The 72,089-nt window shown below is 45.0% G+C and overlaps 1 protein-coding gene across 1 annotated transcript; it reads right to left on the reverse strand.

The window, feature by feature from the left end:
- Positions 1–3,524: 3,524 nt before the first annotated feature.
- On the reverse strand, positions 3,525–58,376 carry SNX31 (sorting nexin 31). Its single transcript, XM_029063671.1, has 14 exons — positions 58,311–58,376; positions 58,156–58,230; positions 50,141–50,255; positions 47,263–47,327; positions 42,815–42,925; positions 41,789–41,879; positions 37,271–37,358; positions 35,651–35,720; positions 33,714–33,806; positions 29,175–29,378; positions 25,595–25,708; positions 19,855–19,932; positions 7,674–7,730; positions 3,525–5,007 (listed from the first exon to the last, which is right to left on the reverse strand). The coding sequence occupies exons 1-14, from the start codon at positions 58,374–58,376 to the stop codon at positions 4,939–4,941; spliced, it is 1,296 nt and encodes a 431-aa protein (XP_028919504.1). The 3' UTR covers positions 3,525–4,938.
- Positions 58,377–72,089: the final 13,713 nt, after the last annotated feature.

Below are 72,089 nucleotides of genomic sequence, written 5' to 3' on the forward strand. Positions count from 1 at the left end.
TGGTTCATCATTTCACCCGGTATCTGTCTTCAACTATGACTTCAGCACTTCTGAGACAGCTGAGCACTTGGGTATTCACACACCCTTCGCTCCTACTGCGTACAGACCACTGTAGTAAGCTCCGGGAGAGAATACTGTGGAAACTCAATAGTCAAGGCCCGGCATTTGACCTCGTTTCTCTCTGACCTACCCCTCTGCCCTAGGTTTGCTTGACCGCTGTGGGTGTGCCTGATGATCTATTCGAGCCAAGTTTGGCTGTTGGACTGACTCAAATCGAGTAGTTAAGCTCGATTTGAGACAAGATGAAACTACTCCCTTGAGTTCATGGATACCCCTGGCCCCAATTATCAGCAGTATCAGATCAACTAGAACAAAACAGGTCCAGGGCTGAAAGGAAAATGCCTGAGGGGCTGACAGCTTTCTATCCTAAAGTATTTCTCGTATTGTATTCTTCTGATCGTTATGAATGCTGTACCAACGGTCTATAAAGAAACTCTGTATCGCTTGAAGCTGAGCTGGCCTTGACTAGCAGGGGAATCTCTGCCTCTCAACTGCCTCTCTCTCCCTACTAGTGCTAAAAGAAGCTACTAGTAATAAACTTGTCCCTACAAATCCTTCTTAAACACAATGCAGAGTCCGTAAAGTTTTTCTTCCACAATACACAGGTGGGAATTGGACGTGGTTCCCATCCCTTGGAGAGCTCACAGTATAAGAACTCATAATTTATTGCCTCCAACGTGTATCTTATATTTATGTCTGTCTCCCATGCTAGATTGTAAGCTCCTTGAAATGACGGCTAAAATTTTCTCAACCACACTGAGGAATAACATGGCCTAGTGGATAGAGCATGGGCCGGGGCGCCAGAGGACCCCGGCTCAAATCCCAGCTCCATCACTCATCTGTTGTGTGACCCTTTACTTCTGTGCCTCACTTGTAAGACTGTAAGCCCCGTGGACTGTGTCCAATCCAATTACCTTCTCTCTACCCTAGGCCTTAATATACAGTGCCTGTCGCATCGTAAGCACTTGAGAAATACCATTTAAAAAGTAAAATAGACAATGATCCTCGCTGACCAATAGAGAAGCAGTGTGGCTAAGTGGAAAGAGAGCGAGACTGGTAGTCAGAGGACCTGGGTTCTAATTCCGGCTCCGCCACTCGTCTGCTGTGTGACCTTGGGCAAGCCACTTAACTTCTCTGTACCTCAGTTACCTAATCTGTAACATGGGGATTAAGACTGGGAGCCCCATTGTGGGACAACCTGATTACCTTATATCATCCCCAGCACTTAGACTAGTGCTTGGCACATAGTAAGTGCTTAACAAATACCATTATTATTATTATTATTATTATTATAGAGGCAGGCTGAGGTCTGGGTGAGAATGAGAACATGGCCAAGGGGGCAGAGGACTGGGTATCAGCACATATACATCCAACAACAGAATACACACAAATACATGAATTAAACACGTCTCAAGATACTCAAAGTAATTCAGGTAACATTACCATCTGCCTGTTTCCACTAAAGGGAAACGTCAAGCTGGTGAGGGGCTGCCAAGAGAGTGGGGGGAATGGAAAGATGACCAACACTTCAGACTTCATTTTACTTTTTTGTATTTGTATCACACAGCATCTTAATGGCTTTTTAATTCCTGTTCTCATTAGTGTTGGCCCTTTATTAAGGCTTTAGCACAGTAATAATAATAATAGTACTAGTTAAGCGCTTAATATGTGTTCAGCACTGTCCTAACTGCTGAGATAGAGACAAGCAAATCAGGTTGGACACAATCCCTGTCCCATATAGGGCTCTCCCAGTCTTAATCCCCATTTTACAGATGAGGTAACTGAGGCCCAGAGAAGTGAAGTGACTTGCCCAAGGTCATACAGCAGGAGAGTGGCAGAGCCGGATTAGGACCCGGATCCTTCTGATTCCCAGGTCCGTGTTCTATTCACTAGGCCACGATGCTCCTCAAGTGATCAAACAGTACTTTATTAATCAGTCGGTAGCATAGGTTAAGCACTTACTGTGCACTAGAAGTGCATGGTAATGTACAGTGACACGATCCTTGCCCTCAGCGAGTTTGCATCCTAGTTTACAAAAGGAGCAGACACAAAAGTCAATTACGGGTCTTGTCTTGTCTCAGGCCGTCGAGTTGTCTCCGACCCACAGCGACACCACGGACTGATCTCTTCCACGACGCCCCACCCTCCATCTGCAAACCTTTTGGTAACATATCCACAAAGTTTTCTTGGTAAAATTACGGAAGCGGTTTACCATTGCCTTCTTCCGCGCAGTCAACTTGAGTTCCTGTTGAGTCTTGTCCGCCCTCGACTCTCTCCTGTGCCGCTGCTGCCAAGCAGGTGAGTTTTGACTTGTAGCAGATGGCCTTCTGCTCACTAACCACTGGTCAAGCTAGGAGTGGAATGGGTTAGGCCTCTGCTTGACTCTCCCTCCTGCAGTCCAGACTGGTACAGTATTGGAAACTCCCCAGCTGCGACCCTGAGAGGGGCAGTTGTGGGTAGGGGAAGGCCTATTGTTCGTGCTTTGCATGGAAGAGATCAGGTCTGAGAGAGGGTAGTTAGGCCAAGGGAAGAAAATATCTACCACCGTGAGGGAAAGAACTTGTGGGCAGTGAACGTGTCTACCAATTTTGTTCTATTGTACTCTCCCACGCACTTAGGACAGTGTTCTGCACATGGTAGATGCTCAATAACTGCCACTAATGATGGACTGAAGCAGTACCAATATTATAAAAGACAATAATGATAATAATAATGTTGGTATTTGTTAAGCGCTTACTATGTGCTAGAGCACTGTTCTAAGCGCTGGGGGAGATACAGGGTAATCAGGCTGTCCCACGTGAAGCTCACAGTCTTAATCCCCATTTTACAGATGAGGGAACTGAGGCACAGAGAAGTGAGGTGACTTGCCCACAGTCACACAGCTGACGAGTGGCAGAGTCGGGGTTCGAACCCTTGACCTCTGACTCCCAAGCCTGGGCTCTTTCCACTGAGCCATGCTGCTTTTCCTTTGAAATCAAAGATTTGCTAAATAGTTGGGATTTGCTGGTTCTAGCACTTTGAGAACTGGGGAGTTTTTTGGCAGATGGAAGGAAGGCTGGTGAGAAGAGGATGAGTGCGGGGAGCAGAAGAGGGAAAGAGCTGAAGCTAGAGAGCTCGGACTCTTTTTTAAAAAACAGAAATTAAGCAAGGGTAGTGTCAGGATGGCCAATAGAACTGTGTAGAGGTGGTTTTTTTTCTGGTGAGACACATTTCTACATGTCTGCGAGTTGTGAAAGGATATTGAATCAAGGCAGTTTTATTAGCTCCACAAAAAACTCCTCTCGAATAGCAAATTGGAAAATAGTAAATTCCATTTTATGTAAAAAATTAGGTCCCCTCCCATACCTCCATAAACTTTGGACCACTTAGTATGTTAACTACTTCCTAGCACAGATATATCAAACGACAGAATGCACACAAATACATGAATTAAACACTTCTCAAGATACTCAAAGTTGATGCTCTTGCCATTTATTTACCAAGTAGAAGAGTTGTATATTTCAGCACAAGATTGTTAGCATTACTTCCAGGACTGACTTCCACATTCAATAAAAGACCTTTATTTTATATTTCCATTATTAAACTAGTTTGCAACCCTGATTTAAAGGAATGTTTGGAAGATCTCACAGACTATTTATACCACCGCCTAAAAAGTCTGAAGCTACCGACTTCAATCCCAAACTATGTCTTTATATTAGTCATCATAAGTATTGGAAATTGGATTAAGGAACAAAATCAAAAATGACACAGAGCTGATTGGCAGTTTAGGAGGACTCCCAAATTCTAAACCGTGTGACACAACGATAGAATCTTGTCAGTTGAAAAAATGCTACTTAATACACATTCACTACTCCCACTGTAGAACTATATTACAGCGGTCTGTAAACAAGAAGCTGGAAGACTATTACTTTTCAAATATCCCAAATGTATATTGCTAGGCCTAGAATGTTTCAATTAGAATAAAGGGAATTTCAATTTAGTTTGTAAATTTAGCTCCTCTCCCTAGTCCCCATTACATTTTAGTGCAACTTTGCTTGTTTACCAAGTTCAGGCTTTTGGGCAGGGAACATGTCTACCAACTCTGTTAACCTCTACTCTCCCAAGTGGTTAGTACAGCGCTCTGCACACAGTGACCACTCAGAAAGTACGATTGATTCACTGATTTATCGATTCCCCCGAAGGACTCCATCTTCTGTACTGTAGAGGTGTGGATATTCTCTGCTGCTCTAATGAGCAAATTTAGAATTGGGAAAATTTTTGTCTGATGTGAACGTATGAGTTTCAGCCAACATACGAGTTTCAGTTTTCACTTTTGGTCACTTTGCTCTTCAAACATTAAACTTCAGCATTACACCTGGTAACCTCTGGTCTCCTCGGCTCTGATGTGCATCACGTGCACATCACGTGCACATCACGTGCATTTTTACCGGATTTATATTTTAACTACTGCCTTTATTTATTGTGACACTTACATTATTCCTCACAACACTGGAGATAGTCTGAGGAGCCTGTGACAGTCATGGGATTTAGAATGAACCAAACGCATTTCAGCCTAAACCAGTAGTGCAATTGTGTGTTGTGACTTTTTAAGAAATCCCCATAAACTCCTTTTCACTGTCATTTTTTCTCAATCTTATAGACACCATAGATCTACAGTGAATATTTTAACCTATCATGGATACATGGAATAGTGAAACTTCAAGATGAAAAAGTTGCCCCTTGTCCCAGAAATTGAAATATAAAACTCCCTTCACAAATTAATGAATTAATGGAAACCCTAGACTCCATTGATTTTCATTTCACCATTTCATGAATAAGGTAGGAAATGCAGTAGCTTGATTTTTCTCAAAGATCTTCCTCCTGCATTGTCTCAGATACTCAGTCATCTTCAGTAACTTTACCTGGATAAGTGTTGCTCATCCTGGATAAAATGCCGGAATAGTCTATCTGCAAAAAATTAAAGGCAGAGTTGTATCAGAAGAGAGCTTCACTATGGGGGCAATGAGCTCAAATCCCCATATTTTGAAGAGACAAGTAAATTTCATTGCACGGGTTCTACATATAGGAGTGGTATATAACTCACAAGTTATAGAATATAGTTGGTATAGTTGGGATAGTTCCCAACTTCTCTGTCCTCCCAGCCCTAGGGAATGGGGCTTACCTATTCCTTAAAGTTCCAGAGCATCAAACTCATGAACTGTACCAAAATTCCACCCCTTCTAAGGGGCAAAAAGTCCATGAAGAAAGCTTCTTGTGGGCAGGGATCACATCTACCAACTCTGTTGTATTGTATTCTCTCAAGTGCTTAGCACAATTTGAGGAGCAGTGTGGCCCCATGGAAAAAGCACGGACCAGGGAGTCAAGATGACCTGGTTTCTAATCCTGGCTCTTCCACTTGTCTGCTGTGGGACCTGGGGCCAGTCACTTCCCTTCTCTGGGCCTCAGTTTCCTCGTATGCAAAATAGAGATTCGATTCCTGTCCTCCCTCCTATTTAGACTCTGAGCCCGCAGTGAGACCTGATTATCTTGTATCTACCCCAGTGCCTGGCACAGAGTAAACACTTATTTTTATTATTATTACAGTGCCCTGCATACAATAAGTACTCAATAATTACTATTGATTGATTTTATTCAACGATTGATTTTTGAAAAACACCTGGCACATCAACCTGCATTCGTTATTATTATGCTCCCATTTTTTCGTAACTTTCATTGCTAGGGTTTTCCTTCCAAACCAAGTCGGATTATTGCAGGAACTTTCTTATTAAAAAAAAGTTGAAAGAGCTGGCTGAAAAGAAAGCTTGCTCTTTATTGCATCTCTTCTTCATTTTTTTCCCCAAATTTTCCTGAGCAAATCAAATCATGCTTTAGCTAATTATATGGGATTTGATACGTCTCTGTAGGCTGGATGGCAACGCATTTCGAAAGATGCACTTTGTTGGGTTTTCATCCCGATTAATAGTCTGCAATTAAACAATCAATCCATCGGTGATATTTATTGAGTGCATATGTGTGCAGAGCACTATACTAAGCAATTGGGAGAGTACAGTACACCCGAGTGCCTGCCCACAGTGGGCTTACAATCTAGAGGGGGAGGCAGACATTAATTTAAACAAACTCTGGATTCATTCAGTCATTCACTCATTCAAATTTATTTAGCACTTACCATGTGCAGAGCACTGTACTAAGTGCTTAGGAGAGAACAGTATAACAATGAACACATTCCCTGTCCACAGTGAGCTTACAGTCTAGAGGGGTTTAACGTCTAGAGGATTTTACCGTCTAGAGGCCAGGACGTTAAGTTCGTTGTGGGCGGGCATTGTGTCTGCTAATTCTGTTGTATCGTACCCTCCAGAGCACTTAGAACAGTGCTCTGAACATAGTAAGCACTCAGTAAATACCATTGGTTGATGAGTGCTGTGAGACTGAGGGCAGGGTGAATAGCGAATGGCCAAAGGGTACAGATTCAAGTGCATAGATGATGCGCTCAGGAAGCGCTCAATGAATATAATTGATTGATTGGGTCTGTCTGGTCTTTTCCCAGCATTTCCATATCACATATGCCCTCTCCCCAGCACTGTGGGACTATTTTTACTGCATAACAGTGGGCAAAAGGTAGGGCAAAAGGGGATGCTATTGGGATTGCTAGGGAGAGGCTTTATCAATCAATCAGTTGTATTTATTGAACATTTCCTATGTGCAGAGACCTGTACCATGTGTCTGGAAGATACAACAGAGTTAATAGACATATTCCCCACCCACCAGGAGCTGACAGTCTAGAGGGGTAGACCGACATAAAAATTAATTATGGATAAGTGCTTTGGGGCTGAGGATGGAGTGAACATCGAGTGCTTAAAACGTACAGATCCAAGTGCGCAGGGGACACGGAAGAGAGAATGAGTAGGGAAAATGAGGGCTTAGTCAAGGAAGGCCTGTTGGAGGAGATGAGATTTTAATACGGCTTTGAAGGAGGGAAGAGGGATGGTCTAATATCTACGAAGCGGGAGGGAGTTCCAGGCCAGAGGGAAGATGAGGGTAAGGGGTCGGAGGTGAGATAAACAAGATCGAGGTAGAGCGAGTGGGTCGGCATTGGAGGAGTGAAGCGGGCAAGCTGTGTTGCAACCAGTGAGGTAAGATGGGAAGGGGCGAGCAGACTGCATGCTTTAAAGCTGAGGGCAAGAAGTTTCTATTTGATTCAGAGGTGGGTGGGAAACCGTTGGAGGTTTTAGAGGAAGGGGGTGACCTGAACTGCATGTCTTTTTAAGAAAAATGATCTAAGTGACCATGGGCACCACTCTTTTGGCTCTGTGGTAAAAAGCAGCCCTGACTCCGCAAGGGAAAGATATAACCGTGAGCCCCTTCATAAGGGCATAAACCTCAAAGAGGCTACTAAACTGTAAGCTCCTTGTGGGCAGAGATCAAGTCTACCACGGTATTGATTTGTACTCTCCCAAACGCTTCGCACAGTGCTCTGCACGCAGCAGGCTCTCAATAAATGCTATTGATTAATTGATTGCAAGATGGGAGTTCATGACATATCCCTGGAAGTAGGTTGATGCTCGTAAGGCAGACAGATGAACAGCTCGTTGCGGTACCTATTTTTACTCACAGACCTGGCTTTGTCGGCTTTGGGCTTTCTTCCCTTTACTCTGTTCGGGGACTTCAATCTGCTAAAATAGATTAGAAGGGTTTTAGTCAACATAGCTCAGAGCAAACAAGCAAACTGGCAAACAAGCACACAGCCAGTTGATTTAGTCCACGTAAACTGCACATTTCCCCATCTGTGGTGTGGTTAAGGCTGCTGACAGAAATTCTCAGCCTGGAATCAATCAGTAGTATTTAATGAGCACTTAGAATGTGCAGAGCATTGTACCAGTGCTTGGGAGAGCACAGTATAGCAGAATTAGCAGACACATTCCCTGCCCATGACCTTGTACCGGGCACAGCTGGTGGGCAGAACCAAGGGGAAGACAGGAAGGGGAAGGGAGTGTGGCCATAGTGGAGAGATCACGGGCCTGGGAGTCAGAAGGTCCTAGGTTCTGCTACTTGTCTGTTGGGTGACCTTGAGCAAGTCATTTCACTTCTCTGGGCCTCAGTTATCTCACCTGTAAAAGGGGGATTGAGACTGTGAGCCCCACGTGGGCCAGGGCCTGGGCTCTGCCACTTTACTCTGTGTGACCTTGAGCAAGTCCATTCATTCATTCAGTCGTATTTATTGAGCACTTACTGTGTGAAGAACACCGGACTAAGTGCTTGGGAAAGGACGGTACAGCAGTAAAAGGGAGACAATCCCTGCCCAAAATGAGCTCTTAGTCTAAAGTGGGGGGAGGTAAAAGACATCAATACAAGTAAACAGACATCAATATAAATAAATAAAATTACAGATGCATTCATAAGGGCTGTGGTGAGGGGAGAGGGGGGAAGAACAAAGGGAGCCAGTCAGGGTCTTGTCTGCCTCACTTCCAACCCCTGGCCCACCTTCTACCTCTGGCCTGGAACCCCCTCCCTATATCCACCAGAAAATTAATCTTCCCCACTTCAAAGCCTTACTGAAGGCACATCTCGTCCAAGAGGCCTTCCCAGACTAAACCTCACTTTTCCTTCACTTCTCTGGCCCTCAGTTCCCTCATCTGTAAAATGGGGACTGAGAATGTGAGCTCCATGAGGGACAGGGACTGTATCCAACCCAATTTGCTTATATCCAGCCCAGTGCTTAGTACAGTGCATGGCATATAATAAGCACTTAACAAACACTACACATTATTATTATTATTAGTGCTGATATAATGGACCTCACATCCTTCCCCGTCTTTCTCTCCACATAAGCCCTTCTTCCACATATGCACCTTCCCCTTGTGATAGTTTTTGCTCCCAGTTGGAATCAGTCCATTAGCTTATTATGTGTAGATCACTATACTAAGCGCTTGGGAGAGTGCAATACAACAGAGTGGGCAGACACATTTCCTGCCCCATTCTGCTTTTTCTCTGACTTACGAAAAGTATATGAACACTAGTGTCTCCCAACTCCTCGGAAAGACTGTAAGATTTGGAAATCCTCACTTCTTTGTCAAAACTGAATTCCAATACTAAGGTACAGTCCGACGACTGAGAAATGCCAATGTGCCTTTCAAATGCTCCTTGCTTAGCCACACAATTAAATGCGGCAGTTAAATTAGAAGCAGCGTGGCCTAGTGGAAAGAACACCACCAAGTCACTTCATTCATTCATTCAATAGTATTTATTGAGCGCTTACTATGTGCAGAGCACTGTACTAAGCGCTTAGAATGTACAATTCGGCAGATAGAGACAGTCCCTGCCCAATAATGGACTCACAGTCTAAACGGGGGAGAAGACAGCAAAGCAAAACAGAACAGAAGAAAACAAAGACTACATCATCAAGTTGTTAAGTGCTTACTATGTGCCAAGCACTGTTCCAAGCACTAAGGTAGAAACAAGTTCATCTGGTTGAAATCAGTCCCTATCCCAGATAGGGCTCACTCTTTTAAGAGATGCAGAGAAGCAGCGTGGTTTAGTGGAAAGAGCACGGGCTTGGGAGTCAGAGGTTGTGGGTTCTACTCCTGGCTCTGTCACTTGTCAGCTGTGTGACTTTGGGCAACTCACTTCACTTCTCTGTGCCTCAGTTACCTCATCTTCAAAATGGGGATTGACTGTGAACTTCATGTAAGACAATCTGATTACCCTATATATACCCCAAAGCTTAGAACAGTGCGCAGCACATAGTAAGCGCTTAACAAATACCAACATTATTATTCTCTGTGCCTCAGTTCCCTCAAAAAAATAAAATGGCTCTGGAACAAGGGTGGATTCCAGGGATCCCCCGGAGAAACGGTCTAGGTTTGGGGGCTTGGGCAGACTTCCACCCGGCAACATTCCACTGTGCTGTGCCTGCTACAAAACCTGCAGCATCTTGTTCTGTCACTGAACAACCCCTCTAGAGAGGGTGCAAATCTGTTTTTTTTTTAATAGAACCTGTTGAATGCTTGCTCTGTGCCACTGGGGTAGATACAAGCTCATCAGGTTGGACATAGTCTATGTCCCACACAGGGCTCACAGTCTTAATCCCCATTTTACAGAGGGGGTAACTGAGGTTCAGAGAATAATAATACTTATGGTACTTATTAAGCGCTTACTATGTGCCAACTACTGTTCTAAGAGCTGGGGTAGATACAGGTTAATCAGGTTGGACACAGTCCCTGTCCCACACGAGACTCACAGTCTGAACCCCCATTTTACAGAGAAGTTAACTGAGGCACAGAGAATAATAAAAATAATAATAATTACGGTACTTGTTAAGCTCTTACTGTTTACTAAGCAGTGGGGTAGAGACAAGCTCATCAGGTTAGATACAGTCCTTGTCCCACTCAGAGCTCTCGGTCTTAATCCCCATTTTACAGAGGAGGTAACTGAGGCTCAGAAAATAATACTAATAATAATAATTATTATCATGGTAATTATTAAGTGCTTACTCTGTGCCAAGCACTGTTCTAAGAGCTGGGGTAGACACAAGTTAATCAGGTTGGACACAGTCCCTGTCCCATATGGGGCTCACGCTCTTAATCCCCATTTTACGCCTGAGAGAATTGAAGCAGAGGGAAGTGAAGTGACTTGCCCAGGTCACCCCATAGACAAGTGGTGGAGTTGGGATTAGAACCCAGGCCCTTCTGTGGCCAAATGTCTGAAGGCAGTCCTGATTCGAATCAACTTGTGAGGTCTGTTTCTATTTTCTGGTCAATGTGCTTTTGTTTCGGTGAACTGAACATGTGTTTTCCATCTTTGTTAAACACAACCTGAACCCCGCCCACCTTCCATAAAGGGAAGAAAGTGGAAAGGCCAAGTGACAGAGAAAAAAAGGAGGGAGAAACATCCCCAAATTAGAACAATCCATATCTGTCATTTTGTTTTGCGCCATTTTTTCAGTACCTAAAAATTAAACATCTGTTTCTCAGTGTTTCATCCAAGAGCTTATTTTCAAGTTGTTGGGGCTAACCAACCCTAATGCCTGAAACTAAAGTTTCTGGTTTAATTAAAAACAGCAAATAAGCGCTAGCGAGGTCCTAGGATACCCTTTAAGCATATTTAGTTTTCTGGGGAATACCACAAACGGCTTTTATTTCTTCTGATATTTGGTTAGTATTTCCTCTGAATAATTTCAACGATATTTTTTCTCCTTTTTTTCTAATTACCATGACGATACCCAGGGGATGCATCTATTGCAATAGTAATTATCAATGTGTTTAGTTTTCTCTCTAGCGCATTTATTTAACTTCTAATTTTAATTATCTCTTCATAAACTGTTTGAGCCTTTTAGTGCAGTTGCCTAAAGCTAACTGAGCTAATTAACTTTCAGTTTAGCGTGAAATTCCTTCTTTTCTCCTTGTCTTCCACCAGGGTCCCTTCATCCAGCTTGATCTGTCACCAGAGGCTATTTGGTTGATTGGCACTGATCATTCCGAGCATTTCCCCAAATCCTCCTCAGACAGACTGTAAGATCTGGAAATCCTAACCTGTATGCCAAAATCGAATTCCAATACTTAGGCACAGTCTGAAGAGGCAGAAACACCACTGTAGCTTTCAAATGCTCCATGCTGATACACAAAATTAAATACGGCAGAGCGTGATCCTGGGAGTCGGAAGGACCTGGGTTCTAACCCTGCCACTTGTCGGCTCTGTGACCTTGGGCAAGTCTCTAGGCCTCAGCTACCTCATCTGTAAAATGAGGATTAAGACTGTGAGCCCCATATGGGACAGGAACTCTGTCCAAACTGATTATCTTGTATCTACCTAAGCACTTAGAACAGAGCCTGGCACATAGTAAGCACTTAACAAATACCAGTCCAAAAAAAATGAAAAGCAGGGAATGAGATGAGATGAGAGAAAAATGAGACTGGCCAGGGAATCAGAGGGCTTGGGTTCTACTTGTGGTTCTGCCATTTGCCTGCTGTGAGATTTTTTTGTCAAGTCATTCATTCATTCAATAGTATTTGTTGAGCGCTTACTATGTGCAGAGCACTGTACTAAGCACTTGGAACATACAAATCGGTAACAGATAGAGACAGTCCCTGCCCTTTGACGGGCTTACGGTCTAATCGGGGGAGACGGACAGACAAAAACAACAGCAATAAATAGAATCGAGGGGATGAACATCTCATTAAAACAATAGCAAATAAACAGAATCAAGGTGATGTACATCTCATTAACAAAATAAATAAGGTAATGAAAATATATACAGTTGAGCGGACGAGTACAGTCACTTCTCTGGGCCTCAGTTCCCTCACCTGCAAAATCAGTCAATCAATCATATTTCTTGAGTGCTTACTGTGTGCAGAGCACTGTACTAAGCGTTTGGGAGAGTATAATATAACAGAGTTGTATCCTGGAGATTCAATACCTGTTTTCCTGCCTACTGAGACTGCTGAGCCCCTTGTGGGCCTTGATTACATTGTATCTACCCCAGGGCTCAGTACAGTGTTTTGCACATAGTAAGCACTTAACAAATACCACAATTAATATTATCATCATTATTATTATTGTTATTGTTAAATGGAGTTGTGGATATATTCAGAAATCTCAACCACTGGTAACTTCAAGGACCACCCAGTTACATTTGTCAAGGGCATTGGATGCCTCGAACAATGATATTCAAACTTTTCACTGGAAGCCCAGAGTTCCAGTATTCATTTATTCAATTGTATCCATTGAGCTCTTACTGTGTGCAGAGCATTGTACTAAGCACTTGGGAGCAGACAATAGAACAATAAATAGATGCATTCCCTGCCCACGATGAGCTTACAGACTAGAGGGAAGTGGCTTTTATTTCTTAAGAAAAACATGGACAATGGCATATTACCCTCTCCCCTTCTTCGGCCTCGATAGCCACCCCCAAGTTAGTATTCCCCAGGCCTGGAACAATGGAGAGGAGCTGATATTAACAATAATAATAATAAGCTCATTAAGTACTTACTACATGTCAAGCCCCCCTCAGGATCACATCTGGAGAGTTTCCAGTCCTCTACCAGTCTTGGCTATGGAAGGGTGAGTCAAGGAGAGGCCTGTCCATTCCATTTCTAGCTCGGGCAACGGCTAACGAGTGGAAGGCAATCTGCTACAAGTCAAAACTCACCTGTGCTGGGCAGCGGCCGCGTGGGAGAGAGTCGAAGGCAGAGACCCGACTTGGACTGCATGAAAGGAGGCATTGGTAAACCACTTCCACATTTTGACCAAAAAAACCCTATGGATCCACTACCAGAATGATTGCAGATGGAGAGTGGGGCGTTTTGGGAGAAATGTGTTCATGGAGTTGCTACGGGACAGAGATGACTCGACGCCATAAGACAAGACATGTCATGCACTGTGCTAAGTACTAGTGTTAAGATAATCGAATCAAACATAGTCTGCGAGCCCCATGTGAGGTTGGGAATAAGAGGGAGGGAGAACAGGTATTTTATCCCCATTTTACAGGTGGGGAACGGCAACACAGAGAAGTTATGTGACCTGTGTGTGACTAGAACCCGGTCTTACAGTTCCACACGCAAATTCCGAAATCCACTTGGGGAGGGGGTAACACTGTCTCATCTTTCCTGGAATTGATAAAAATATTTAAAAGGATAAAACATAGGCCAGGTGAAATATGAGAAGCAAAGACCACAAAGACTAAATGTCCAATCTGTATTTTTTTTATGGTATTTGTTAAGTGCTTAGTATGTGCCAGGCACTGTACTAAATGCTGGGGTACATACAAGCTGATCAGATTGGACGCAGTCCTTGTTCCACATGGGGCTCATAGTCTTAATCCTCATTTTACGGATGAGGTAACTAAGGCACAGAGAAGTGAATCGATCAATCAATGGTATTTATTGAGCATTTACTATGTGCAGAGCACTGTACTAAGCGCTTTGAGAGAGCACAACAGAATTGGCAGGCACATTCTCTGCCCACAATGAGCTTACAGTCTAGTGAAGTGAATGTTGACTGTAAAATGAAAATGTCCTAGAGACTCCCAGCCCCACAGCAATTATATCCATCTCTGTAATTTATTTTTTTATATTAATGTCTGTCTCCCCACTCTAAACTGTAAGCTCATTGTGGGCAGAGAATGTGTTTGCTTACTGTTATATTGTAGTGTCCCACCTGCTTAGTCCAGTGCTCTGCACACAGTAATTACTCAATAAATACAATTGAATGAATGAATGAATGTACTGTACAAATCCAGAGAGTGAATTCTGTTGTTCTTCTTCCATTCAACATCCTAACAAAAAAGATAACTAGGAACTCTATTTGGTTCACTCCACTCCTCAGCTATTAAGTGCATTTCCTGCTGTAACAAGAGATCTACATTTTATTCATCCAGATGTGAGAGCACACTTTTCCTTTTAATGGGAATACTTAGGCCCCAAACATTAAAAAAGTCATTAACTTAAGTGCTCCCATCCTGTTTCAGGGGTTGAATTTTATTACTCTTTTAAAATGAGCTTCCTCCATCCCTTTGTTGTTTTTGATTTGCTCCTTTCCAGAATGGAGGTTGTTATTTCTGACCTTACACTCATTAAACTCCCATCATTTATAACCTGAATGCTCTAAATTAAGTAGTTTTCCCATGAGGAAGAGAAATATTTGCTCTTCTAGGAGCAGGAAAATGAGTAAGAAGAAAGCATAGTCGTTCCCTAAGGCGTAACCTGGGACTTCCAAGAAGCGGCAATAATAACATAAAGGTACACATTCTTGAACTTAATTTACATTTTACTTTACGAAGTTATTCAATATCGGAATGAAAAATTTATAATGTGAAAAAATTGCAAAACACTTCAACCCCAAATTGAAAACACCAAATTCAATCGGATGTTAAAAAAACAACAGAAAACTGGAGGCTCTTTCAGGTCGGTTTCAATGAAGGCACATTCTCTCTGTCACTAAATTCTGCTGAGTTTTCCTTTTCAACTTTTCCAAGATCCGCCTCTTCCTCTCCATCCAAATGGCCACCATACTAGAGCTGGCACTTGTCATGATGACTACTGCATCAATCTTTTTCCTGGTCTTCACGCTCTCCGTCTCTTCTCTGATTCACACTTTGCTCTGTCGTCCCGGTCATTTTTCTAAAATGTTGTCCTGCACCCGTCTTTCCATTCCTCAAGAAGCTTCAGTGGTTGCCCGTTTCTCTCTGTGTCAAGCACAGACTCTTGGCCATTGACTTTAAGGCATTTTGCTCTCTTTTCCCAACGCGTATCTATTAGTTCTCTTCATTCCTCTCAAGTTAATCTATTCACTGGGCTTTATTTTCATCTCACGTCCTTCCCCCAGTTGGGAAGGACGCCAACTGCCCTTCTAATTCGCCAGACCCCAGCTCTCCTCAACTTCAAAGCCCTTCTTAAGTTACATTTCCTCCAAGAAGCCTTCATCAGTTAATTTCTCTTTCCCTGGGGTTCTTTCACCCACTTCCCAACCACCAAACATGCACTTATATACTCACAACCACCCATAGCACTTTTGTATGCTTGTATGTATGAGAAGCAGCGTGGCTTAGTGGAAAGAGCAAGGGCTTGGGAGTCCGAGGTCGTGGGTTCTAATCCTGGCTCCGCCACTTGTCAGCTGTGCGACTTTGAGCAAGTCACTTCACTTGACTGGGCCTCAGTTACCTCATCGGTAAAATGGGGATTAAGACTGTGAGCCCCACATAGGACAACCTGGTTACCTTGTATCTACACCAGTGCTTTGAACAGCGCTTGGCACAAAGTAAGCATTTAACAAATACCGTCATTAGCATTATGTACAACTTGACACCTGTAAGGGTTTAACAAATACCAGAATCATCGATTTATATCAAATCAATTGTATTTATTGAGTGCTTACTAAATAATAATAATAATAACGGTATTTGTTAAGCGCTTACTATGTGTCAAGCATATAGTAAGCATGTGTCAAGCGCTGGGGTAGATACAAACTAATGAAGTTGGGCACAGTCCATGTCCCACAGGGGGCTCACAGTCTTAATCCCCATTTTACAGATGAGATAACTGAGACACAGAGAAGTGAAATGATTTGCCCAAAGTCACACAGCAAAGTGGCAGAGCTGGGATTAGAACCCAGGTCCTTCTGACTTCCAGGCCTGTGCTTTATCCTCTAGGCCATGCTGCTTACTGTGTACAGAGAACTCTACTAAGCACATGTCTTGAGTTGGTAGACATGTTCCCTGTCCACAATGAGCTTACAGTCTAGAGGAGGAGACAGACATTAAAATAAATTACAGATATTCCATATCTGTACGGATGAGGGAGGGGTGAATAAAGAAAGGGTAAAAATCCACATGCAGAGGTGATGCAGAAGGGTGAGGGAGTGGGGAAAATGAGGGTTTAATCAGGGAAGACCTCTTGGAAGAGAATGTGATTTCAAGTAGGATTCTCCTTGTGAACAGGGAACGTGTCTATCAACTCTGTTGTAATGTACTCTCTCAAGCACTTAGTCCAGTGCTCTTCACACAGTAAGTGCTCACTAAATATTCTTGATGATGATTTAAATATTCCATGCTTAAATAGTAGGGAATATTAAAATCATCATAATCAATTGTATGGCACTTACTGATTGCCTTATGCCGCCGAGTCATAATGGCGGCATGGAAACATCTCTCCTAGAACACCCCACCTCCATCTGCAATCATTCCGGTAGTGTATCCAGAGAGCTTTCTTGGTAAAAAATACAGAAATAGTTTACCATTGCCTCCTTCCCCGCAGTCAACTTGAATCTCCACCCTCGACTCTCTCCCGTGCCGCTGCTGCCCAGCACGGGTGAGTTTTGACTTGTAGCAGATGACCTGCCACTCGCTGGCCACTGGCCAAGCTCGGAATGGAATGGACAGGCCTCTGCTTGACTCTTCCTCCTGTAGTCGAGACTGGTAGAGTCCTGGAAACTCTCCGGGTGTGACCCTGAGAGGGGCCACTTACTTACATGTACTTCTATTTCCTCCATTGATCTGTAAATTATCTTGTCTTTTTCCTCTGCTAGATTTTAAGCTCCTGTGGGCAGGGATCATCATGACCTAGAACCCCACTGTATCTTCCCAAGATCTTAGAACTTTCCTCTGCACACAGTAAGTGCTCAGTAATTGATCGATTCATCGACTGATGCCTCTTCAGCCGGCTCTGAGCATGGAAGCCCATTCTGTAGGTTTTGAGAGTTCCTGAGGTTTCTTGTCAGCTGGGTGACTGAGGGCAAGTCACTTCACTTCTCTGTGCCTCAGTTACCTCATCTGTAAAATGGGGATTAACTGTGAGCCTCACGTGGGGCAACCTGATTACCCTGTATCTACCCCAGCGCTTCAACGGTGCTCTGCACATAGTAAGCACTTAACAATATAAACATTATTCCCCCGATTAGACCGCAAGCCCGTCAAAGGGCAGGGACTGTCTCTATCTGTTGCCGATTTATACATTCCAAGCGCTTAGTACAGTGCTCTGCATATAGTAAGCGCTCAATAAATACTAATGAATGAATGAATTTGTGGGCAAACTCAAGATCTGTTTCTGAGAGAGAGGAGTTTTCAACTTTTCAGTTCTCCATCTTCAAGGGACCTCCTTCAGGACATGTAGCCATAATGATAATGATAATAGTCATAATAATAATAGTGGTATTTGTTAAGTGCAGCGTGGCTCAATGGAAAGAACCCGGGCTTGGGAGTCAGATGTCATGGGTTCAAATCCCAGTTCTGCCACTTGTCACTGTGTGACTGTGGGCAAGTCACTTAACTTCTCTGTGCCTCAGTTACCTCATCTGTAAAATGGGGATTAACTGTGAGCTTCACGTGGGACAAACTGATGACCCTGTGTCTACCCCAGCGCTTAGAACAGTGCTCTGCACATAGTGGGCGCTTAACAAATACCAACATTATTATTACTATGTGCCGAGCACCCTACTAAGCCCTGAGTTAGATACAAGATCATCAGGTACCACATGGGGCTCAGAGTCTAAGTAGGAGGGAGCAAAGGTATTGAACCTCCATTTTGCAGATGAGGGAACTGAGTCACAGTGATCTGCCCAAGGTCACCCAGCAGGCAAATGGTGGAGTTGGGATTAGAACCCAGGTTCTCTGATTTCCATCCCTGTGCTCTTTTGAGCTGGGAGCAGAAGAGAGAATGTGAGGTACTTGTGATACAAAAAGTGATCACAGGAATGCTCTCACTCATAGGGAAGACGCAAGGCTTGGAACTAAGAGATAGGAAGCTTACCTTGCCCTGTACCATCTTGGGATACCATTCCCAGAATGAGCCACTGCCGGGGGTGGGGGGGGGGGGGTGAGGGGAAGGAACAGAGATGGAGATGAGGCATTTTATCTGAGAGTTAAAGCCCAAGCTTTTAGAAATTCATTCATTCATTCATTCATTCATTCATTAGTATTTATTGAGTGCTTACTATGTGCAGAGCACTGTACTAAGCGCTTGGAATGGACAAGTTGGCAACAGATAGAGACAGTCCCTGCCCTTTCACGGGCTTACAGTCTAATCGGGGGAGACAGGCAGACGAGAACAATGGCAATAAATAGAGTCAAGGGGAAGAACATATAAAAACAATGACAAATAGAATCAGGGTGATGTACATCTCATTAAACAAAATAAATAGGGTGATGAAGATATATACAGTCGAGCGGACGAGTACAGTGCTGAGGGGGTGGGTCGGGAGAGGGGGAGGAGGAGAAGGAGAGGGAAGGGGGGAGAAGAGAGTTTAGCTGTGGAGAGGTGAAAGGGGGGTAGAGGGAGCAGAGGGAAAAAAGGGGGAGCCCAGTCTGGGAAGGCCTCTTGGAGGAGGTGAGCTTTAAGTAGGGATTTGAAGAGGGGAAGAGAATTAGAAATTGTGTCTCCCTTCTGGATTGGTTGGCATACCTGGCTTCAGGACCGACTGGTCTAGACAGGTTGGTCTCAACTAAAGTGACAAGTAATAATAGTATTTATTGATCACCCACCGGTGCAATGCACCATAATAATATTAATAATAATAATAATGTTGGTATTTATTAAGCGCTTACCATGTGCCGAGCACTGTTCTAAGCGCTGGGGTAGACACAAGGGAATCAGCTTGTCCCACGTGGGGCTCACAGTGTTAATCCCCATTTTACAGATGGGGTAACTGAGGCACCGAGAAGCTAAGTGACTTGCCCAAAGTCACACAGCTGACAAGTGGCCAAGCCGGGATTTGAACCCATGACCTCTGACTCCAAAGCCCGTGCTCTTTCCACTGAGCCATGCTGCTTCCACTGTACTAAATGCTTGGGAACTACCAACCAGTGACACATTCCCTGCCCGTGAGGAGCTTACATTCTAACGAGGGAAGACAGACCTGAAAATATTAACCGATAGAGTAATCAGAGTAATGAACATTCATTCAGTCAATCGTATTTGTTGAATGCTAATTGTGTGCAGAGCACCGTACTAAGCGCTTGGGATAGTACAAAACCATAAACAGACACTTTCCCTACTCACAATGATCTTATAATTCATACATTCATTAAATCATACTTATTGAGCACTTACTGTGTGCAGACCTCTGTACTAAGCGCTTGGAAAGTACAATACAGAAATCTGTATGATCTGTATATAATTTTACATATGCATATGTATAATTATAATCTGAATGGTATATATGAAAGAGTGCTCAGGATGGGTATAAATAAGGTCATAAGTGCTGGAAATGAATTGAGTGGTAGGAATTCTCTTCAGGTGGTGAGGTGCTGAAAAGAAGGTAGGGCCAGGACATATTTTACAAAGAAATTTTTTAAAACGTACAAGAACTCACCATTTCTGGATCTTCTTCTGCTAACTTCACCAGCTTCTCCGATATCATCTTTTTCAAACAGCTACTCAGCAGAAAAGCCTAAAAATACCCCACATTCAGAATAATGTTTTTTTTCCCTTTTAATAAGATTGTTTGCCCTTATTCTCTACTCTCTCAAAAAACAAAACACATTTTATTCTACATTTTATCACCATCAAGAATTTATATTGAAGCTTCCATGTGGGCAGGGAATGTGTTTGGTTGTTGTTATTTTGTACTCTCCCAAAGCACTTAGTACAGTGCTTTGCACACAGTAAGCACTCAATAAATACGATTGAAGGAATGAATGAATGATTGACATGTGGGTCTCTGTTCTAGGAGCTTGAAGAACACGGAAAAAAAATATAAGACCCGATCCCCATCCTAAAGGGGCCTACAATCCAGTGAAGACAAACAGACATAAGCTGATGAATGTACAAAAGTCAGGAGTGAGAAGATACAAGTAAAAATAAAAATGCATGCAGATAAGCGACGTGAGAAGCAGCATGGCCTTGAGGGAAGAGCACAGGCCTGGGAACCAGAGGACCTGGGTTCTAATCCCAACTCTGCCACTTGTCTGCTGTGGGGCCTTGGGTAAGTCACTTCACTTCTCTGGGACTCAGTTACCTCATCTGGAAAATGGGGATCAAGACCGTGAGCCCTCTGCGGGACAGGGACTGGGTCCGACCTGATTAGCTTGTATCTACCCCAGTGCTTAGTATAGTGCCTGGCACATAGTAAGGGCTTAAAAAATACCTTTTTTTTTTTTAAAAAAAAAAGATAAATTAACACAAATACCCAAGTGTATGAGGCTGACTGGGAATGGCGCGTCTGGGAAATGGTGGTAAAGGAAACTGAAATTTTCTCAACTATAAATATGAATAAAATGTTCTATGGCAGTGTAGATAGGTTGAGACATTATCCAGAGGCTCCTATCCATATTTTCTCTCATCCAAACCCCATCCCTCCCAGGATCTGTAACATCTCCCACGCTTTCCAACTAGGAGTGTATATTCCATCTGTGAATATACTGAGCGCTCTCATTTTTGATCCAAGTCTCTGATAAAAATATCAGTTTCACCAGGTCCAGAACCCAACCCCAACCTCATTTCCTTTTCTCTCACTCCCTTCTGCATCACCCTTGCACTTGGGTTCGCTCCCTTTATTCACTCTTTCCTCAGTCGCAAAGCACTTGGGAACACAACCTTAATTAATTTATTTATATTAATGCCTATCCCCCCTTCTAGATTCTAAACTCTTTGGGGGCAGGAACCCTGTTATATTGTACTCTCCCAAGTGGTTAGTACAGTGCTCTGAACCCAGCAAGCGCTCAGTGAATATGATTGATTGATAATAATGCTCAGTTTGTTCAGCCAGATCAAAATAGGCCCAAAGAGGGATGGGGACTATGCCCAACCTGATTAGCTTGTATTTACCCCAGTGCTTAGTACAGTGCCTGGCACATAGTAAGCACTCAACAAATACTATTTAAAAAAAAAATTAAATGAGCAAGTAGTGGTCCAAAAGGACAATTTCAGGGACTTCTTTCCAGCTTTATATAGATTCTATCTGGTTCCATTTCAGTGCTCTCAGCACCTAAAATCCACTTCCTTCCAGAATGACCCACGGGACCCAGGGATTTCGACTCATTACCACTTGAACTTTGCAAGCAGGAAGAGGTTACTCGACTAATCAGTATGGCCTAGTGGAAAGAGCACAGACATGGGTTCCAATTCCCACTCTACTAACTGCCTGCTGCGTGACCTTGGCCAATTATTTGGGCAAGTCAGGCACTTTTCTGTGCCTCTGTTCTCCTATACTCCCTCCTACTTAGACTGTGAGCCCCTTGTGGGACAGGGACTGCATCCAACCTAATAAATGTCTATCTACCCCAGTGCTTAGGACGATGTTTGACTCATAGTGCTGAACAAATACCATAAACAAAAAGTTATTGGTTCCCTTTAGGCCAAGGATCGACGCACAATTCGTAACTGAATATAATCTCATTTATCCAGATGGTTTGGGGTCACGGTCAGTTCTCTGACACAGGGGATGGTTTGCATTTTTACTAAGAAAAATAGGGGCCTGTCTACTTGTTTTGTTGTGTTTTGTTGTCTGTCTCCCCCCTTCTGGACTGTGAGCCCGTTGTTGGGCAGGGATCGTCTCTGTTGTCGAATTGAACCTTCTAAGCGCTTAGTACAGTGCTCTGCACACAGTAAGCGCTCAATAAATACAATTGAATGAATGAACGAATGGTACTTGCCACGTCCTGTGCCATGCAAATGCATGCAACTGTGACTTCTTCTGGACTGTAAGCACCTTGGGGGCGGGGATCGAGCCCAGGTGTATTTCACTGTATTTTCCCTATCGTTTACTACAGGCTCTGCACACAGTAAGCACTCAATAATTACCACTGACTGATTCTGACGCTGGACCGTGCTATATCCAGATGCCCAGTGTTGGAAGGAAGTTCCCTGCCCCTGCCACCATTTTCTGTACAGACTGCAGAGTGAAAAAATGGAGGACTGGCTGTATATGGAAATCGGGATGATCTGGAGAATCAAGTTTAAATGGACTCAAAAATGCTTTTGCAGTACAACTTTGTACTGCACTGTAGGAAAGAATCTGTATGCCGAGCTATCTGAAAAATGTTCAGGCCCAGTCACAGGGATCTTCACAACATCGGTAAAATCTGCCCTTCCCCCTCCATCCAAATTGCTACCACATTAATACAGTCACTCAACCTTTTCCACCTGGATCACTGCATCAGCCTCCTTGCTGATCTCCCAGTCTCCTGTCTCTTCCCCCTCCAGTCATTCATTCAATTCAGTGGTATTTATTGAGCACTTACTGTGTGCAGAGCACTGTACTAAATGCTTGTATACTTCACTCTGCTGCCAGGATCATTTTTCCGTTCAGGACATATCACCCCCTCCTCAAAAACCTCCACCCACCTCCGCATCAAATAAAAACTCCTCATCATTGGCTTTAAAGCCCTCCATCACCTTGCCCCTTCTTACCTCACCTCCCTTCCCTCCTTCTACAACCCAGCCCACACACTTTGCTCCTCTAGTGCTAACCTCCATCTCGCCTGTCTCGGTGTCGACCCCTTGCCCAAATCTTACCTCTGGCCTGGAATGCCCTCCGTCCTCAAATCCCACGGACAGTTATTCTCCCCACCTTCAAAGCTTTAGTGAAAGCACACCTCCTCCAAAAGGCCTTCCCAGGCTAAGCCCCACTTTTCCTCATTGCCCACTCCCTTCTTTGTCATCCTGGCTTGCTCCCTTTGCTCTTCCCCCAAATCCCCCAGCCCCATAGCACTTATGTACATATCTGTAATTCTTTTTATTTGTATTAATGCCTGTCTCCCCCCTCTAGACTGTGAGCTCTTTGTGGACAGGGAATGTCGCTGTTTATTGTTGTATTCACTGTTTATTGTTGTATCGTACTTTCCCAAGCGCTTAGTACAGTGCTCTGCACTAAGTAAGCGCTCAGTAAATACAACTGATTGAATGAATGAATGAAAGAATGAATGGCTCTAACCAGATGCCCTTAACTTCTCTGTGCCTCAGTTCCCCCGTCTGCAAAGTGGGAATTCAATCCCTGCTTTCCCTCCTACTTGGACTGTAAGCCCCATGTGGGACCTGATGATCTTGACTCTTAGTACAGTGCTTGGCACATAGTAAGTGCTTAACAAATACTATGATTATCTTATTACTATTAATGTTATAGGCAAGATCGAGGTTCCAATTTCACCCTGATGCAAGAGGAGTTGGTTCAGAATAGAAGCAGCATGGACCTGGGAGTCAGAAGAACCTGGGTTCTAATCCTCACTTCCCTACTCGTCTGCTGTGTGACCTTGGGTAAGTCATTTAATTTCTCTGTGCCTCAGTTATCTCATCTGTAAAATGGGGATTAAGGCTGTGAGCCCCATGTGGGATATTGACTGCGTCTGGCTTGTATCTACCCCAACGCTTAGCATAGTACCTGGCATATAGTAAGCACTTAACAAATACCATAAAAAACAGGCAAAGAATGTGTCTATATTTTATTGTACTCTCCCAAGCTCTTATTACAGTGCTCTGCAAACAGTAAGTGCTCAATAAATACAATTGAATGAATCCCCATTTTACTGTTGAGGAAACTGAGGCACAGAGAAGTTAGGTGATTTGCCCAAGGTCACACAGCAAGCAATAGGCAGAGCTGGAATTAGGACCCAAGTCCTCTGATTACTAGGCCTGTGTTCTTTTCCACTAGGTCACACTTTTTATTGCTATTTTTTTGTCTGTCTCCCCCAATTAGACTGTAAGCCCATCAAAGGGCAGGGACTGTCTCTATCTGTTACCCATTTGTACATTCCAAGCGCTTAGTACAGTGCTCTGCACATAGTAAGCGCTCAATAAATACTATTGAATGAATGAATGAACTAAGTGATTGGGAGAGTACACTTAATAGAGTTGGTAGACATGTTCCCTGCCCACCAGGAGCTCTCAGTCTAGAGGGGGAGACAGACATTAGAAAAAATTATGGATATATAGATAAGTGCTTTGGGGCTGAGGGTGGCGTGAATATCAAATGTTAAAAAGGTACAGAGCTAAATGCAGGGGTGATGCAGAAGGGAGAGGGAGTAGAGGAAAAGAGGGCTTAACTAGGGAAGGTCTCGGAAGAGATGGAATTTTAATAAGGCTTTGAAGGTGCAGGGAGTGATGGTCTGTCATTTATGAAAGGGGAAGGAGTTCCAGGCCAGAGGGAGGATGTGGGCGAGGGGTGGGCGAGCTCACTGTGGGTACGGAATATATCTGTTTATTGTTTTGTACTCTCCCAAGCACTTAGTACGGTGCTCGTCACACAGTAAGCGCTCAATAAATACGGTTGGATGAATGAATGAGATAGACAAGATAGAGGTACAGTGAGTACGTTGGCATTAGAAGCACCAAGTAGGCGGACCAGGTTGTAGTAGGAAATCAGCCTGAGCCATCACTGAGATTCAAACTACGGGCACCTGTTTCTGCTTTTCTTGGAACTCCAATCTTCAGGCATGTGGCTGGCCTTTTCTTCTACCAAAACAATCATGGAACCTTTCTCCACGGAGTCTTTTTTTACAGGGTCGTTTACTGAGACTCTCCACGTTTACTTGACTTTATGAGCCACTGGATTGGAAGGCCATAATAAAATTTAACTGCGGCCCTTAGAATTCCAGGCTGCTGGTTTTGCTGGAAGATCTCTTTTCTCACATCTCTGTGAACGGTCCCCCAGACACCACTGAACCCTGTTCCTTATGGATTTTGATGCTCAGTCAAGCCTTGCCCAAGCACAGACCAAGGGCTTCTAGAGAAAATTTCGCTCTTCCACGCAGGAAGAGAAGGCCACCATGTTCCTCTAGACGCGAGTCGTACCATGAGTGTAAAGAGAGTGGGTAGAATGCAACTAAAAAGAGACTCTGGTTTAGTTCTTTATGGTATTTATTAAGCACTTACTATGTGTTAAGCACCATCCTAAGCGCTGGGGTGGATACAAGTTAATCAGGCCAGACGCAGTCCCTGTCCCTCGTGGAGTTCACAGTCTAAGTGCAAACAGATCTTACTGATGGGTCGGTCCTCCTCACAGTTAACCCATAAGAGATACAGTAACCCAGAAGAAAGGTCTAAGCTGGTCAGGTTTGAACAGGACAAAGACATCCCTCCCCGACTCCCCAGTACTGCCTCTCTCCTTGATAACCTACCTGTTTCGTGTAAATAGAAAACCACTGCCAAGTGTTCTCTTCGCTGTACTGAAATCTGAGCTCCAGGTTCTGGTCAAGGTTTTGGACTGGGCCATTCACCTCCCCAGCAGCTCCCTAGGAGGAAAAAGAAGGCATCTTAGGGGTTCCAGAGGGGTGTCCCAAATTAGTAGTGGTAATTCCCTTTGATCGATATTAGGATTGCTGCAGGGGTAGTGGCAATTCCATAGCTTCCAGAGGAGGAATTTCCACCTCCCATCCACAGGACTCCTGCCTCCCACTCTAAATATGGCTTGTGCTGATATCTAATGCTAGCCTTCTCAGTGTACTTCGATCTCACCGCTGACCCCTCTCCCACATCCTCCTTCTAGCCTGGAATGCCCTCCCACCTCAAATCCGACGGACAAATAGGAAAGGGGGGCTTAGTCAGGGAAAGCCTCTTGGAGGAAATGTGCCTTCGGTAAGGCTTTGAAGGAGGGAATAGTAACACGAGCCCATAGAGAAACCAAATCTTAGCTAAGGATCCGCTGCTTAGGCCTTGTGAACACAGCATGGAGCAGAGAAGACCTGGATTCTAATGCCGGCTATGCCATGTGCTTGCCGTATGATCTTGGGCAAGTCACTTAACTTCTCTGTGCCTCTATTACCTCATCTGTAAAACGGGGATTCAATCCTACACCCTCCTACTTAGGCTGTGAATCTCTTGTGGAAAAGGGACCCTGTCCAACCTGATTAACTTGTGTGACACTACAGGGCATGCACTTCCTAAAATCTCCCCTGCCTCTCCTCAGTCCCTCCCTCCTCCCGCCGCATCTTCAGCTCTCTCAACTTTCCTAGCAGTATCGCTAGAGAGGATCTCCTGCCTCCTCTCAAAATCCACCCCCTTCACCTGTACTTCCGACCCCATTCCTTCACATCTTATCAGAACACTTGCCCCTTCCCTTCTTCCCTCCTTAACAGCCACCTTCAACTATTTGCTCTCCAACTGCTTCTTCCTCACTGCTTTCAAACATGTCCGTGTCTCCCTATTCTAAAAAAAACAACCCCATCCCTTTCTCTTCTGGCTCGTTCCCATTTTTGCCCTATCGCTCTCCTACCATTCCTCTCCAAAGTCCTTGAGGAAGTTGTTTACATCCCCATCTCAAATTCCTCTCCTCCAATTCTCTTCTTGACCCCCTTCAATCTGGCTTCCATTTTCACTCCATGGACACTGCCCTTTCAAAGATTAGCAGTGATCTCCTTCTTGCCAAATCCAACGGGCTTTACTCCATCCTAATCCTTCTTGACCTCTCAGCTGCCTTTGACATTGTCTACCACCTCCTTCTCCTGGAAACGTTATCCAACCTTGGCTTCGCTGACATTGTCATCTCCTGGTTCTCCTCCTGTCTCTCTGGCTGCTCATTCTCAATCTCTTTCATGGTCTCCTCCTCTGCCTCCCATCCCCTAACTGTGTGGGTCGCTCTAGATTCAGATCTGAGTCCCCTTCTATTCTCCATCTACACCCACTCCCTTGGAGAACTCATTCGCTCCCATGGCTTCAACTATCACCTCTATGTGGATGATACCCAAATCTATATCTCCAGACCTGATCTCTCTTCCTCTCTGCAGGCTTGCATTTCCTCCTGCCTTCAAGACATCTCTACTTAGATCTCTTCCTGCAGAAACGTTCTGGGCATATCACTCCCCTTCTTAAACACCTCCAATGGTTGCCTATCAACCTCCGCTCAAAACAAAAACTCCTCACTCTAGGCTTCAAGGCTGTCCATCACCTTGCCCACTCTTACCTCTCCTCCCTTCTCTCTTTCTACCACCCACCCCGTAGGCTCCGCTCCTCCGCCGCCCACCTCCTCACCGTCCCCCGTTCTCGCCTATCCCGCCGTCAACCCCTGGCTCACGTCCTCCCGCTGTCCTGGAACGCCCTCCCTCCTCACCTCCGCCAAACTAACTCTCTTCCCCTCTTCAAAGCCCGACTGAGAGCTCACCTTCCCAGACTGAGCTTCCCCTTTTCCCTCTGCTCCCTCTGCTGCCTCTCTGCCCCCCTCACCTCCCCTCAGCTAAGCCCCCTTTTCCCCTCTTTCCCTCTGCTCCTCCCCCTCTCCTTTCCCCTCCCCTCAGCACTGTGCTCGTCCGCTCATTTATATATATTTTTATTACCCTATTTATTTTATTAATGAGATGTACATCCCCTTGATTCTATTTACTGCTATTATTTTTGTCCTTCTGTCTCCCCTGATTAGACTGTAAGCTCGTCAGTGGGCAGGGATTGTCTCTATCTGTTGCCAAATTGTACATTCCAAGCACTTAGTACAGTGCTCTGCACATAGTAAGCGCTCAATAAATACTATTAATGAATGAATGTCCTTCTGTCACCTCAAGCTTAAATGTCCGAAACAGAACTCCTTATCTTCCCTTCCCAAACCCTGTCCTCCCCATGACTTTCCCATCACTGCAGATGGCACCATCATCCTTCCTGTCTCACAAGTCTGTAACCTTAGTGTTATCCTTGACTCCTCCCTCTCGTTCTACCCACATATTTGATCCATCCCTCAATCCTGTAGGTCCAATCTTCACAGTTTCATTAAAATCCGCCCTATCCTCCCCATCCAAATTGCTACCACGTTAATACAATCTCTCATCCTATCCCTCCTGGATTACTGCATCAGCCTCCTTGCTGACCTCCCAGCCTCCACTCTAGTATTACTCCACTCTGCTGCCCAAATCGTATTTCTACAGAAACCTTCAGGACATATCTACCCACTCCTCAAAAAACTCCAGTGGTTGCCCATCCACCTCCGCATCAAACAAAAACTCCTCATCATTGACTTTAAAGCCCTCCATCACCTCGCCCCCTCCTACCTCACTTTACTTCTCTCCCTCTATGATCCAGCCCACGCACTTTGCTCGTCTAATGCTAACCTCACCGTGCCTCGATCTCACCTGTGTCGCCCCTGACTCCTCGCCCATATCCTGCCTCTGGCCTGGAATGCCCTCCGACCTCAAATCTGACAATTACTTTCCCCGCCTTCCAAACCTTATTGAAGGCACATCTCTTCCAAGAGGTCTTCCCTGACTACGCCCTCCTTTCCTCTTCTCCCACTCTCTTCTGCATCGCCCGACTTGCTCTTTTGTTCTTCCCCCCTCCACCCCACTTGCACTTATGTATATATCTGTAATGTACTTATTTATATTAATGTCTGTCTTCCCCAGACTGCAAGCTTGCTGTGGGCAAGGAATGTGTCTGCTTACTGTTGCACTGTACTCTTCCAAACGTTTAGAACAGTGTTCTGCACACAGTAAGTACTCAATAAACACGATCGAATGGATGAATGAACGAATCTGCCCCAGTGCTTAGAATGGCGCTTGGCACATAGTAAGTGCTTAACAAGTGCCATAATGATAATAATAATAACAAATCTGAACCAGTTCAGAGAGCGATCCCATCCAACTGGCCCACTTCTCAAAGTCAAAGCAGCTCCAAGAGTTCTACACCATCCTAACCCATATTAGGAACCGGACGTTGGGAGAAGGGTTCAGGGAATTATAATCACAATTGGCTAGCTGTTTGGTGCCTTGAGATACTTACAAGGAAAGTGACCTGCCAGCATTTCACCCTGCTCATCTTGAAGTTGACCTCTCTGGTCTGGTTGCTAGGCAGTTGGATGCAGCAGCTGATCTCGTCGTTGCCCAAGGAGATGGCCACCCCACAGCCAGCCTCTGGGTAGTCACAGGTACAAGGATCAAGCTGTAGATATCCATGATGCCACGCTTCTTGAGCCAGCTCCAAAAACTGCATCAAAAGAAGCCGACAGAAATAAAATCAAAGCCTAGGTCCTCATTTCCTCTCCTCTCCTGCCCTTCTGCATCTCTCTCACACTTCGGTTTGCATCCTTTATTCACCCCCTCACAGCCCCACAGCATGTATGTACATACCTATAATTTATTTATTTATATTAATGTCTATCTTCCCTCTAGATTCTAAACTCACTGAGGGCAGCGAATGTGTCTACCAACTCTGTTATATTGTATTCATTCATTCATTCATTCAATCATATTTATTGAGGGCTTACTGTGTGTAGAACACTGTACTAAGCGTTTGTACTTGTACTCTGCCAATCACTTGGTACAGTGCTCTACACACAATAAGCATTCAATAAATACCATGGATACCCCTGGAAGCATCAACAAATGATCTTGTGTCGTGTTTCTTCATTCTACTGGCCTTCTGGGCATGAGCGGAGCACTACCGATAAGTTACGAGACTTGGGGAAGGGGAATCTTGTGTGCATCTATCTAGCTTTATTTTGCGTTATTCTCAAAAGACCTCAGAAAAATAATAATAATAATAGTAATAATATTGGTTAAGCGCTATAACAAATCACAATGAGGGGGGAGTTGACACAGTATATGTAGATTGGATACAGTCTCTATCCCACAGGAGGTCCACAATTTAATTAGGAAGGAGGATAGATATAGAATCGTCACTTTACAGATGAAGAAACTAAGGCACAGAGAAGTTAAGTGATTTGTCCAAAGTCACAAAGCAGGCAAGTGGCAGAGCCAAGATTAGACCCCAGGTCCTCTGACTTCCAAGCCCACACTCTTTCCAATAGACCATGCTGGTCTCTGGTTCAAGATGGTGTAGGGATGATTGGGATCGGGGAGGGGAGAGGGTGAGGGAAAGGATGCCTTAATAATTAATAATAATAATTTTATTAGTTAAGTGCTTACTATGTGCCAAGCACTGTTCTAAGTGCTGGAACAGATATAAGGTAATCAGGTTGTCCCACAGGGGGCTTCCAGTTTTAATCCCCATTTTACAGATGAGGTAACTGAGGCGAAGTGAAGTGATCTGCCCAAAGTCACACAGCTGAGAAGTGGCGGAGCTGGGATTAGAACCCACGACCTCTGATTCCCAAGCCTGGGCTCTTTCCACTAAGCCACGCTGCTTCCTTTATGCTGCTTCTTTAGGCCAGCTGTGTAAATTAGCACATACCCTAAGGTCCAAAGCCTAGAAGAAATCAGGTTCTGTACCAAAAAACAATTGATATAAAGTAAAAATATGACCTATAAAACTAGAAGTATATTTCTTCAATACCTGCAGATGCCAGCTTGAAATAACTTGTGTTGGCAGTATAAGAGCTGGAAAGGCCTGTTAATATTTTTTGCAGGCAGCCAGATTATTTTGTCTATCTTCAAGGCCTCTTTATATGACTGAAGTAACATCTGGAGTGGAATGGAATTGGAATAGGAGCCTGGCAGACAGGTGATGAGATATTCTAGGTGACCAAGGGAGGTGACCACCCCACCCTTATATCTTATTTCAAAAATTCATCATTTAGGATTTAGACACACGAGACATCCTTGAACTGGTCACTTCAGGGACACTTTAACTTCTGGAAGCCTCTCCCCATAATTTTATGTATTTAGAAACCATTTTTGAGGATGATGGAATTATGTCCTGTGGAGAAACAGTCAATCAAAGATATTTACTGAGTGCTCACCGTGTGCAGAGCACTGTACTAAGCCGCTGGGAGAGTACAGTGCAATAGAGTTGGTAGGCATGTTCTCTGCCCGCAAGGAACTTGTGTTCCACCGGGGGAGGCAGACATTAAAATACATTTTAGATAGATATAATAACTGTGGTATTGGTTAAGCTCTTACTATGTGCCTGGCACTGTATTGAGCCTTGGGGTAGAAACAAGCAAATCAGGTTGGAAACAGACCCTGTCCCTAGAGGGGCTCACAGTCTCGTTCCCCATTTTACAGATGAGGTACCTGAGGCCTTCTGATTCCCAGGCCTGGGCTCTATCCACTACCCCATGCTGCTTCTGGATTGGGGTCTTAAAGGTTACAGACCCAAGGAGAAGAAGCAAATAAGTAATATAATGACTTAATCAGTGAAAGCCACTTGGAGTAGATACGACTTTAGTGGGGCTTTGATTATGGGCAGAGTCATGATCTGTGGATGTCCCTGATAACGCTTCCACTGTCCACTTCCTCTCACTCCTCAACTCCAATGACCTCCTGCTCCACCCCACCTCACCCATTCACCGACTTGGAAACACGCTCGACTTCATCATCTCTAGTCACTGTACAGCCTCTGAAATCTCTCTCTCTGACCACACTCACCTCACCTGCCTTCTTTCCCACACACCCCTTCCGTGCAAATCTATCCTGTTCTCCAACAAAGACCTCCGATCTTTTGACCCCCTCCAATTCTCTAAACTCATCATACCCCATTTTGTCTCTACATCTGGACTACCTTCTCTTAACATGCAAAAGCACCTCCCTCTCCACTGATCTCAACTCCCTCACTCCCCTGTCCCTCCACAGATCTCATACCACTAACCACCAATCCTAGGTCACCTCTATAAAACATGTCCTCCTCTCTTGTGCTTGAATTGTGGAGCACTGCTGGTGGAAATCCAGACACCCGGCTGACCTCATCCATCTGAATTTCATCCTTACCTACTTTAATTCTGCTTTCTTCTCCACCTGACAATGATACTTCTCCATCCTTATTGACTCCCATACCCATTGCCTGTTCCAGCTGTTCGAGACATTTAAACTCCCTCAAGTACTGCATTCCTCAGTCCTCACCCCCACAGTCACTTTTCCTTTAATGACCTCGCCATGTACTTTATTGATAAAATTAAAGCATATATAACATTCCTACAATTTCCTATGATCCTTCTCCAGTCCTTCTTGCGCCCTCCATGACTATACCATCTTTCCCAGTAGTATCTCAAGAGATCTCTTGCCTCCTCTCAAAATATATGCCATCTGACCCTATCCCTTCACACCTTATTAAAACACTTGCCCTGTCCCTTCTTGCCTCCCCGACCGCCATCTCCTACCATTCACTTTTCAATGGCTTCTTCCTCACTGCTTTCAAACATATTTATCTCTAAACCTATCTATCTCGCCCTCTGACCTAGAATTTCCGACCCCTCCATATATGACAGATCACCATTCTCTCCGACTTCAAACCTTTATGAAAATCAGATCTTCTCCAAGAGGCCTTCCTCAATTTAGCCCTCTTTTCCACTACTCCCTAGACCTTCTGCATCGCCTACGCACTTGATGTTCACCCCATCTTAGAAGCCACAACACTTATGTACATAACTATTATTTATTTATATTAATATCTGTCTCCCGCATCTCTGTGAGCCCCTTGTGGGCAGGGAATGTGTCTACCCACTCTGTTGCACTGTGATCTCACAAGCGCATAGTACGTAGTGATCTGAACACAGTTATTGCTCAATAAATACTGTATATTGATTGTTGGAGATGAATGGGTAGGGAGTTCCAGGCCAAATAGAGGACTTGGTCAAGGGGGCAGTGGCGAGAAAGTTGAGATTGAGGTACAGGGAATAATCACGTTGGTATTTGTTAAGCGCTTACTATGTGCAGAGCACTGTTCTAAGCGCTGGGGTAGATACAGGGTAATCAGGTTGTCCCACGTGAGGCTCACAGTTAATCCCCATTTTACAGATGAGGTAACTGAGGCACAGAGGAAGTGAAGTGACTTGCCCACAGTCACACAGCTGACAAGTGGCAGAGACGGGATTTGAACCCATGACCAGTGGGTGAATGTTGAGTGAAGTGTGCGGGTTGGAGTGTACAAGGAGATCAGTGGGGTAAGGTAGGAGGGGGAGAGCTGATTAAGTGTCTTAAATCTGATGGTAAGGAGTTTCTGTTGGATGCAGAGTTGGATGAGAAAACACTGGAGGTTCTTGAGGAGTGAGGAGACATGGACTGAGCATTTTTTTGGAAGCAGAGGGAAGTAAGGATGGGAGAAGGGAGAGACAGTAGTCAAGGAGGTCAGTGACTACGCGGGAATGTGGTAAGTGCTCGGATCAATGCTATAGCAGTTTGGGCACAACGAGCAAAGTGAGGTTTTTCATGGTAAAAAGGCAAACTCGGAGACAGGGTAAGGGGCAAATCTGGGACTTGGGCAATCAATGGAGATGTCTCAGACAGGGAATACACCTGTACCGGACGCGGAGCTAAGACCCGTGCAAATAGATTTAAAAATAGAGATGTTGGCACTCATTCACTCTACTCAAATCTACTTCTAACCTGAAAGGCCAGTTTCTCTTTTTATTAATCCCGAGCTCACCTTTGTTTTGTCATTTGCCTCCTTTAGTCTCTCTAATTCCTGTCTTTGGCTGTGGGTTGGCTTGGTCCAGTTTTCCGCTATCTCCTGCAGTGTCTGCAAAGTCAGTGATCAACATTTAACCATCATGAAAACATCTGGGCAGGAGAAACTATAGCAGAAGCAATCAACTGGTTACATTCATTGAGTGCTTACTGTGTGCAGAGCACTGAACTATGTCCTTGGGAGAGTACAAGATAACCATAACAGAGTTGGTAGACACTTTCCCTGCCCACAAAGAGTTTACAGTCCAGCGGGGAAGACAGACATTAATATAAATAAATAAATAATGGACATGTATACAAGTGCAGTGGGGCTGAGGGAGGAGTAAATAAAGTGAGCAAATCCAAAGGGTGATGCAGAAGGGAGTGGGAGAAGAGGAAATGAGGGTTTAGTCAGGGAAGGTCCTTTGGAGGAGATGCGCCTCCTCTGAAGGTCGTGGGGAGTCGTAACAGTGTAGCTCAGTTGATAGAGCACGGGCCTGGATGTCAACAACTTCTGAGTTCTAATCCGGCTCCGCCACTCATCTGCTGTGTAACCTTAGGCAAGTCACTTCACTTCTCTGTGCCTCAGTTCCCTCAACTGTAAAATGGGGGTTAAGACTGTGAACTCCCCGTGGGACATGGACTGTGTCCGACCTGACCAGCTTGTAGCTACCCTAGTGCTTAGTACGCGGAACATAGTAAGCTCTTAACAAATACCATTTAAAAAAAAAGACACTACCCCTCACCCTCATCACTATTCTAAGCTTCTAAAATACAGGTTTAACTAAACATTACCATTCAGCCACCACCCTGCAACATTTAATGGTCCAGCATGGCTTAGTGGAAAGAGCACGGGCTTGGGAGTCAGAGGTCGTGGGTTCTAATCCCGGCTCTGCCACTTGTCAGCTGTGTGACCTTGGGCAAATCACTTAATTGCTCTGTGCCTCAATTATCTCATCTGTCAAATGGGGATGAAGTCTGTGAGCCCTACTTGGGACACCCAGATTACCTTGTATCTACCCCAGCGCTTAGAACAGTGCTTGGCACATAGTAAGTGCTTAACAAATGCCATAATTATTATTATTCACATCTTACCATTCATTTAAAAGAAAGATGTTCCACGTGGATAATTACTTCTTCCGGTCATTTACACAAGTCCTGCCTTGAAGATGGGTGGAAAGGGGTGGGGTGTGTGTGTGTTGGGGTCGGGGGTGATTATCCTAGAATATATAGCTACGAGAAAGAATACCAGCCACTCCTTACTACTCAGGATGTGGGTACCGGTAAATGAATTTCCCACACATTTTGCTTCTCCTCTATCCTCTTCCTGTTGCCTATTTCATCAATCATTAGTGTCTCACGATCAGGAAAAGGAAAAGAGATAAAACTCGCATCTATTTGCTACTGGATAAGAACTCTGCTTGAACGATTTAATGCAGGAGGAGATAAAAAATATGACTAAAATGTAACTTTTCTGGATTCGCTGTGAATTTTAATAACCCATATGACTCCAATTAATAGAGGTAATTGAGAATTGGCTATAAATTCCATAAGGAGGGGCTAATTTTCAGTTATTGCTAATATTTCCTCGACTGAATGTTTAGAACAGTTCACTATGTCATTTTCGGTTATTATCAAGAAAGTCCTAGAGCACAGGCCTTGGAGTCAGAAGGACCTGGGTTCTAATCCTAGCTCCACCATGTGTCTGCTGTGTCACCTTGGGCAAGTCACTTAACCTCTCTGGGACTCAGTTACCTCATTTATAAAATGGGGATTAAGACTGAGCCCCAGGTGGGGCAGGGACTGCATCCTACCTGATTGTATCTACCCCAGCGTTTATAACAGTGGTCGGCACACAGTAAGCGCTTAACAAGTACTATAATGATTATTATTATTTAAAGCCGAGTTTGGCTTTACCTGCATATAGAGCAGATTTACAGCAACGTTGCAATCCATAAGCCTTGCATCAAGAGATGGATCCATATACCTGCATAATTCAAAAGCCATAAATTAAATTTCTTATCACCACTGTGGGAGAACACTGACATCTCAGACATCTATACCATAAGAGGCACAAATCAACTTGGGATGGAGGTTAATCAGTTTTATTTATTGACTGCTTCCTGTGTGCAGAGCACTGTACTAAGCGCTTGGGAGAGTACAACCCTGCGGAGCTGGTAGACGTGTTCCCCACCCGCGATGAACTTACTCTCTAAAGGGGGAGGTGGGGAAGAAAGGAAAGGGGAGTGGAGAAAAGCAGGAGACAAAGTCCTCTCTTACGGTCTTCCTGAAATATTCTCAAAGGATTTCACCTAAAAGTTATTCTCAGACAGATCTCCGAGTTGAGTGTCAACTGAAGCTATTTAAAGATATGAAAAAAAAGGGGTGGTTAATGGCCAGACGCTTACAGGGACTAAATTGCTGAGAGATTACTATAGCTCTGGGGGTGGTTTAGTACTTGTCTTATTCTGTCGAGTCGTCTCCGACCCATAGCAATGCCAAGGACACATCTCTCCCAGAAGGCCCCACCTCCATCTGCAATCCTTCTGGTAGTGGATCCAGAGGGTTTTCTTGGTAAAAATACAGAAGGGGTTGACCATTACCTCCTTCCACTCAGTCAACTTGAGTCTCCGCCCTCGACTCTCACCTGCGCCGCTGCTGCCCAGCACAAGTGAGTTTTGACCTGTAGCAGATGGCTGCCACTCGCTAGCCACTGGCCAAGCTAGGAACGGAATGGATATGCCCCTGCTTGATGCTCCCTCCCGTAGTCAAGACTATGGGAAACTCTCCAGGTGAGAGGGTGGTTTGTCACAATACATAGTAATCTTTTTTATTTATTTTTTAAGATCATATATGGGCATGCTCCAGGGAGCCTTATGTCTTTTCATTCATTCAGTTGCATTTATTGGGCACTTACTGTATGCAGCTCACTATACTAAGCATTCGGTAGAGTATAAATAAAACAATTAACAGACACATTCCCTGCACACAGTGAGCTTATAGTCTTGAGGTGGGGAGGAAGATATCAATACAAATAGATAAATTACAGATATGTACTTAAGTACTGTGGGGCTGCGAGGGGGGAAGAACAAAGGGCGATGCAGAAGGGAGTGGGAGATGAGAAACGGAGGTGCTTAGTCTTAGAACGGTGCTTGGCATATAGTAAGCACTTAAATACCATTATTACCATTTTTGCTACTATTAATAATTATTAAAATAATAAAAAACCTATTTGCTGATAAGGGAAAGCTGCCTAAAAGACCATTCCAAATCATAAGCACTTAGTGTTTTGCACACAGACAGCTCTCAATAAATATGATTGAATAAATAAATGAATGAATCTGCCTCTCTCCCGAGGCAAGGTAATCATTACCGAGTCTCTTCGTCATTCCTCATATTTCAATCCTTTGATGGTCTTTGCTGTTCTCATGGGAACGTGTCCCAGGTCACCTCAGGGCTCCCAAGGTGAAATCATGAGCAGAGCCCCAAGAAGGATGGACTTCAGAGCCTGCCCCGTTCTCAAACACCCGTACTCACCACTTTCTAAGTCCAACCTTGCAGTTTTCGACTTCAACGCTTTGCAGACTAGCATATGGGAGTTCAAACTCTGCCATTTTCTTAATTACTAGAAAGGGGGGAAAGTTTGGATTAGTTGCAAAATGCATTATTATCTCTCTTAATATAAGGAAACAAACAAAAAGAAGGTTTAGTCATGCATCCGGCAAGTCTTCCCACCCTCTCCCCCGCCCCCAGCATCCCACTATCAATCAATCGTATTTATTGAGCACTGTACTAAACATTTGGGAGAGTACAATATTACAGTATAACAGAGTCGGTAGATCCGTTCCCTGCCCAGACAGGTCAAACCTTGATGCGTCCGAAGGACCTAGGCTGGGGGAATAGCCCAGACTACAGCCACCTCCTTATTTGCCTCAGTCTCCGCCCACACAGAGGGGGGAGGTTTGCAGCCCCGTCTCTTTCTCCCGCCCAAAATGGAGGAAACTCCCAGTGGTCTCCAAGGCCCACTGAGGGTCCCAGGACCCAGCAAGAATCTCCAGGGCCCAGAGACAGTCCCCAGGGTCTAGCAAGGGTCACTAGGGCTCAGTGATGGTCTCTGGGGCCCAGTTAGAGTCTACAGGCAGTCCCCAGAGCCTAGGGAGGGTCTCCAGGGCCCATGAGGTGCGGGGGTAGGAACTGCACTGATCGTTTTTCAACAAAAAATCAGTCCATGTCTCCCCACTCCTCAAGAACCTCTAATGGCTGCCCAACCACCTCTGCATCCAACAGAAACTTCTTACCATTGGCTTTAAAACACTCAATCAGCTCGCCCCCTCTTTTCTTACCTCACTGATATCCTACTACAACCCAGCCTGCACACTTTGCTCCTCTAGCGCCGGCTTGCTCACTGTGCCCTGATCTCATCTACCGTGCCGCCGACCTCTTGTCCACGTCCTCCCTCTGTCCTGGAACTCCCTCTCCCTCCAAAAGTAGCGGAGAAACACCATGGCCTAGTGACAAGATCAGAGGCCTTGGAATCAGAGGACCTTAGTTCCAATGCTAGCTCTTCCACTTCTCTGCTATGTGACCTTGAACAAATCACTTAACTTCTCCTTACCTCAGTTTCCTCTTCTGTAAAATGGGGATTAAGACAGTGAACCCCATGGGGGACGAGGACTGTGTCCAACTGATGATCTTATACCTACCCCAGCTTTTGATACAGTGCCTTGCACATAGTAAACCCTTAATTAATCCTAGCATTATTATTATCCAGACCACCACTCTCCCCCACCTTCAAAGCTTTATTAAGATAATATATCCTCCAAGAGGTCTTCCCGATTAAGCCCTCATTTCCCCAACTCCCTCTCCCTTCTGCATCATCCATACACTGGATGTGGGTTCTTTAGGCATTTGGTATTCACTCCACTCTCAGCCCCACAGCATTTATGTACACATCTGTCACCCATCGCCCGGGGATGGGTCCGTTCGGGAATCCGTGTGTCGAGAGAGATCGGGGACAGATAGGCTGAGTTTTATATAGAATCGATTCCGTGAGTCGAATTATTTGATTATTTTGGATGCGGCGAATTGAACTTCCCTTTTGGGAGGCCCCTTTCGGAAGAAATATGATTATTGAATGATATTAGAGCTTCTCTATCAGGAGGAATATATTTATGCCTTACCCATGTGTGACAAAACACTTAGTCCCCTCTCATGAACACTTCCCACCCAGATGAATTCACTTAAGCCTTGTTTGCATATGGCCAAGAAGTTAGCTCCCACACACGATCGCTTCCCACTTGGGAGGAATCCATTCGTGCTTTCTACGCCTTTGGGGAACCGCCATATCTTACAGCTCCACGAGCTTTTAGCGGGACACTTAACCATCCCACGGCTCGTTGGTGCAGACAGAGCGGGAATCCCACGCTCTAGGCAGAGGTCACCCTGGCTGCTGTGAGTTTCCATCCGCTACCCGGGAGGTCAGAGGCTGCAGGTATTTATTGCCTGCACTCCTAGGCCATTCAAGTTTATGCAATCTCTGCCCTCCTTCCTTCTTCCATACTTCTTTTGATCAGCATGGAGGTGAGGAACACCTATTTTCGCTCCCCTGGCCAGATACGTCTAGTGGTGTTGGAAGTCACAGATAGGATTTTGACCTTGAGATGAACGGGGCCCAGGTTCACCTTGGCAAATATCTTGTCTTATGCTGTCGAGTCATCTCTGACCCATAGCAACTCCATGGACACATCTCTCTCGGAACGCCCCACCTCCATCTGCAATCATTCTGGTAGTGTATTCCAGGATTTTCCTGATCTACAAGAAATGTCTACAAATTATTTATTCATTCATTCAATCATATTTATTGAGTGCTTACTATGTGCAAAGCACTGTACTAATATTAATTTATGTCTCCTCTAGACTTTAAGCTCATTATGAGCAAGGGACATGTCCACCAACACCCGGGTATTGTATTCTCCCAAATGGTTAGTACGGCGTGTTCTTCACACACAGCTAGTGCTGCTCATTAAATACCACTGATTGATTCAGTGTTGAGCCTTAAGGATTTCTGAATTTTCTTTAAGGAAGAAATTTATTTTCTAATCAAAGTGCAGGGCCATCCTCAACAAATACCCAACAAATACTCGAGATACTTATCCCTGGATAGTAAGCCAGTGTCATGATAAAAATAATAGCATCACCACCTTTCCAGAGCATAAGAAGCTCAAAATGCTCTTCATTTGGTGCCCTCCCCACTGCCAAGTTACTGACCTCACATAAAAAAATTTGGAGTTTCATAAGCACATGGGGGTGGGGAGTCAGACATTAATATTCTCTCTCTCTAGACTGTAAGCTCCTTGTGAGCAGGAAATAAGTTTACTAACTCTGTTATATTGTACTCTCGCAAAGGCTTAATACAATGCTTTGCTCGCAGTAAACACTCAATAAGTACCATCGATTGATTGATTGAGTCCTGCTTCATTGTGGGCAGGGAATGTGTCTGCTTATTGTTAGACTGTACTCTCCCAGGTGCTTAGTAGAGTGCTTTGCACACAGAAAGCATTCAATAAATGATTGATTGATTGATTGAATGAATGAATGAATGAATGAATGGTTGCTCCCTACCATCCTAATTCTTCTCCGTGTCCCTCCTCCAACCTCCAGCTTTCCCCTTATTGTTGTTTAAAGACCAAGTTTGCGTAGCTGTGAAAGACCCTCAACTCGTGACTTCTGGAGATGCAGCAGTTTCCCTGTGCCTGGGTCCTCTTTTAAAAACAATAATAATAATGATAATGGTATTTCTTGAGCCCTTACTGTAGGCCAGGCACTGTACTAACTGGAGAATTTGGCACCAAACTCTCTTCCCCTCTTCAAAGCCCTACTGAGAGCTCACTTGCTCTAAAAGGCCTTCCCAGACTGAGCCCCCCATTTCCCTCTGCTCCTCCCCCCTCCCCTCAGCACTGTGCTCATTTGTATATATTATTTATTACCCGATTTATTTTCTTAATGAGCTGTACATCCCCTTGATTCTATTTATCTTGATAATGTTGTCTTGTTTTTGTTTTGTTCTGTTTTGCTTTGCTGTCTGTCTCCCCCGTTTAGACTGTAATCATAGGGCGGGGATTGTCTCCATCTGTTGCCGAATTGTCCATTCCAAGCGCTTAGTGCAGTGCTCTGCACACAGTAAGCACTCAATAAATACTAATGAATGAATGAATACTAAATGCTGGGGTGGATACAAGCAGATCAGGTTACACAGTTCCTGTCCCCCATGGGGCTCCCAGTCTCAATCCCCATTTTACAGATGAGGTAACTTAGGCACAGAGAAGTGAAGTGACTTGCCCAAGGTCATAACAGCAGACATGTGGCAGAGCTGGGATTAGAACCCATAAACTTCTGACTCCCAGGCCCGTGCTCTATCCGTTACGCCATGCTGCTTTCTTTTGCTACACACTGCGGAGCTATCTTATGTCTGGGCAATATCTTTGTAAATGTTTTTGTTGTTTGTAATTTTAATGGTATTTTTGAAGCGCTTACTATGTGGCAAGCACTGTTCTAAGCACTGGGGTAGATAACCAAGTTTATCAGGTTGGACCCAGTCCCTGTCCCACTTGGGGCTCACAGTTTAAATTGGAGAGAGGAGGATTTAATTCCCATTTTAATACCCATGAGGTAACTGAGGCACAGAGAAGTTGAGTAGCTTGCCCAAGGTCACAGACAAGTGGTGGAGCCAGATAGTTTCTGATAGACACCGTGTATCCGCCCCAGCGCTTAGCACAGTCCCGATCAATCAAACGCATTAATCGAACGCTTGATGTGTGCAGAGCACTGTATTAAGTGCTTGGGAGAGTACAACGGAGTTAGTAGTCAGGTTCTTTCTTCACAGGGAGTTTACAGTCTAGAGGAGGAGACAGACATTAATTTAAATAAATAAATTACGGATATGTACGTAAGTGCCGTGGGGCTGAGGGTGGTGTGAATCCAAGCGCAAGTCAATCCAACACATTCCCACTCTGCAAACCGATTTCACTCAGCTCTTTCCCTTTTCCAGTCTCTCACCTGTGAGGTCTCCGTGACCGCCTCCCTGCATCAGAAACAGGTTGAAATATTCCAGAAGTTCTCGAGAGAGTCCAATCTTGTATGCCGTGATCTTCAAAAGGAATAACAAATGTGAAACACCGCCTCTATCTTCTCTATCATGAAGCTTTAAAGTAACCTAAAGTAGCTTTAAAGAAGCGCAGTCGCCTAGTGGATAGGGCACAGTCCTGGGAGTCACAAGGACCCAGGTTCTAATCCCAGCTCCTCCACCTGTCTGCTGTGTGATCTTGGCCAAGTCATTGCACTTCTCTGGGACTCAGTTACCTCAACTTCCTTAAAAACTTACTACGTGCCAGTGTTCAAAGTGCCGGGGTAGATAAAAGATAATCAGGTCAGACACAATCCCTGTCCCACATGGGGCTCACAGTCTTAATCCCCATTTTATAGATGAGGGAACTGAGGCACGGAGAAGTGAAGTGACTTGTCCAAGGTCACACGGCAGACTACTGGCAGAGCTGGGATTAGAACCGGTGACCTTCTGACTCCCGGCTCTGTGCTCTTTCCACTAGGCCATGCTGCTTCTCAGCGTGCTCCTAATTCTTACAGCCATTCACGGAAGTGACGCATTGGTTTCCTTGAAAAGTGTTTCTTTAGAGGCCATCTCTACAGTAGGTTTTTACTGGACCTTCCCGAATTCCTGATTTCTTTTTCCTGGAACTTTCAGGCAACTAGGCAGGAAGCCGGTAGGGAGCCAGTGTAATAATCAATCAATCAAAGGTATTTATTAAACAGTCTGTGCAAAATACAGTACTAAGCGGTTGAGGGGTATATTACAAAGGAGTTGGTAAACAAGTTCCCCACCTACAACGAGCTTACAGTCTAGAGGGTGAGACGGACATTAATATAAATAAATTACAGGTATTTAATTTGATTACAGCCACATAAATAAGAGATGAATGTAACTGAACTGAACTCAATTGGTCTACAGCCCTAAGAAACTAACTTCAACATTAGGAATATCGGAGATGGAATTTAACTCCAGATTACCTCCAGGACCCTTTCAACAGTGTCGGATGTCAGAATCTCAATTTGAATTCTCCTGCCATTGGGCAAAAACACATCCAGAGGCACTTTCTTTGTGACGATCTTAAAGGTGTCCTACGAAGAGGAAATTAAAGTCAACTTCACAGAATCCTTTGCATTCATTATAAACACGCCTTCGACATGCTCCTTCAATTTATTATTATGCAGTATTTGTTGAGCACATGTTGGAAGAGCACTATATTAAATCCTTGGGAAAATACAGCATGGCCTAGTGGAAAGAGCGAGGTCCTGGGTGTCACTTAACTTCTCTGTGCTTCAGTTACCTCATCTGTCAAATGGGGATTAAAACTGTGTGGCTCAGTGGAAAGAGCAGGGTTTCGGAGTCAGAGATCATGGGTTCGAATCCTGGTTTGGCCACTTGTCAGCTGTGTGACTTTGGGCAAGTGACTTCACTTCTCGGTGCCTCAGTTACCTCATCTGTAAAATGGGGATGAAGACTGTGAGCCCCACGTGGGACAACCTGATTCCCCTGTGTCTACCCCAGCGCTTAGAACAGTGCTCGGCACATAGTAAACGCTTAACAAATACCAACATCATTATTATTATTATTAACTGTGAGCCCTAAGTGGGACAAGCTGATTACCTTGTATCCCCCAGCGCTTAGAACAGTGCTTTGCACATAGAAAGTGCTAAACAAATACCACCATTATTATTATTATTTAACTTCTGTTTGTTTTAGTTTCCTCATCTAATCCCAGCTCTGCTACTTGTCTGTTTTGTGACCTTGGGCAAGTCACTTCTCTGGGTCTCAGTTACCTCATCTGTAAAATGGGGATTGAGACTGTGAGCCCCATGTAGGACAGGGACTGTGTCCAACCCGACATTCTCGTGTCCACTCATAGTACCTGGCACATAGTAAGCACTTAACAAATACCATAATTATTATTATTATTATTCTCTGGGCCTTAGTTCCCTCATCTGTAAAATAGGATTAAGACTTTGAGCCCAAGTGGGACAGGGACTGTGCCCGACCTGATTATCTTGTGTAATAGATAACAGTGCCTGGCACACGGTAAGCGCTTAACAAATTCCACAATTATTAGTAGTAGTAGTAGAGGGAAATTGGGTGCATTCGGGCCTACGGATGGACTGTACGTCCCTAACTAATGGTGAGGAATACGCTGGCTGAGGTTCCTTGCTTCCCCGGCCCACAGGTCCCCTCTGACTGACTTTGTTGAGGTGGCCCAAGGCAGAGTTCAGGCCCTCTGCCCTCCCTCGGCTGTGGGCGCGGGAACCCGGAGCAGACAGGATGCCAACGGGAAGGTGTGGGTTTCGATAACGCTTTGCCGCTCCCTTTAAGTCAAGAATCATCGATCAAAGTGTGAGAAATAAAAATCCATCTCAGGAATGTAGACGATCCAGACAAAGAAGCCCAAATCTCCTCAGAGCTGCCTCCTCATGGTGGGCCCGGCCCTCTGAATCAGGCTTGTCGAAGGTGGTGACAGGGATTCCAGAAGCCGGTAAGGCAATTTGACTGACCTTCTTTTTTTTTCCTGGTATTTGCTACATGTTTATGATGTGCCAGGCCCCGTACAAAGCACTGGGGTAGATACAAGATAATCAGGTTGGACACAGTCTATGTCCCACATGGGGCTTAGAGTTCTAGAACTTCTGTTCTAGATTTCATGTCCACCCTCTCCGTCAGAATTGCTAATCGCTTGTAAATTCAAGGAAGGTCTGGGAAAACGAGATAAAATTGGCCATCTCCATGAAGCAGGTAAAAATATTTGGCTGCCTGGAGATAATGGTGTCTGCCCCCCTGGGGCAGGGGTATCCTCTTCCTCCCCTCAGCACCGTGCTCATGAGAAGCAACGTGGTTCAGTGGAAAGAGCCCGGGCTTGGGAGTCAGAGGTCATGGGTTCGAATCCCAGCTCTGCCACTTGTCAGCTGTGTGACTGTGGGCAAGTCACTTCACTTCTGTGTGCCTCAGTTACCTCATCTGTAAAAATGGGGATTAAGACTGTGAGCCTCACGTGGGACAACCTGATGGCCCTGTATCTACCCCAGTGCTTAGAACAGTGCTCTGCACATAGTAAGCGCTTAACAAATACCAACATTATTCTTATTATTATATATTTTATTACCCTATTTATTTTGCTAATGAGGTGTACATTCCCTTGATTCTATTTATCGTGATTATGTTGTCTTGTTTTTGCCTGTCTCCCCTGATTAGACTGTGAGCCTATCATTGGGCAGGGATTGTCTCTATCTGTTGCCAAATTGCCCATTCCAAGTGCTTAGTACAGTGCTCTGAACATAGTAAGCTCTCAATAAATACTATTGAATGAATGAATGCTCTGTCCCTTGGCCCATTGTCTGAGCAGAACTTAACTTTCAGGGGCACTTGAGGGAGCGGCAGTTGCCGGGAAAACCGAGGACTTTTCCCAGAAGGGCAGGGTCAGAGCTGATGGACTACCTTACCCAACGCGGTCTTCCGTGGCCGGTCAATGGAGCCCACCCCGACACGCGACTCCTTATCTTCCCCGCCAAACCCTGTCCTCCCCTGACTTTCCCATCACTGTAGACAGCACCACCGTCCTTCCTGTATCACAAGCCCAAAACCTTGCCTTATCCTTGACTCCTCTCTCTCACTCAACCCACATATTCGTTGTGGGCAGGGAATTTGTTAAGTGTCGTATTGTACTTTCCCTAGCATAGGTACAGTGCTCTGCACACAGTAAGCACTTAATAAGTGTGATTGAAAGAAGGAAAGTTCAATCCATCTGGTGATCCTGTCGGTCCCACCTTCACAACATCGCTAAAGTCTGCCTTTTCTTCTCCATCCAAACTGCTATCACATTAATGCAATCTCTATCCTATCCCACCTGGATTTCTGCATCAGCCTCCTTGCTGACCTCCCAGCCTCCTCTCTTTCCCCACTCCCGTCCACACTTCACTCTGCTGTCCGGATCATTTTTTGACAAAAACGTTCAGCACATATTTCCCCACTCCTCAAGAAACTCCAGTGGTTGTCCCATCCATCTCCACATCAACTTCCCCATTGGCTTTAAAGCACTCCACCACCTTGCCCCCTCCTACTTCACCTGGATACTCTCTCAGTATAACCCAGCCCATCCTCTAATGCTAACCTTCTCACTGTGCCTCCAGTTTCCTTCTTATGCCAATAACCCTTAACCTATATCCTGCCTCTGGTCTGGAATGCCTTCCCTCCCCCTCACTTCAAAGCCTTACTGAAGGCACATCTCCTCCAAGAAGCCTTTCCAAGACTAAGCTCCCCACTTTCCTCTTCTCCCATTCCCTTCTGCATCACCCTGACCTGCTCCCTTTGTTCTTCCCCGCTCCCAGCCCACAGCACTTACGTATGTATCTGTCATTTATTTATTTGTACTGATGTCCGTCTCCCCGGCTTTAGACTGCGAGCTCATTGTGGGCAGGGAATGTGTCTGTTTATGGTTACATTGTACTCTCCCAAGCGTTTAGTACAGTGCTCTGGACACAGTAAGCACTCAAAAAAAATAAAGATTGAGTGAATGAATGAATAAATGAACAAATAACTTCTGGAGTAGACGCAAGTTAATTAGGTTGGACAAAGTTCCTGTCCCACATGAAACTCATAGTCTAAGGAAGGGGGAGAACAGGCATTGAATCCTCATATTATAGATGAGGAAACTGAGGCATAGAGAAGTTAAGTGACTTGACCAAGGTCCCACAGCAGGCAACTGGCAGAGAAGAGATGAGAACCCAGGCCCCCTGACTCCCTGAGCTTGGGCCTAAGCTCCTTCCCCTAGGCCATGCTTCTCCTTAGGACATATCATCTGATAAGAGCCCCAACCAAATTGCCAAGTTCCCCCATCTTCCCCCGGTCTCTAGCTGGGGCCGTTACTGTGGTTTGGGCTGTGAACTGTGAGCCCTGAGAAGACTGAAACACTGCTCGCTAACCATAGTGCCCTACTGCTATTTTAATTTTATTTTTGTACTTATCCCTCTCATCTTTTTTTTATTGTTTTATCTTTCCTTTTGCATCTCTCGTCACTCCTCTTCATACTTAGACCGTGAGCCCCTTGAAGGTCAGGGACCATGTCTAATTTTCACCCCTGTAGTCTTTCCTAGTGCCTAGAAGAGTACTTTTGCACATAGTAAGCACTTAATAAATATTATTCTTTCAAACATCTACCTGGAGTGACTCCAAAGGAGAATCATTAGATGGATCACTAGATGGATCGAATGTTCATTCATTCATTCAATCACATTTATTGAGCACTTACTGTTTCCTTCCTCATTTCTCTTCCAGGCTCACACTCTTTAACTATCAAACAAAATCCAGTGGTGATAAATGCTGAAAAGAAGTACCGAAGCAGCCACTGAAATTTTTAAAAAATGATTGGTTTCTTCTGACAGCATCCCTTGCCTCATTTGAAGATCACGCTTACCTGCTGTAACGTTTTTAAAAAACCAATGAAGACATCACTTCTTAGGACATTTGGATCTGTAGGCACTAGAAAATACAATTTGGAAACATCGAGCATCTTTAGCATTGAAAAGTGCAGAAAAGCAGATCCGACCCAATCTGCACCCCAGCCCTCTCATCATTTTCATAGCTCCCATCCCTCTCCACATCTGTATAAAGCTGTGCCAACCACCCTCCTTCCATTCACCAAAATGCATCTCTTCACTCCTAATAATAATGATAACTGTAGTAATTGTTAAGCGCTTACTATGTGCTAAGCACTGTTCTAAGCACTGGAGAGATACAGTATAAACAGGTTGGACACAGTCCCTGTCCCCCATAGAAACAGCATGACGTAGTGGATAGAACAAGGGCCTGGGAGTCAGAAGGTCATGGGTTCTAATTCCGGTTCCAGCACTTGCCTGCTGTGAGAACTTGGGCAAGTTACTTCACTTCTCTGGGCCTCAGTTACATAATCTGTAAAACCGGGATTGAGAATTTGAACCCCACGTGGGACAAGGGACTGTGTCCAACCCGATTTGCTTGTATCTACCTCAGCGCTCACATAGTAAGTGCTTCATAATTACCATAATAATAAGGCTCACAGTCATAATCCCCATTTTACAGGTGAGGCCCAGAGAAGTGAAGTGACTTGCCCAAAGTCACACAGCAGACAAGTAGCAGAGAGGGAATTAGAACTCAGGACCCAAAGTGCTGGGCTGGGGGGTCCCACAAAAGAAAGGTCTAAGGAAACTCTCCCTTGGGTGCCTTGTTCTCCTCATAACCAACCACTCTTCCCCACACCACTGCTTTTGGTTCTTTTTAGAACACCTAGAGGGGGTCCCTGCAAGTGCACGTCCTCCAGCTGTCCTGGATTGCCCTCCCTCCTCACCTCTGCCAAACTAATTCTCTTCCCCTCTTCAAAGCCCTACTGAGAGATCACCTCTTCCAAGAGGCCTTCCCAGACTGAGCCCCCCTTTTCCCTCTGCTCCCTCTGCTGCCTCTCTACCCCCCCTTCAGCTCCCCTCGGATAAGCCCCCTTTCCCCCCCTTTCCCTCTGCTCCTCCTCCTCTCCCTTCCCCTCCCCTCAGCACTGTGCTCGTCCACTCATTTGTATATATTTTTATTAGCCTATTTATTTTGTTAATGAGATGTACATCACCTTGATTCTCTTTATTGCTATTGTTTTAATGAGATGTACATCCCCTTGATTCTATTTATTGCCATTGTTTTTGTCCATCTGTCTCCCCCGATTAGACTGAAAGCCCGTCAATGGGCAGGGACTGTCTCTATCTGTTGCCGATTTGTACCTTCCAAGCGCTTAGTACAGTGCTCTGCACATAGTAAGCACTCAATAAATACTATTGAATGAATGAATGATTGAATGAATTGATTGGGGATTTTAAATCGCTTCTCACTCCATCTCATCAAAACTCCTCTCCTCCAGGAAACCACTCCCAAGTTTATTCATTCGATTCATTCAATCCTATTTATTGAGCGCTTACTGTATGCAAAGCACTGTACTAAGCACTTGGGAGAGTAGAGGTACACCAAACCTCAAATCTCTGGATCTTCTCATTTCTCCCCACCTGTCCCTGTCCTTGTTAGTATCTTCCTTTACAAATACTTTATTAAAATGGAATTTGGCAGGCGCTGTATTAAGCTCCGGGATAGACACGAGATAGTCATTCGGACACAGTCCACGTCATTCATTCAATCGTATTTATTGAGCGCTTACTGTGTGCAGAGCACTGTACTAAACACTTGGGAAGTACAATTCAGCAACAGATAGAGAAAATCCCTGCCCACAACGGTCATGGGGCTCACAGTCTTAAACCCCATTTTACAAAAGAGATATCTGAGGCACAGAAAAGTAAAGTGACTTGCCCAAGTCACCCAACAGATAAATGGCAGAGCTGGGATTAGAACCCAGGTCCTTCTGACTTTGAGTCCCGTCCTCCCTCGACTAGGCCATGCTGCTCCACTAATACTATAAGTAAATATGGGGATTTATGCATTTAGGCTGACTGGAAATGCATAGGCCTATTTCCCCTATTAGATGATGAACTCTCCACAGGCCAGGGTTAATTTCATGTGTCAATTCTTGACCCTCCATTTCCCAGATAGTCCAGGATAGGGCTTAGCGGTGCTCAGTAAATGTCCGCGGGTGGTGATGTGGAGCCTTAGAACTGTAGCAAGGCTTGATTCAGATTCTCTGAGAGTGAATTTTCAATTGACCACTTTGTGAAACTTGAAGTAACTTGACTTGATTCCCTCTACTCAATTTAGCTAAGGGATTTCCTTTTCAAAAGCTTTCCCCTACAGTAAAAACAAACTCTTGTTATTTATTATTAGTCTTTCACTGCTGCTACATCTAAACAATAACCATCAAAGCATTTCTTTCTTTGCACTTCCAGAGATTTAGTGAAAGAAGCTGCCATTTATGTCACTAATAATTTTCTCCAATATCTCCCTGGAGAATTCCTATAATCAGCTCAAATTTAATATGTCTGTGAGTGAATTCTTCATACTTTTTGGATCTGCACCCTTTATTCACCCCTTCCTCAGGCCCACAGCACTTAAGCATCTATCCGTAATGTATTTAGTTATATTAATGTCTGTCTCTCCCTATAGAACGTAAGCCTACTGTGGGCAGTGAACTTGTCTACCAACTCTATTATATTGAACCCTCCCAAGCATTTTCTACAGTGCTCTACACACAGTAAGCGCTCAAATACGATTGTCGACTGATCGTTCATCCTCAATTATTGCTAATTCTATTGCTCTCTGTCTCAGTCAAAAAGTGCTACAGAAAAAGGTGTGAATCAAATCAATTAAAAAGTGAGTAGCAAGACACATACCGCTCTGTAAATACTGCTCAAGTTGATCCCTCCTCTCATCGGCCATGGATGCGGTCATCGCCAGATAATATTTTGGAGGGAAAGGAGGCAGGGAATTCCCGAAGATCCGTCTCAGCTATAATACCATAAAAACAAAATTTAGGATTTTTTGAAGGTTAGTACGAGGAAGGAGGCAGTGGTCAACCACTTCTGTGTTTTTACCATGAAAACTCTATGAATACACTACCAGAACGATGGTAGATGGAGGTGGAGTGTTCTGGGAGAGATGTGTCCATGGCGTCCCTATGGTTCAGAGACAACTCGACAGCATAAGACAGGACTCCAAAGATGAGCTCTTTAAAGTGATTTCTAAAGGGGTATTTCCAAAAATGCTCGACTAAAGCAAAACATACACTGTTTAGCCCACTGACAACAGAGTAGACTTAGTACTCCAGCACAAAATCAAGCACTCATACTTACTGAGCACTTACTGTGTGCAGAACACTGTACTAAGCACTTGGAAGGGTATAATATAAAAGAGTTGGTAGACATATACCTTGCCCCCAAGCAGCTTACATTCTAGAGAGGGGAGACAGGAATTAATATAAATGAGTAAATTATGGATATGTACATAAGTGCTCTAGACCGTCAGCTCGTTGTGGACAGTGAATGTATCTGATTATTGTTATACTGTACTCTCCCAAGTGCTTAGGACAGTGATTTGCATGCAGTAAGCGCTCAATAAATGCTACTGAATAAAGTGCTGTGGATCTGAGTGGAGGGGGGTGGAGAAAAACAAAATGGAGCAGTGGACTTTTGGTTTATTTTAAGGATGGAGGAGACCAGTTATCTAAACCATCCTTAGAATGATTCATCCCAAGGCTGAAACTCATACGGGCAAAGTCACGTTTCCTCTCCCGACTATGGGTTAGATCATTTTAAAGAAGGCACTGTATATTTACAGGATGTCTATCCTATCCTGTATTAGCAAGAATGATTCAGTGAATTCAGACTAATGTTATCGTCATTTTGACGTGGCTTTTAATCCGTTCTGGTATGGGGGCAATTTTACCTAGGAGGAAAAAAAAGTTCTTAATGAAGACAAGTACAGTAGGCTAAATAAAGAGTTTTAATCCACCAATTTTTTTTTTAAAAAAAAGGTATGCTCCAACATTTTGAGAAGCAGTGTGACTTAGTGGAAAAAGCATGGACTTGGGAGTCAGAGGTGATGAGTTCTAATCCTGGCTCCGCCACTTATCAGCTTTGTGACTTTGTGCAAGTCACCTAACTTCTCTTTGCCTCAGTTACCTCATCTGTAAAATGGGGATTAAGACAGTGAGCCCCAAGTGGGACAACCTGATTTCCTTGTATCTATCCCAGCACTTTTCTAAGTGCTTAGCATTTAGTAAGAGCTTAACAAATACCATAATTATTAATATTATCAGGCAAATTCTGCCTTGGCTTCATTTAATGATTTAGTCATTCAGTCGTATTTCTTGAGTACCTATTGTGTGCAAAGCACTGTACTAAGCGCTTGGGAGAGTACAATGCAATAATAAACTGCCACATTCCCTGCCCACAGTGACCTTGCAGTCTAGAGGGGGTAACAAACAACAACAACAAATCACAGTAGGCTGGGACTGAAAAGGAGTTGGACTTTAGATAAAGAAGCATTTTGACTGCAGAGGAAAAATGATCTTCAGTACTTGGAACAGCATATCTTCTGCAAACTAAGGCTCTCCGTCAACAGGTACCTCATCCAAGTCACAAGGCCCTTCCAAAAAGTGAGCAGGTTTGGGAACGATATTTTTTAAGAAGAAACAAAGCACAGAACAAGAAGTACATTAGATTTCTATGTACGGATGGCGGTGTTGAGCCACGCAGACAAAACATCAGCAGAGTCACATACAACCAATCCCACCTCCAAAACACCCTGGGAACATTCTCCTATCTATCTCTTAGCCAGAAAACACTTTAGCATCTGTTAAATGGAAGCAGTGCATTTAGCTATTGACTCATCAGGGGGAAAACATGAGACAGCAGTAGGTCCCTAATCTAGTCTTGTCTATTCAAACCCAACCTCGTCTATTCCGGTACTACTGGACTGCATGCAATAAAACTTCCTTTCGTTAAGGAGGCAGACCACCTTATCGCCATTCAAGAAACACCAGTGAATTTTTCCACTCTGACCTCAAGTCTTCCTACGACTGCGCAGGAAGGGTTTGCGAACCTCTGCGGGCTAGTAAGACTATCAGGAGACCTACAGTTTCTCTGGGGGAAATCTATGAGTCAGGCTACTCACCCTTTGTTTTAGACCTCATAGATTAAGAAAATATCTAACCTAAATTTCACATTGAGGATTTTGATTCTGTTGAATTCAAGAACATGAAAAGGAAATTTTAGAGCAATTTGCAGGCTGGGTCTATCTTTAGAAATTTGGGGGATAATTAAGACTCCTCCCTCGCCTCCCAAATCATTTTGGTCTCAATTTTCTAAGTTATTTCAGGCCATGGTATATTTAAGTTTTAAAATGTCTGGATAATTTCTTAAAGTAGTGCCAGATTCGGGGAAATTACACCAAATAGGTAGGAGAGTTCTCCAGCTAATTACCTCGAAAGAACCCAGGCCGTACTAAAATATCAACCGAAACAGTCGTATATTTGGTAGAAACATCTGTGTCCATAAAAGGGACCTGAATAACTAGGTAGATAAACAATACAAAACCCAAACCTGTCTCCTTTGCATATAATCTTTTCTTGATTTTTGAGAGATAATTGTTTTTCCTAGCATTTGTTTGAAGTCACAGATGCTCCCTAATTGGTTCTAATCATGAGCAGCCTCTAGTGAGGTATATCAGAATTATGCTTTTGTTATCAAACAGACCATTTCTGCAGAATCACTCATCCAGAGCAAAGAATCTAGATGGTAAATAAACAATTATCTAAGACTCTGAAAACTGTTAGAGACTCAAATCTTTTCCAGCCAATCTTACCACTTGAGCTTGCTTCTCAAAAGATGTTTTCCCTTAATTAAGAATTAGCCTAAAGCAGTGAGTCGACAAAGACCTTATAAATGTCTAGGTGCCATGGGAAATCAAACTCAGAAGTCAATCATTTACTCCACAGGTTCTTCAGCTTTTCAGAGCTGGAAAATATTTAAAAGTCCTCAAAGAACAAAAGAGGAATTTGGCCTGTAGACTCATTCATTGACCTACGTAGAATCAATCAGCCAGTGCTCTTTCTGTCTTTAAAATCCTTACAACAGATAAAATTGAAAAGTGTCCTCCACCACCCCCTCCCCTTTTAAGATTTAATTCTTTATAGTTTGTCTGGATAAGTCAGCTCTCCCTAGATTGAGGACTTCATGTGGGATTCTGAAAAGTAGTGTCATCTGCCCTGATGGTACTAAAATAATAACAATAATAATAGCAGTAATAGCAATACAGTCATCCTATTCCACCTGGATTACTGCATCAGCCTCCTTGCTGACCTTCCAGTCACCTCTCTCTCCCCAGTCCAGTCCATACTTCACTCCGCTGCCCGGATCATTTTTCTACGAAAACGTTCAGGTCATGTCACCCTGTTCCTCAAAAACCTCCAGTGGTTGCCCATCCACCTCTGCATCAAACAAAAATGCCTCAACATTGGCTTTAAGGCACTCCATCATCTTGCCCCTTCCTAGAGGAGCAGCATGGCTCAGTGGAAAGAGCCTGGGCTTTGCAGTCAGAGGTCATGAGTTCGAATCCCAGCTCTGCCACTTGTCAGCTGTGTGACTTTGGGCAAGTCACTTAACTTCTCTGTGCCTCAGTTACCTCATCTGTAAAATGGGGATTAAGAGTGTGAGCCCCACGTGGGACATCCTGATTCCCCTCTGTCTACCCCAGCGCTTAGAACAGTGCTCGGCACATAGTAAGCGCTTAACAAATACCAACATTATTATTATTATTATTACCTCACCTCATAACTCTCCTACTACAACCCAGCCCACACACCCTGCTCCTCTAATGCTAACCTTTTCACTGTGCCTCCATCTAACCTGTCTAGCCAAAGACCCCTGGCCCATGTCCCGCCTCTGGCCTGAAATGCCCTCCCTCCTCTAATCTGACAGATAATGACTCTCCCTCCCTTTAAAGCCTTATTGAAGGCCCATCTCCTCCAAAAGGCCTTCCCAGACTAAGCCCCACTTTTCCTCATCTCCCTCTCCCTTCTTCGACACCCTGACTTGCTCCCTTTGCTCTTCCCTTCTCCCATCCCCACAGCACTTATGTACATATCTGTCATTTTATTTTATTTATTTGTATCGATATCTGTCTCCCCCTCCCCAGACTGTAAGCTCACTGTGGGTAGGGAATGTCACTGTTTATTGTTGTATTGTACTCGCCCAGGCACTTAGTACAGTGCTCTGCACACAGTAAGCACTCAATAGAAACAATTGAATGAATGGAATGAATGAACAATAATAATAATAATTGTGGTAATTGTTCAGTGCTTACTATATCCCATATGGGGCTCACAGAGGAAGAACAGGTATTGAATTCCCATTTTGCAGATGAGGGAACTGAACCGTACTTTCCAAGAACTTATTGCAGTGCTCTTCACACAGTAAGTGCTCAATAAATACGATTGAATGAATGAAGCACAGAGAAGTTAAGCGACTTGCCACACAGCAGGCAAGTGGCAGAGCCAGAATGCGTCTGCTTATTGTTATATTGTATTCTCCCAAGCGCTTAGTCCAGTGCCCTGCACACAGTACGTGCTCGATAAATACGATTGAATGAATGATTGAATGATTAGAACCCAGGTCTTCTGACTCCTAGGCCCCGCTGTTTCACCGATATTCATTTGTAAGGACAGCCTCACTCTTACCCACCATGTCACCGTTCCAAAAATAAAAGGATCAAAGTCAAGTCCCATCTTTCTTCATTCCAAGAAAATCACGAGAGCAAACTCTTCCACTATGAGCAAGGAAGGGGTGAGCAACAGCAAGCAGTGCGAAAGAGTGGCAAAGGGCTCAGGACACGGAAGCAGCTCTGGCCGGTTCATCCATTCAATCGTACTTACTGAGCGCTTCCTGTGTGCAGAGCACTGTACTGGGCACTTGGGAAAGTCCCATACAGCGCTAAAGAGGGACGATCTCTGCCCACAACGAGCTCACAGTCTAGAGTGGGGGAGACAGAAATCAATACAAATAAACAGACAACAATATAAATAAATAAAATTACAGATATATACATAAGTGCTGTGGGGCGGGAGAGGGGATTGAGACAGGGACTGTGACCAACCCGATTTCCTTGTATCCACCCATAGGCTTAGTACAGTACCCAGCACATAAAAAATGCTTATCAAATACCATAATTATTATTGTCTCTGATCACTCTCCTGCCCAGCAGTGAAGACCCTTGGGGCCAAATTACCACCCATCACTCAGTCATCCTTTTATTCATAGAGCATTTAAAGATCTCCCAAGTGAAAGACTGAAATAAATCCTTCCTGTAGCATCTTTTAATCTCCCCATCTCCTCCCACTTCTCGCTTAGAGGGGAGTTTTCAATAACATTTATGTCTCGGGAGATATGAGGGGTTTTCACCCTATTACAGAAATATTATAAAAAAACCTGTGTCACCTGACCAGTAGTCAAACTGGCCGGCCAGTGAAGTGCAGGACGGCTGAAGGAAACTGAATGTGCTCCAGTAAATCTTCCCTCCCAGAACTTAAAGGTTCTGAACACTCCACAGGCATTTGCAGACATGAAGCGGGACATGCCTTTTAGTACCAATAAACTCAAAGAATTTTAGGGAGAGATGAAGTTAAGAACCCAGATGGTAAACACCCTCCTTAATGTCTGCAGGCAAAGACTCCAACTTCTCTACTGGGACAATTTGAGGCATGCAGAGTTTACCCAATTAAAATAGAAATCATTTCTCTGAAAAGAAGTGAAGGCTTACCAAAGTTTAGTCTGGTAGCTGGTGCACAGCCAGAGACCTTGGATGTGATTTTCTTCCTCAGGGAGAAGGGACCTAGAATTTTGGTTAACGATATACCCTCATTCCCGGGGTATAAAATGCATGAGCCTAGATCTGGTCCCACTCCAATATTATTCAATCGTATTTATTGAGCGCTTACTGTGTGCAGAGCACTGTACTCTACACTTGGAGAATACATTTCGGACAAATAGAGACAATCCCTACCCAACAATGTATTAGCTCCCAGGAGAGTGTAATCTGTCAATCAGTCAGTGGTATTTATTGCGTGCTTACTGTGTGCAGAGCACTGTTCTAAGTGCTCGGGAGAGTGCAATAGAACAGATATGGGGGTCTGACCAAGTTCGACGGAGCAACATGATGTAGTGGATAGAGCTCGGGCCTAGGAGTCAGAAGGTCATGTGTTCTAATCCTAGTTCTGCCACTTATCTACTGGGTGACCTTGGGTAAGTCACTTTCCTTCTCTGTGCCTCAGTTACTTTATCTGTAAAATGGAGATTGAGACTGTGAGCCCCATGTGGGACAGGGACCTGGTGGATCTGGGATTTGAACCCGGGCCCTTCTTACTGGGCCGGTGCTCTCTCCACCAAGCCATACTGCACCTCATTGCCTGTTTACTTATTTCGTTGTCTGTCTCCCCACTTCTAGACTGTGAGCCTGTTGTGAGCAGGGATTGTCTCTCTTTGTTGCTTAATTGTGCTTTCCAAGCTCTTAGTTCAGTGCTCTGCACCCAGTAAGCGCTCAGTAGATACGATTGAATGAATGAACAGAGACTGTGTCTATCTTGATTATTTTGTACCTACCCCAGCACTTAGCACAGTGCTTGGCACATAATAAGTACTAAACAAGTATCATTATTATATAATATTTTATATCATACTAAATAATAATAATAATCCCAGCTCTGCCACTTGTCTGTTGTGTGGCTTGGGCAAATCACTTCACTTCTCTGTGCCTCAATTACCTCATCGGTAAAATGAGGATTAATACTGTGAGCTCCACGTGAGACAGGGAGTGTGTCCAACCCGATTTGCTTGTATCCACCCCAGTGTGTTTAACATATACCATTCGTTCGGTCATTCGCTCACATTTATTAAGCACTTACTGTGTGCAGAACACTGTACTAAGCGCTCGTGGAAGTACAATAATAACGATAATAATAATGGCATTTGTTAAGCACTTACTATGTGCCAAGCACTCTTCTAAGAGCTGGGGTGGAAACAGGGTAATCAGGTTGTCCCCCGTGGGGCTCACACTTTTAATCCCTATTTTACAGATGAGGTAACTGAGGCACAGAGAAGTTGAGTGATTGCCCAAGGTCACACAGCAGACAAGTGAAGCAGCGTGGCTCAGTGGAAAGAGCACGGGCTTTGGAGTCAGAGGTCATGGGTTCGAATCCCGGCTCGGCCACTTGCCAGCTGTGTGACCGTGGGCAAGTCACTTCACTTCTCGGTGCCTCAGTTCCCTCATCTGTAAAATGGGGATAAAGACCGTGAGCCCCACGTGGGACAACCTGATTCCCCTGTGTCTACCCCAGCGCTTAGAACAGTGCTCGCAACATAGTGAGCGCTTAACAAATACCGACATTATTATTATTAAGTGGCGGAGCCAGAACCCACGTCCTCTGATTCCCAAGCCCGGGCTCTTTCTACTGAGCCACTATGCTTCTCTACAACAACTATGATGCATAGAGTGAAATGAACAGATGTGAAGCGCAGTTTACCCAAAGCACTAGATTATTGCAGTGCCAGGGAGCCCTGAGAGGGATTATTATTATTATTATTGTTATCATTATCTGGCAAGGGGGAGTTCTGGCCTGGGTCGGAGGGTGGCGGGGGGAGGGTGTTCTGGCAGGGGACAATTTATACCTTAAGTGCTGCAGTCTCTCCCCACCCCTAATCCCCCTCATCCTCCTCCATCCCCTCCATCCTCCTCCAGGTGCACATCCCCCAGGGCTTAGTACAGTGCCCAGCGCTTAGTACAGTGCTTGGCAAATAGTAAGCACTTAACAAATACCACGATTATTATTATTGTTATTATTATTATTATCTCTCACCTGTTGGTCCCAGCGTCGCAGCTGGCTGTAGCGCACCTTGCAGAAGAGGAAGCCCTCCAGATGCACAGAGTAGAGCTGTCACACAGGCAGAAACACAGCGTTAGCAGAGGGTTTCGTCCCCGTCCCCCCCCTCCCAGCCCCGGACCCCGACTCACCACATAGGGACCCCCGATTCTGTCCACCAGCCGCTCGGACACGGGGATGTTGAAGTGTGTTTTCATCATGGCACGCAGCCCCGCACCTCCTGCCCACAGCCCGAGCCGTGAAGACTGGCTCCGGGAGAGGGAGGAGCGTCCCCAGGCTAACAATAAATGATGATAATAAAAATGATTGTATTTGCTAAGCGCTTACTATGTGCCAAGCGCTGATCTGAGCACTGGAGTGGGTACAAGATAAGTGGGTTGGACACACTCCCTGTCCCACATGGCTCATAGTCTTAATCTCCATTTGACAGATGAGGGAACTGAGGCAAAGAGAAGTGAAGCGATTTGCCCAAGGTCACACACCAGACAGGAGAGAGAGGTGGGATTAGAACCCGCCACCTTCTGACTCCCAGGCCCATGCTCTATCCATTTGGCCACACTGCTTCTCATAATACCATACCACACCCCAATACCATACCATTCCATAATAATAGTGATGGCTTTAGCTAAGCGCTTACTATGTGTTAAGCACCGTTTTAAGCTCTGGGGTAGATACAGGATCATCAGGATGGACACTGTCCCTGCCCCGCATGGGGCTCACAGTCCTAATCCCCACTTTATAGATGAGGTAACTGAGCCCCAGAGCAGCAGACAAGTTGTGAGATTAGAACCCAGGTCCTTCTGAATCCCAGATTTATGCTCTTATCCACTAAGCCATGAGCGATCCCACGGGAGGGAGGAACGATTTATTTATATTATTGTCTTCCCCCCCTCCTCTAGACTGTAAACTCATTGTAGGCAGGGAATGTGTCTGTTTATTTTTGTATTGTACTCTCCCAAGTGCTTAGAACAGTGCTCTTGCACACAATAAGTGCTCAATAAGTCCAGTTGAATATACAATTGAATGAATGACCCAAGGGACGGAGAATAATAATTATAACAATTATGGTATTTGTTCATTCATTCAATTACATTTATTGAGCGCTTACTGTGTGCAGACCACTGTACTAAGTGCTTGGAAAGTACAATTCAGCAACAGATAGAGACAGTCCCTACCCAACAATGAGCTCACAGTCTAGAACAGTGCCAAGCACTGTTCTAAGGGCTGGGGTAGATGCAAGGTATTCAGGTTGCCCCATATGGGGTGCTCATAGTCTTAATCTCCATTCTACAGGTGAGGTAACTGAGGCCCAGAGAAGTGAAGTGACTTGTCCAAGGTCACAAAGCAGACAAGTAGTGAATCTGGGATTAGAACCCAGATCATTCTGACTCCCAGGCCCATGCTCTATCCACTAGGCCATGCTGCTTTTCAGCCCTTTGGGCACAGTGTAAATTCTTTTTTACTCCTTGGCTTTGTACTTACTTTCCTGGGCTTCCCCTATTGTCCACATCAGATTATAAACTCCTGGAGAACAGGTGTCCCGATTTTTATTTCTTCTCTTGTGACCTCCCATCCCACTATAGTAGTCGTTAGAAGATGAGATGTAAGGCAGTTGCCCAACTCAACATTTTTAACCGCCATAGATCTGTCCTTCCCATTCTCCTTTTTAAGACCAATTCGCACAGATTTCACCATTACTATTCGCTATTACTTTTTTAGCAGAAAAAGAATAATTCCCTAATACAAATTGGATTCAAATATAAAAATGAGCTCCACACTAGAGAAGGTACCTTTTTATTAATAATAATAGTAACACTTGTTAAGTGCTTACTATGTACCAAGTACTGTTCTAAGGGCTGGGGAAAGATACAAGTTATTCAGATTGGACTCAGTCCTGGTCCCATATGGGACTCACAGTCTTAATCCTCATTTTACAGATGAGGTAATGAGGCAGAATAAACTGAAGGGACTTGCCCAAGGTCACACAGCAAACAAATGGCGGAGCTGGAATTGGAACTCAGGTCCTTCTGCCTCCCAGGCCTGTGCTCTATCCACTAGGCCATGCTGCTTCACTTCTGTCTGCCTCATCTGGCAGTGAGAGAAGTCCCTGTGTGGGACATGGACTGGGCGCAACCTCATTAGCTCGTATTTACCCCAGCGCTTAGTACAGTGTTTGGCACATAGGAACTGCTTAACAAATACCCTCAAACAAGCAAACAAAAAACGTACACCGCTTCTGATGATTATCAAGGCTTATCAGAACACCAGCTTGAACCTAACCAGATTTTCTCCATCTCCGTCCTCTGAGTTGCAAGACCAAACAGAGCTGTTGGCTGCATCTGGGAACCGGTCGGACAAGCTCTAAGTCCCACAGTGCCCCTTCGCACACATTGAGAAATAACCTTTTGTGTGTCAGATTCCTCTTCGAAGGAAGGAAGTCCACGACTATACAACCAAACGGTTGTTAGTGTTGGACCACCATTGCTCGGGCTGCTTATGGGAGGATACTTCATGTTTCGTTTTGTTTCTTTAGGGCATTTGTTAAGCCCTTGTCAACCATTGTTCTAAGCACTGGGGTTGGTACTAGTTAATTAGGTTGGACACAGTCCCTGTCCCGCGTGGGGCTCACGATCTAAATAGGAATGAGAACAGGTACTGAATCTCCATTTTACAGCTGAGGAAACTGAGACCCAGGGAAGTGAAGTGACTTGTCTAAGGCCACACATTAAGCACAGGAAGTCATAATGCTCAGTGGATAGATCCCTGGCCTTGGAATCAGAAGGACCTGGGTTCTAATGCCAGCTCCAACACTTGTCTACTGTGTGACCTCGGGCAAGACACTTCACTTTTCTGTGCCTCAGTTCCCTCATTTGTAAAATGGGGATTCATTCATTCGATCATGTTTATTGAGTGCTGTGTGCAGAGCTCTGTACTGAGCGCTTTGGAGAATACGCTATAACCGTAAACAGACACATTCCCTGCCCACGATGAGCTTACAGTCTAGAGGACGAGGATTGAGACAGTGAACCCCATGTGGGACTAACATGTATCTACCTCAGTGCTTAGAACAGTGCCTGGCACATAGTAAGGGCCTAACAAATACTATTATTGTTATTATTACTTATTTGGCAGGATTAGAACTCAGGTCCCGTGACTCCCAGACTCATGATCTCCCCACTAGGGCATGTGCTTCTCCAAAGTTAAGATGTGTCTTGCAGGGTCAGGGGCTAAGAGTTGGGAGGTATGTGAGAAAAGAGGAACAGGGCAGTCTTGGAGGAAAGGAAGCCTTAGGCAGCTGTGGAGTAGGCAAATCTAAATCCAAGCACTGTCCATCCCAATTTACCTCCCTCTCTTTACTTCCAGTTCTCCCAAACCAGTCCATTGATCATCCTCCCAGCTCCAACTTCTCTCTCGATTCTTCTTCTTCTTCTCTTCCCCTTCTTCTTCTTCTTTTCCCCTTCTTCTTCTTCTTCTCGTCCCTTTTCTTCTTCTCTTTCCCATCTTCTCTTCCCCTTCTTCTTCTTCTCTCCCCTTCTTCTCTTCCTCTTCTTCTTCTCTTCCCCTTCTTCTTCTTCTTCTCCCCCCTTCTTCTTCTTCTTCTCTTCCTCATCTTCTTCTCTTCCCCTTCTTCTTCTTCTTCTCCCCCTTCTCCTTCTTCCCCTTCTCCTCTCCCCTTCTCCTTCTTCTCTTCCTCCTTCTTCTCCTTCTCATTCTATAGAAATGAGTTAATGAAAACTCATTAAAACTCCCCCCCTAGACTGTACGTTTGTTGTGGCCAACTGTTATACCGTACACACCCAGCCATTTAATGCAGAGCTCTGCACACGGTAAGTGCTCAATAAATACCAACAGTTGATTAAAACTCCCCCTCTAGACTGTAAACTCACCGTGGGCAGAGAACGTGCCTACCACCTCTGTTATACTGTACTGTCCCAAACACTTAGTACAGTGCTCTGCACACAGTGAACGCTCAATAGTTCGAATCCCAGCTCTGCCATTTGTCAGCTGTGTGACTGTGGGCAAGTCACTTAACTTCTCCGTGCCTCAATTCCCTCATCTGTAAAATGGGGATTAAGACTGTGAGCCCCACGTGGGACAACCTGATTCCCCTGTGTCTACCCCAGCGCTTAGAACAGTGCTCAGCACATAGTAAGCGCTTAACAAATACCAACATTATTATTATTATTTTAAATATGATTGATGAAGAAGGCTAGATGGGTGTCTGAGAATTCCACTTTTTATCCTTGTTTTATGCATGCCCCATGAACGCTGTTTCTGAGTGTAAAACATTTCAGAGCAATGGTTTTAAAAACGTCTTTTCTAGGAGGCAGCCTCAATCCACATTTTCAGTATTTGGGACTCTCCCTTCTCCGCCATAGAATTGGACAGGATAGTAGTCGTGGCTAGGAAGATTCATTAGCTTGGAGAAATTTGACCACAGGAAGTGGTCTACATGGCTGTAGTGGACAGGGTCCTGGAATCTGTAAGGAATCTTCCGTCCCTACCCCCCACCTTCTGGAGTAGAGGCAGCAGAGAGGAGCAGCACCTCGATAGGGGAACAAGGTGACCGGGTGGTAGTGAGAGAGAAGCACTGTGGCTTAGTGGATAGAGCAGGGGCCTGGGACTCTAATTCCGACTCTGCCACTGGTCTGCCGAGTGACCTTGGGCAAGTCACTTCACTTCTCTGAGCCTCAGTTTCCTCATCTGTAAAATGGGGATTAAGACTGTGAGCTCTATGTGGGACAGGGACCGTGTCCAACCTGATTATCTTGTATCTAACGTTGTATAGAACAACGCCTGGCACATAGCAAGCGCTTAACAAATGCCACAGTTAATATTATTATTAGCACTGGGGCTGGTGGGGCTGATGCCGGCTGTCACGCTTATACCCGACTCCAGTTTAGCACTGGGATTTGTGACCTCATCTCATCCCCATCATCTGTTCCTTGTTCTGGAGCATTTGGGACATACGAAATGCTGGAAAACACAGGAGCTTCAGAATATCAGAGGCCAAGAGGCAGATTTGAAAAAAATAGGTCTTACCTCATCGTATCTGACAGAAAATTACTCGCCCCCCCCAGCCACTCCACACCTTCAAAGCCTCATTGAAGGCCCATCTCCTCCAAGAGGCCTTCCCTGACTAAATACTCTTTTCCCTTTCTTCAACTCCCTTCTGCGTCACCCTGACTCGCTCTCTTTATTCATCCCCCCTCGCGACCCCACAGCACTTACGTACGTATCTGTCATTTATTTATTTCTATTTATTTCCCCTCTAGACCGGAAGCTCGTTGTGAGCAGGGAATGCGTTTTACTGTTACACTGTACTCCCCCAAGTGCTTAGCACTTAGTGCTTAGCCAAGTGCTTAGTGCTTACAAGAAGCAGTGCAGCTCAGTGGGAAGAGCCCAGGCTTGGGAGTCAGAGGCCATGGGTTCAAATTCCGGCTCCGCCACTTATCAGCTCTGTGACTGTGGGCAAGACACATAACTTCTCTGGGCCTCAGTTCCCTCATCTGTAAAACGGGGATTAAGCCTGTGAGCCTCACGTGGGACAACCTGATGATCCTGTATCTCCCCCAGCGCTTAGAACAGTGCTCTGCACATATAAGCGCTTAAGAAATACCAACATTATTATTATTATTCTGCGTCACCCTGACTTGCTCCCTTTATTCATCCCCCTTCCCAGCCCCACAGCACTTATGAACGTACCTGTCATTTATTCATTTCTATTAACGTCTGACTTCCCCTCTAGACCGTAAGCTCGTCGTGAGCAGGGAATGCGTTTTATTGTTACACTGTAATAATAATAATAATGATGTTGGTATTTGTTAAGCGCTTCCTACGTGCAGAGCACCGTTCTAAGCGCTGAGGTAGATACAGGGTAACCAGGTCGTCCCAAGTGAGGCTCACAGTTAAACCCCATTTTACAGATGAGGGAACTGAGGCCCAGAGACGTGAAGTGACTTGCCCACAGTCACACAGCTGCCAAGTGGCAGAGCCGGGATTCGAACCCATGACCTCTGACTCCCAAGCCCGGGCTCTTTCCACTGAGCCACGCTGCTTCACTGTACTCCCCCAAACGCTTAGTACAGTGCTCTGCACACGGTGAACGCTCAGTAAATACGACTGATGGGCCGGCTGACATCAGCGCGACCAAGGACCGTATTTACAAAGAAGCAGGGTGCAGGGTGTGTCGGTGGTGGTTAGGCCTTTTCCAATCAATCCCCAGGTGGCTTAGGATGAATCTCAGTGTCAAGAACAACGTGGAATTGGAAAAATCAGGATATTTTTGCTGCCATCTAGTGCCTGGACTAAGGCCTTTCCTCATCGCCCTGATTGTCGCTCTTAAATCCACTTTTTGACTTTAATACCGTCTTCTTGCTAAGGCTTCAGGGGTACAGTCAGGACCGCGGTGGGGCTGATTCAATCAACCAATCAATCATCCGTATTTACTGGGCGCTTACTATGTGCCGAGCATCAAACTAAGAGCTTGGGAGAGTACCATATAGCGGAGGTGATAGACTCGTTCCCTGCTCTCAACAAGCTCGCGGTCTAGGGGAGACGCTTTTTGGGTTTTTTTAAGCGCTTTCTATACAACAACCACCGTTGTAAATACAAGTTAATCAGACTGGACAAGTCCGAATGAGGAAAGGTGCGCCTCATGGCCAGAGAGTACAGTGGTGGGGGTGGGCACTCAGTAGCTAAAGTGACACAAAAGTACTGATTGGGCAGTAGGCGGGAGAGACGAAGAGTTGGGAAATGGGAGGTAAATCAAGGACAGGCTCCTGGCAGAGCTATGCCCTGAACCCTTCTCGTTCCAGGTTTGGCACACCAGCCTTTGCCTTCCAGGCCTGGCGCTGAACCCTTCTCGTTCCCCGATTAGACTGTGAGCCCATCATTGGGCAGGGATTGTCTCTATCTGTTGCCGAATTGTATGCTCCAAGCGCTTAGTACAGTGCTCTGCACATAGTAGGAGCTCAATAAATACTATTGAAGGAATTCTGCAAAATAATAATAATGTTGGTATTTGTTAAGCTCTTACTATGTGCAGAGCACTGTTCTAAGTGCTGGGGTAGATACAGGGTCATCAGATTCTCCCTCGTGAGGCTCTCAGTCTTCATCCCCCTTTTACAGGTGAGGTAACTGAGGCACAGAGAAGTTAAGTGGCTTGTCCACAGTCACACAGCGGACAAGTGGCAGAGCCAGAATTCGAACCCATGACCTCTGACTCCCAAGCCCATGCTCTTTCCACTGAGCCACGCAAAAGGGAAGGGCGAGTAATAATTATTATCCTTATGGCATTTGTTGAGCACTTACTATCTGCTAAATCCTGGGGTCAGTGCAGAGATCGGAACTCTATCATCCCCCTTTTACAGAAGAGGAAACTGAAGACCAGAGAGGGTAAGTGACTTGCCGAAAGTCACCCAGTAGGCCGGTGGTGGGGCTGGGACTCGAACCTAGGTCTGCTTTCCAGGCCGCAGTCCACTAGGGAATTCCAGGAGGGAAGTGGAACTGGCCGGAAGAGGCTCGCTGGCTAGAGCAAGGATTAGGTAGAGTCTGGGAGATGCTCTCCTGGCTGTTCATGGTATTTGGGTAGAACTCTCATAATAACAAAAATAATAATAATAATAATAATGTTGGTATTTGTTAAGCGCTTACTATGTGCAGAGCACTGTTCTAAGCACTGGGGTAGATACAGGGTCATCAGGTTGTTCCAAGTGAGGCTCACAGTCTTCATCCCCATTTTACAGATGAGGTCACTGAGGCACAGAGAAGTGAAGTGACTTGCCCACAGTCACAGAGCTGACAAGTGGCAGATCCGGGATTTGAACCCATGACCTCTGACTCCCAAGCCCGGGCTCTTTCCACTGAGCCACACTGCTTCTCTGGAAGTGCACTGTGGGCAGGGAATGTGACTGTTATATTGTTACACTGTGCTCTCCCAAGCGCTTAGTAAAGTTCTCTGCACACAGTAAGCGCTCAATAAATATGTTTGACTGGCGTGACCCTGGTGATGGGAGGCACCACTTAGAACGACCACTAAGTACCCCTTGCCCGGAGGAACGAGGAGTTCGATCCCCACAGCAGCGTGACTTAGTGGAAAGATCCGGGCTTGGGAGTCAGAGGTCGTGAGCTCGAATCCTGGATCTGCCACTCGTCAGCTGTGTGACTTCGGGCAAGTCACTTCGCTTCTCTGTGCCTCAGTTACCTCCTCTGGAAAGTGGGGATTAAGACTGTGAGCCTCACGTGGGACACCCTGATGACCCTGTATCTACCCCAGAGCTTAGAACAGTGCTCTGCACATAGTAAGCGCTTAACAAATACCATCATCATCATCATCACAGAGTGATGTGGGAAAGTACAGCCTATGCCACATGGATGGGGAACAGTCCCCGACCTTTGTCCTTTGAACCGACTCCACCTACAGCCTGCTGAACATTCATCCCAATCCTCTATGATCCTGAACATCCACCCCACTCAATCAATTCATCTATAAATTGTATTTATACTGATGCCTGTCTCCCTCTCTAGACTTTAAGCTCACTGTAGGCAGGGAACATGTATACTAAATCTGTTGTATGGTACCATCTCCCAAGCGTTTAGTACAGGGCTCTGCATACAATAAGTGCTCAAGGACCACTGATTGATTGTGGGCAGGGAACTTGTCTACCGTTCATTCCTACGTTCATTCATTCAATCATATTTATTGAGCACTTACTGTGTGCAGAGCACTGTTCTGCACTTGATCAGTGAAAGTGACTTGATCCCCAGTCAGTGCGCTCCTCTCCTCATCCCCCAAATACATGCCGTTTAATCAAATAATCAATCATTGGTATTTATCGAGTGCTTACTCTGTGCAGAAAACTGTACTAAGTACTTGGAAGAGTACAATACAACAGAGTAGGTTGACAGTCTAGAGGGGGAGACGGACACTAAAATCAAATGTGGATAGGTATATGTGTTGTGGGGTTAAGGGTGAGGTGAATATCGAGAGTTTAAAGGGTACAGATCCAAGGGCACAGGATATGTGGAAAGGAGAGGGACTAGGGGAAATGAGGGCTTAGTCTGGGAAGGCTTCTTGGATACCCTATTTATTTTGTTAATGAGATGTACATCACCCTGATTCTATTTATTGGCTATTGTTTTAATGAGATGTTCTTCCCCTTGAATGTATTTATTGCCATTGTTCTTGTCTGTCTGTCCCGATTAGACCGTAAGCCCGTCAAAGGGCAGGGACTGTCTCTATCTGTTACTGATTTGTACATTCCAAGCGCTTAGTACAGTGCTCTGCACATAATAAGCGCTCAATACATACTACTGAATAAATGAATGAATGAATGAGATGACACTGTAGTAATGCTTTGAAGGTGGGGAGAGTGGTGGTCTGTCAGATATGAAGGGCGAGGGAGTTCCAGGCCAGAGAGAGGACGTGGGCCAGGCTGAAGTAAGGTGAAGGTGGAGAGGAGTTAGGATCTAAAGTCTTTTATCCCTGGTCTGACAGGCTAGAGGCCGGGGAGGGGCTGAGGTGGCCACACTCCACCTCCAGCAAGCCCTCTTTCATTTTAATTTTTAATCCAGCTCTAGTCTGACCCAGACTATGGCATCATCCTGTTGGTCAGATGTCCTGTGTCCAAAACCTGTGTGAACTCAGGAGAGCTCCGGCTAGAAATGTGTTTTAGTCTCACCCCGGCTCCAACGCTTGTCGGCTCTGTGAACCTGGGCGAGTCCCTTCTCTTCTCTGTCCCTCTGTTCCCTCCTCTGTAAAATGGGGATTGAGACTATGAGCCCCACGTGGGACAAGGACTGTGTCCAGCCCAATTTCCTTGTATCCACCCCAAGGCTTAGAACCGTGCCTGGCACACAGTAAGTGCTTAACAAATACCATTATTATCAATCAATCAGTGACATTTATTGAACACTTACTATGTGAAGAGCACTGCACTAAACACTTGGGAGAGTATAGTATAACAGAGTTGGCAGATATGTACCCTGTCCACAGTGAATTTACAGTCTATAGGAGAAGACAGACATTAATATAAATAATTTATAGTATATAAAGATAAGCTCACATCCCTCTCAGTAAAGACTGGGCTGAAGAAGCCACTGAGAGGACCTTGGCTATGCTCTTTCCACCTTTCACATATGCTCACGAGGTGTGATTTCCTAGCCAGCTTCCTGTTTTTGATCCAGCTAAAGAGGCTGTGGTTATTAACTTTGGCGTTCCTTGCGAGGCGCTCCTCCGATCCCTTTTCGGCCCCTCAAATTTCCTGTTTGCCCCTGCCCTATCACTCTCTACCGGTTTTCTTTTTCCCTTCATAAAGGGGAACTTCCAATTTCTTAAAAGGAGGACTCTTTTCCCTCTGATGCCATCCGTTAGTTTGCCTGCCCGTTAGGCATGCTTGGTTTCTGTTTGATCATCTGGTTGGTGCCTTTTTGCTCTAGAACCCATACTTTGCCTGGGACTCTAATATGATAATATGGTGGGGTTTTGGAGGTTTTTTTAAAGCTGCCAGGCTTCTTTTGGTTTCTTATTTCTATAGCTAGTCCTTTTTGTTTCTTCCTAATTGAAGTCTGCGTTTTATCAGTTTCATTTTTCATTTATGACTGTAATGGGGGTTCCTCTCAGGGTTTCCCACCACCAGGCCAAGTGAGCTAATCTAAGCAGCATGGCCTAGTGCGTAGAGCACGAGCTTTGGAGACAGGGGATCTGGGTTCTAATCCCAGCTCTGCCGATTGCTTGCTGTGTGACCTTGGGAAAGTTACTTCACTTCTCCGTGCCGTAGTTTCCTCAACTGAAAATGGGGATTAAGACTGTGAGCTCTATGTGGGACAGGGCCTGTGACCGACCCGATTATCTTGTATCTACCCCAGTGTTTAGTACAGTGCCATATGCACATAGAAAGCAGTTAACAAATAACACAATTATTATAATTAACTGCAGGTGTAGGTTATAGGAAGGCCCTACTTAAAGCCATCCTTAGGAAGGACGAAGACAGGACTGCAATCCCTTTATCTTGTAGGGGGTCAGACAAGGCCAAAGGGGTTACCCAAGAAAGTAGAGGTTAAGAGAAGCAGCGTGGCCTAGTGGAAAGAGCACTGGCCTGGAAGTCAGAAGGACCTGGGTTCTAATCCCAGTTCTGCCCCTTGTCTGCTGAAGTCAGTTCACTTCTCTGTGCCTCTGTTTCCTCCTCTTTAAAATGGGGATTAAGACTGTGAGCCCCTTGTGGGACAGGGATTGCTTCCAACCTTATTTTCTTGTATCTATACCAGAGCTTATACCAGCCTGGCACAAAGTACCACAGTAACTTTTATTATTATAAAAGGGATGTTTATGGCATATAGTCAATCAAGAGTTTGAAACTTACAGGACCAGGGAAAACTGTCGGCGCTTAGTACAGTACTCTATAGTAAGTGCTCAATAAATACTATTGAATGAATGAATGAATGACAGGGTCCAGACGAACCGGAGTCTGGTTCATTCATTCAGTAGTATTTATTGAGCGCTTACTATGTGCAGAGCACTGAACTAAGCGCTCAGAATGTACAATTCGGCAAGAGAGAGAGACAATCCCTGCCCAATGATGGGCTCACAGTTTAATCAGGGGAGACAGACGGGCAAAAGCAAGACAACATAATCACAATAAATAGAATCAAGGGGATGTACACCTAATTAACAAAATAAATAGGGTAATAAAAATATATACAAATGAGCACGGTGCTGAGGGGAAGGGAAGGGGAAGGAACAGAGGAAAAGGGGGCTTAGCTGAGGGGAGGTGAAGGGGGGAAAGGAAAGAGAGAGAGCAGAGGATGGAGGGGGAGCAGAGAGGGAGCAGAGGAAGCAGAGGGAAAAGGGGAAGCTCAGTCTGGGAAGGCCTCTTGGAGGAGGTGGGCAACAGCATGGCTTAGTGGATAAAGCACGGGCCTGGGAATCAGGAGGACCTGGGTTCCAATCCCCACTCTGTCACATGTCGGCTGCGTGACCTTGGGCAAGTCACTTCATTTCTCTGGACCTCAGTTTCCTCATCTTTAAAATGGAGATTAAGACTGTAAGCCCCGTGTAGGACAGAGACTGTGTCCAACCTGATTAACTTGTATCTATTCCAGCGCCTAAAACAGTAATAATAATGTTGGTATTTGTTAAGCGCTTACTATGTGCAGAGCACTGTTCTAAGCGCTGGGGGAGATACAGGGTAATCAGGTCGTCCCACGTGAGGCTCACAGTTAATCCCCGTTTTACAGATGAGGCAACTGAGGCACAGAGAAGTTAAGTGACTCGCCCACAGTCACACAGCTGACAAGTGGCAGAGCTGGGAGTCGAACTCATGACCTCTGACTCCGAAGCCCAGGCTCTTTCCACTGAGCCACGCTGCTTACTTGGTACATAGTAAGCTCTTAACAAGTATAATAATAAATATGATTATTATTATTATTAAGACTGATCCCCAAAGGACTGTGATAACCCCGCTGTTCTCAAGCAGGAAGCTGGGCTATGGGTGTAGTTTGTGGTGGATACTGAGGATACCCGCAGGTGCTACCCAGAGGGCATCCGCCGTTGCTAAAGCATCAAGACAAGCACATCCTGTGTCAGAGTGCTGCCCACAACGAGGATCGGGGCCGGGGCCACCGGCAGATCTGCTCCTATTCCAGAGCTCAGAAATCAGCACCTCCAGAAACATCAAGAGTCACAGAGCTGCCTTGCTTCGCGAACAGACTCCGGGGGGAACGGAGGAAGTTCAGGATCGCTTCCCGTTATGCACCGAAGAACTGTAGTATCTGTTTGGCGGTATAATCTGGGAGGCCGGACATGATGTGAGTGGGATTGTCTAATGAGGATGCCCAGCAACAACCAATCGGTGCCTCCCATTTCTGGGCCGGGGTGGAAACCACGTCCTCCTGACAGAGCGTGTGGTGTCCAATGGTTACAATATCTAGAAATTGGCTTTGTCTGACCTTCCCTCCCAGCAAGAATATTACATTTAATTGCCTGGTGATGGCTATTGCGGAGAACCTTGCCACATATACTTCCCACACCGCTTCTCAGAATTAAACCTAGTTTATTATCATCTGCCCCTCTGGTTATTAGAACTCGTCGTTCCAGAAAATGGCTATTTACCCTATTCTGATCCTCTTGGTTTTTTCTGATCCTGTGACATTTTCACCTTCGTTTGCCAAGTTGCCTCCCTGCCTGTGATTGGCAACCTCAGACCCCACAAAATTCGAGGTTCCCATTATGCCTTAAGAGTTTTGAAATGGCAGCAGCTATACGTTAAGAAGCAGTGCATGGTAGTGGATAGAACAGAGGCCCCGGAATCAGAGGGACCTGGGTTCTAATCCCGGCCCCTCCACTTGTCTGCCGTATGACCTTGGCGAGTCACTTAACTTCTCTGTGCCTCAGTTACCTCATCTATAAAAGGGGGATCAAATCCGTGAGCTCCATGTGGGGCAGGGATGGTGTCCAACCTGATTAGCTTACAGTGTTTGTACAGTGAATAATAATAATGTTGATATTTGTTAAGCGCTTACTATGTGCCAAGCACTGTTCTAAGCGCTGGGGTAGACATAGGGGAATCAGGTTGTCCCACGTGGGGCTCACAGTCTTAATCCCCATTTTACAGACGAGGGAACTGAGGCACAGAGAAGTTAAGTGACTTACCCACAGTCACACAGCCGACAAGTGGCAGAGCTGGGATTCGAACTCATGAGCCCTGACTCCAAAGCCCGTGCTCTTTCCACTGAGCCATGCCCTAGCACATTAGTGCTTAAAAAATAAATTGTTTTTAAAAAAACTTCTACCATTAAAAAAAGTTATGATTGGACACACGATACTCTCATGTGGGCTGTTAAGTGCAAGAAGGAGCATATATTTGGTCCTATGTCTAAGACCAAATACCTTGAGCTCTTCTGTGTTGTAT

Source organism: Ornithorhynchus anatinus, chromosome 4 (assembly GCF_004115215.2).
Source record: "Ornithorhynchus anatinus isolate Pmale09 chromosome 4, mOrnAna1.pri.v4, whole genome shotgun sequence".
Classification (NCBI taxonomy): domain Eukaryota; kingdom Metazoa; phylum Chordata; class Mammalia; order Monotremata; family Ornithorhynchidae; genus Ornithorhynchus; species Ornithorhynchus anatinus.

Coding starts and splice junctions, on each gene's coding strand:
- SNX31 (XM_029063671.1), bottom strand. CDS start 58,376: ATGAAAACACACTTCAACATCCCCGTGTCCGAGCGGCTGGTGGACAGA. Junction 47,328..50,140: donor TGAGCAGTATTTACAGAGCG/GTATGTGTCTTG, acceptor TGTATTTTCTAG/TGCCTACAGATCCAAATGTC. Junction 29,379..33,713: donor AGGCAAATGACAAAACAAAG/GTGAGCTCGGGA, acceptor CTTTTGATGCAG/TTTTTGGAGCTGGCTCAAGA.